Raw genomic sequence first — 60948 nt, forward strand, 5'->3', positions numbered from 1 at the left:
CATCGCTTACAGAGCGCACCGAGGCTGCCAGGGCTGCTCCTACAGTGACCTTCCAGACTGTGATGACTAGCGCCCCCTACAGCCAGGAGAAGAGTCACAGATGGGGCTGAGCGGAGCTTTAAGGCGTTTGGCAGAGGCTGTGGACCTCTATGCCTAAGGATTAAGGAATTCTGAAGCTTTGTAGATACTTAGCAAAACTATGGCCAGATTGTATCAATTCGTCCCCAAAATGTTTACAATTAGCCAAATAGGAAGCTGGGAAATGCTCCATTTTTATGTTCCTGGCCCTGGCTAAAACTCCCGACAAAATTTTCCACATGTATAGTGGAAGAATAGCAATGGTAATTGTATGGGGAAGTGAAAAGTTATTTTGTAGGGCAAAATGTTGACACCACCCTATTTAGAGCCGAACATTTCTTTTAAACAGTCCTCATTGGTAATTTTATCTTGTGGCAAATGGAAAAATGCAGTATGTCTGATTTCATATTACTAAGTAATTTACTTGGAAAATTTCTGAGTATTTTATCCCCCATGCTTATCTCCACCTCTGTAACCTATGGATACCTTGGTAAAACCAAGTATCAACTTAGGAAAAATAAAGAGCAATACAGTTGTGTTGTGTGCAACTTTAGAGTCAGAAGTGGTTTTAAACCCCAGATGCCAACGTTTTTAACTGTATGACCTTGGACAAATTATCTTAATACTCAGAGTTTGGGACCATAATTCCTACTGCTCTGGGTGTCCGTATGGGTCAAATATAGTATTTATATCAACATGGCACATAAGTGTTCCCCAAAGTGTTAATTCCTCACTGTCAAATAGGGTTTTATAGAAGACGGCACATGAAATTAACTAAAGCCATAGGTGAAGTGCTTCCATCCCCTTCAGGCTAACCTAGGAAAGTTGGCCACCCAAGAGAATGAGACTGCTAATCTGTAATCTTGGTTTAAATCAGGGCACTGGGTTGCTTTCTATATGAGCCTTTTCCTCTTGAGTCCTATGTAGGAATAGGGCAGATCAAGGATTTGTGTCACCTAAGGCTTATGCAATTTGAAGGGCTCTCTTAAGAAAAGAGAATTCAAAAATATGAATTAGAAATTAAGTGCAGGGCATAACAAAGGGCCTATATTAAGTATCATCAACTTCATGGTAAACCTGGCACTCATAGAGAAGGTAAATAAAGGATCTATAGAAAAGGACTGAACGTGGGGATATGTCTGCAGCTAAGGCAACGGTCCCAGATTAAAGACAATTGAGTTAGCAGTAGTAGTTTTTAGAATAAAGGATATCATCCTATAAAAAGAAATACTTTCTGAAGTGTTGTAGATAAAGAACACAGGCATACGTTGGCGATACCAGGGGTTCATTCTGTCCCAGACCACCTCAATGAAGCAAATACTGCAATAAAGTGAGTCAAATGAATTTTTGGGGTTCCCAGTGCACATAACAGTTATGTTTAAACTATACTGTAGGCCATTAAGTGTGCAAAGCATTACATCTAGAAAATGTAAACACTTAAAACATACTTTGTTGCTAAAAAATGCTAATCATCACCTGAGCTTTCAGTGAGTCGTAATCACTGATATGACAATGAAAAAGTTTGAAATATGGTGAGAATAGGTGTGAAGTGAGCAAATGCTGGTGAAGAAATGGTGCCAATAGACTTGTTTGATGCAAGGTTGCCACAAACCTTCAGTGTGTAAAACAAGCAATATCTGCAAAGCACAATAAAGTGAGGTGTGCCTGTATAGACTGAGATTTATGGAAGATAAAAGAGTGTATTTTCTGGACAAAGAATATTGGCACTTCATAAAGGAGAAGAAAGATACTCTCAAGAGTGCTAACTTCAGGATACACAAAACATATCCAAGTTAAAAAAAAGGGTTTAGAAGTCTTTCATTGGTACTATATTATGTACCCAGGCACATAACAAATGGAAGAAATGATACATTTTCTAAATATTAGTTTGAGATTGTCCTAAATAAACAGGGAAGTATGAGCTGTAATTCTGGGGGGCTTTGATAGCATCTCATAATCCTCCCTCTTATTAGAAGCCACAGAATACACAGAAAAGTCCATTGAAATGTAACTCTTAAAAAGTCCACCACAATTTCGATATGAATAATTAATATTAAAAGGGACTCAGTCATGTGAAGAAAGTACCTTTTGAATATAGAGGACAGTTAATCTATGAAATGTTAGTCAAGGAATGTCAATTTAGAAACGAAAGATCCACATAGGTCGATAGTGTAAACTTCAATCCAGAGATGACCTTATCACAAAGGAAACAGGCAAATAAGGACAAAAGGAGCATTGGAGTGTAATCATAGTGTAGAAGATGGTATTAGAAATCTGAGCATTGGGGCGCCTGGGTGGCTCAGTCGGTTGAGCGTCCGACTTCAGCTCAGGTCACGATCTCACGGTTCGTGAGTTCGAGCCCCGCGTCAGGCTCTGGGCTGATGGCTCAGAGCCTGGAGCCTGCTTCCGATTCTGTGTCTCCCTCTCTCTCTGCCCCTCCCCCATTCATGCTCTGTCTCTCTCTGTCTCAAAAATAAATAAACATTAAAAAAAATTAAACAAAAAAAGAAATCTGAGCATTGTTTTAATTCCAGACGTTGTATGCATAGTGTGTACTGTAACTTTAAAATTGTAGTTAATCAGGTCACATATCTAACAACTCTTGCTGAAGTATAAATTATACATGTTTGGCTCTTCTTTTTGTTATTCAAAGTTTAGACCAATTTCCTAGAACGACAGTCTTTTGAAATGATTGGATTTCCAGCAGTGATGGACAGCTGTCTAATCCCAGTTAACTGAGTCAGCAAGCCAAGTCATTAGGCACAAGAGGTGCTGGGAGAGAGAAGACTTCAGCAACACCCATCTATAGACAGAAAAGTATTGCAGAGAGCATTGCCAGAGCAGGACATTGTCCCTAATTTAGAAACAAAGCACATCGCTTTATTACTAGCTTTTCGAGAAAGGTCTTGTACTCTGCCCGTCCAAGAGTGGGCCTCAGTGTCATAATTTGTTCTGGGGTCTTCTTTTATGTTTTTGAAAGTAGCCTGTTTCACTATGGATTCTACACCCTCATGAGTCGACTGCTCTTCAAGAATCTTCTGACTTTTAGCACAGTGCTTCTGAGGTCCTGAAATGGGTTAAGTTGATCACACATGAGCCCCATGAGGAAGATGTGTGACTAAGGATTGTCAATGTAACTAGATGTGCAAATAAGATATAGGTAGCTCTAGGTCAAAGATATATGAGTGATCCTGATTATAGTTTAAACTGGGGAAAATGTTAGGGAATCAGGAGAAATACGAGAAAAAAACTCTATTATACATCTCATTCATTTCTACCTCCCTACATGTTCATGAGCCTACCCTATCTTATTTAATAATGCACCCTGCCAATGCCCCCTCCCTGCACTTCGGATCACCAGTTTGCTACATTCACCGTTTTATTTTCCAGAGCATTTCTCTCCTTCCAATATCCTAAACAATTTCCTTACTTTTTATATTTATTATTTGGTGTCTGTCTTTTCCCCCTAGTAGGTTAGCTGTAGGAAAATAGAGATTTTTGTCTGTTTTGCTCAGTTCTAAGAATGGCACCCAGAATGTAGTAAGTACTGGATAAGTTTGTTGGATGAAAGAATAAATGGAGAAACTACTATTGCCTAACTTAAATATAAGGAAGTGTGAAGGCCTAAGAATAAATTAAGCCCATGCATTTTTGAAACTTCAAGATTCACGCATTGATAACCTAAATTTTTTAAATTAAGAAGGCCTTAGGCAGGGCACCTGGGTGGCTTAGTTGATTGAGAGTCCAACTCTCTCAGCTCAGGTCATGATCTCATGGTTTATGAAATGGAACCCTGCCTCGGGTTCTGCACTGGCAGTATGAAATCGGCTTGGGATCCTCTCTCTCTCTCTTTCCCTCTCTCTCTCTCTCTCTATATATATATATGTGTGTGTGTGTGTGTGTGTGTGTGTGTGTGTGTGTGTATTCTGACCCTCCCCCACTGTATATAAATAAATAAACAAACAAACAAATAAAACTTTATTTATTTATTTTTCAATATATGAAATTTATTGTCAAATTGGTTTCCATATAACACCCAGTGCTCATCCCAAAAGGTGCCCTCCTCAATACCCATCACCCACCCTCCCCTCCCTCCCACTCCCCATCAACCCTCAGTTTGTTCTCAGTTTTTGGTTTTTTTTTTTAATTTTTTTTCAACGTTTTTTATTTATTTTTGGGACAGAGAGAGACAGAGCATGAACGGGGGAGGGGCAGAGAGAGAGGGAGACACAGAATCGGAAACAGGCTCCAGGCTCCGAGCCATCAGCCCAGAGCCTGACGCGGGGCTCGAACTCACAGACGGCAAGATGGTGACCTGGCTGAAGTCGGACGCTTAACCGACTGCGCCACCCAGGCGCCCCTGTTCTCAGTTTTTAAGAGTCTCTTATCAAGAGACCCATTTTAGACCTAAAGTCACCTTCAGATTAAAAGTAAGGGGATGCTGGGGCACCTGAGTGGCTCAGCTGGTTGAGCTTCAGACTTAAGCTCAGGTCATGATCTCATGGTGTGTGAGTTCAAGCCCTGTGTGAGGCTCTGTGCTGACAGCTCAGAGCCTGGAGCTTACTTCAGAGTCTGTGTCTCCCTCTCTCTATGCCCTCCCCTTCTCATGCTCTCTCTCTCTCTCTTAAAAATAAACATTAAAAAGTATTTTAGAAACTAAGGTCATGTAGAGTTATCTTTCATGCTAATGGTTGCCAAAAGAAATAAAAGTAGCCATACTTATATCATACAATCTAGATTTTAAAATAAAGACTGTAACAAGAGATGAAGAAGGGCATTATATCATAATTAAAGGGTCTTTCCACCAAGAACACCTAACAATTGTAAACATTTATGCCCACTATGTGGAAGTACCCAAATATATAAAGCAATTAATCACAAACATAAAGAAGTTCATTGACAATAATACCATAATAGTAGGGGACTACAACATCCCACTTACAACAATGGACAGATCATCTAAGCAGAAAATCAACCAGAAAACAATGTCTTTGAATGACAGACAGGACTGGATGGACTTAACAGATATATCAGAACATTTCATCCTAAAGCAGCAGCATAAACATTTTTCAGGAGTGCACAGGGAACATTCTCCAGAATAGATAACATACTGGGACACAAATCAGCCCTCAACAAGTACAAAAAGACGGAGATCACACTATGCATATTTTCAGACCACAATGCTATGAAACTCAAAATCAACCACAAGAAAAAATTCGAAAAGAAAACAAATACTTGGAGATTGAAGAACATCTTATTAAAAAAATGAATGGGTTAACCAAGAAATTAAAGAGGAAATTAAAAAGTACATGGAAGGCAATGAAAATGATAACACCACACCCCAAAACCTCTGGGATGCAGCAAAGGCAGTCATAAGAGGGAAGTATAAAGCAATCCAGGCCTTTCCAGAGAAGGAAGAAAGGTCTCAGACACACAACCTAACCTTACACCTTTAAGGGCTGGAAAAAGAATAGCAAATAAAACCCAAAACCAGCAGAAGACAGGAAATAATAAAGATCAGCGCAGAAATCAATGCTATTGAAATAAAAAACAAACAGAACAGATCAATGAAACCAGGAGCCGGTTCTTTGAAAAAATTAACAAAATTGATAAACCTCTAGCTAGTCTGATCAAGAAGAAAAAGGAAAGGATCCAAATAAATAAACTCAAGAATGAAAGAGGAGAGATCACAACCAACACTGCAGAAATACAAACAATATTAAGAGAATATTATAGGCAATTATATGGCAATAAATCCAGCAATCTGGAAGAAATGGACAAATTCCTAGAAACATATAAACTACCAGAACTAAAACAGGAAGAAATACAAAATTTGAACACACCCACAGCCAGTAAATAAATTGAATTATTAATGAAAAATCTCCCAAAACACAAGGGTCCAGGGCCAGAAGGCTTTACAGGGGAATTCTACCAAACATTTAAGGAAGAGTCAACACCTATTCTTTTGAATCTGTTCCAAAAAGTAGAAATGGAAGGAAACTTCCAAACTCATTCTATGAGGCCAGCATTACCTTGATTCCAAAACCAGACAAAGCCCCCACTAAAAAAGAGAATTATAGACCAATTTCCCTGATGAATATGAATGCAAAAATTTTCAACATACATTAGCCAACCAATCCAACAATACATTAAAAGAGTTACCACAATCAAGTGGGATTTACACCTGGGATGCAAGACTGGTTCAATACATACAAATCAATGTGATACATCATATTAATAAAAGAAAGGACAAGAACCCCATGATCCTCTAAATAGATGCAGAGAAAACATTTGACAAAAGATAGCATCCCTCCTTGATAAAAACCCTTAGGAAAGTAGGGATAGAAGGATCATACCTTAAGATTAGAAAAGCCGTATGTGAAAGACCCACCACTAATATCATCCTCAAAGGTGAAAAATTGAGAGCTTCCCCCTAAGGTCAGGAACACGACAGAGAGCTCATTCTCACCACTGGTATTCAACATAGTATTGAAAGTCCTAGCCTCAGCAATCAGACAACACAAAGAAAGGCCTCCAAATCGGCAAGGACGAAGTCAAACTTTCACTCTTCGCAGATGACACGATACTCTATATGGAAAACCCAAAAGATTCCACCCAAAAACTTCTAGAACTGATCCACTAATTCATCAAAGTCTCAGGATATAAATGTCAATGCACAGAAATCAGTTGCATTTCTATACCCAATAATGAAGCAGCAGAAAGAGAAATCAAGGAATTGATCCCATTTACCATTGCACCAAAAACCATAAAATACATAGGAATAAACCTAACCAAAGAGGTGAAAAATCTATACACTGAAAACTGTAGAAAGCTTATAAAAGACATAGAAGAAGACACAAAACCATGGAAAAACATTCCATGCTCATGGATTGGAAGAACAAATATTGTTAAAATGTCAACACTACCCAAAGAAATCTACATATTCAATGCAATCACTATCAAAATAACACCCACATTCTTCACAGAGCTAGAACAAACAATTCTAAAATTTGTATGGAACCAGAAAAGATCCCGAAGAGCCAAAGCAATCCTGAAAAAGAAAACCAAAGCTGGAGACATCACAATCCCAGACTTCAAGATATATTACAAAGCTGTAATCATCAAGACACTATGGTACTGGCACAAAAAACAGAAACTTAGATCAATGGAACAGAATAAGAACCCAGAAATGGACCCACAGACATATGGCCAACTAATCTTTGACAAAGCAGGAAAGAATATCCAATGGAATAAAGACAGTCTCTTCAGCAAATGGTGTTGGGAAAACTGGACAGCAACATGCAGAAGAATGAACCTGGACCACTTTCTTACACCAGGCACAAAAATAAACTTAAAATGGACAAAAGAAAACCTAAGAAAACCTTAGGAAGCCATCAAAATCCTAGAGTTGAAAACAGGCAACAACCTCTTTGACCTCGACTGCAGTAATTTACTCAAAATGACTCTGGAGGCAAGGGAAACAAAAGCAAAAATGAACTTTTGGGGCCTCATCAAGATAAAAAGTTTCTGCACAGCTAAGGAAACAATCAGCAAAACTAAAAGGCAACTGACGGAATGGGAGAATATATTTGCGAATGACATATCTGATAAAGGGTTAGTGTCCAAAATCTATAAAGAACTTTTCAAACTCAATACCCAAAAAACAAACAAACTGTAGAAGAAATGGGCAGAAGGCATGAGTAGACACTTTTCCAAAGAAGACATCCAGATGGCGAACAGACACATGAAAAAATGTACAACATCACTCATCATCAGGGAAATACAAATCAAAACCACAATGAGTTATCACTTCACACGGGTCGGAATGGCAAATATTATCAATTCAGTCAGCAACAGATGTTGGTTGGTGAGGATGCAGAGAAAGGAGATCTCTTTTGCACTGCTGGTGGGAATCCAAACTGGTGCAGCCACTTTGGAAAACAATATGGAGTTTCCTCAAAAAAATTAAAAATAGAACTACTCTAACCCAGCAATTGCACTGTGCTGCTCTCTGAAGTCCACTATGTTGGTGTGGGGGCAGAATACGGTGCTACTCCAATCTCTCATCGCTGGACTGGGAATCTTGCAGCCCTCACAGAATAGCAAGGGCATTCAGCTCACCCTGGGCCACACTCTTCTGTGTTATTTCTTTGATGCGGTTGGGATTCAAAACCCAAAGTCTGTGCATGGCACAGATCCCCTCCTTTCCTCCAGAGTAGACCCTCTCCACCCTGCTGATGAAAGGCCTTTAGCTGGCACCTACAAGATCTTTTGCCCTTGGGGAGGCAATAAACCCTTTTCCAAAAGTACTCCAGGAAGGGTACTATTCTCTCCCAGTGTACCCCAGAGATCACGACACCACACTGTGCACTCCAGGACCAGAGAATTTTAAGAAATTTGTAAGGTTTTCATTGAAGCTTATATAGTTTGCCCAGTGAAGTGGGTACTTGGATATTGTGAAAGTCCACCCCAGGAAATACATTTTGATAACCCACAGTAAGTGATAGTTGAATGAAGTCCAGCTACAGATTAAAATTATCACTGTCAATAATCAGGCAATGTCAACAAAACTAATGAAAAATTATACTCAAGCAGAACAAGTACAGATTACACAGGGCTGATGTAATTAATGAACCGATGAATATGGATTATACTTTTCATAACTTGTTGTCTAAAGTGTTACTGGCTTTTAACCTTCTGTTTTTCCAGATTAGGAAAATTTCTTCTCTTTAAAAAGTTTTTTTCAATGTTTATTTATTTTTGAAGGACAGAAAGACAGAGTGTGAGTGGGGGAGGGGCAGAGAGAGAGAGGGAGACACAGAATCAGAAACAGGCCCTAGGCTCCGAGCTGTCAGCACAGAGCCCAACGTGGGGCTCGAACTCACGAGCTGTGAGATCATGACCTGAGCTGAAGTCAGATGCTCAACTGACTGAGCCTCCCAAGCACCCCAGGAAAATCTCTTCTCTTAAACTGCCAACAATTTGGTAAGATATCTTTGTAAACAAAGATGAAACATTTATCTTTTTCTCCCTACCTAATCCCTCCAAAATTTAAACAATATTGTTAGTTATTTACATAAATTCACTGAGAAATTGTTCCCCTTATCACAAGACACAATTAAAAAAACAAATGCCTATCTTGCCAAGGCTTTGACTAAAATGTCATGTTTGAGAGATAGGTACATAGACTCAGGTATCACCATACAGGTTTAAAGAACTGCTTCCAAAAAGTGGCCTAATACCTTGCTTACAAAGCTCCAATAAAGCAATCTTTTAAAAAGTTTACATACCCAGTCACTATTCTTCCTGCTTTTATAAAAATAACCAGGCCTAGCTTAAACAAATTAGGTTTGTCATGATTGTTGATTTAAAAAATGGGAGTTGGGGCGCCCGGGTGGCTCAGTTGTTTGAGCATCCGACTTCGGCTCAGGTCATGATCTCACGGTCCGTGAGTTCGAGCCCCTCGTCGGGCTCTGTGCTGACAGCTCGGAGCCTGGCGCCTGCTTCAGATTCTGTGTCTCTCTCTCTCTCTCTGCCCCTCCCCCGTTCATGCTCTGTCTCTCCCTGTCTCAAAAATAAATAAACATTAAAAAAAATAATAAAAATAGTAAAAACTGGGAGTAATTGTAGAGAGAAAATTTACGTTTGTACCTTTGTCTACATTAGATTCTAGTCCTATTAAGTGTCTTTGAGGTTTGGTTATACACCAAAGCTGGACTGGATCCTAAATTTGTGTAGTATCTTCAAACATCTGGCTATGACTCTCCAAACTAGCATTTCCAATTTTCTCCCACCCTTGTAATTTGGAATCAATAAGAATAATAACTACTCTTGAATCTCCTTGGAAGAGACTATATCAGGGCATCCTCACTGTCCAGATGGCAGTGACTTCGGGGACTCAGGCCTTAGTAGATACCTCACAGCTAAAGAAGGCTCCACATGGCGTCTAGCTCTATACAAATGCTGGAGACCTCTGAATCAAATTGACGAAGAAAACAAAGATGACAGCTAATGTGGACAGCTAAGTCAAGATTCCATACAAGGCCCGCATACTCATAAACATTATTTTGATTCTGCTCTTAATCTATTTCACATTAGACCTCCTTTACAACGCTGGCAAATCCCTTCGCTTTTGATAACTCAACATTTCTGACATAGCCAGATTATCGACATTTTCAAAACACTGCTACTCTGTATCTCCTTTCTTAAGTTAATTTCCCTCCTAAACCATGTTTACCCTATTGTTGGAACTACAGTGTATAATGACTCCATAATTTCTGCTTCTCCCGGGTCTATTTTTACTCGTGCTTGGCAAAAACACTACCAGGAACACACTGGGTAAGTCCCTATTGAAGTAAAGGTTGTTGTGCAATTGGATTATTGGTTACACCTATTTCCTCTGTGTAATCAATCAGAAACTTAGCACTGGGCACCCCTTTAAGTTTACTTCACTGACTAACGTGTATACCGGCTGCACACATAGTCAAGGGTGTTCAACTACGGGTGGTGTCGACTCCAGCAAAGCTGCTAGGTTTGTAGGATTGCTTTTCCTTGGGTAGATGTTACCATGAATGAATGCCTGATCTCTCTAAAATCCTGAGAGATATTGCTAAAATGTTTGGCTAATGCAATAGCCACCCAAGAAAACTCTTTGGACTCCCTTGCACAAGTTGTGTTAATTAATGGAATTGTTCTTGGTTACCTCCTAGCTGAACAAAGTGAGGTTTGTTCTGTGATAAACACTTGTGGCTGTCCTTAAGTAAACACCTCTGATGAAGCAGAAACCCCTTGCTTTCACCCGACAGGCAGGAAAACTATTTGGATTTCTAGTTGAATCTGTGACCCCAAATTGCAATTCTGGAATCTCAAATAAACTCTCATTTGACTCTCATTGTGACTTTTTGTTTTCAGGTTGACATTCCTGTGAAGACCATGCTTTCCTTATTTCTCTTTCAAGTGGTGGCTATTTTTTCTCTCATAAGGGGGGGTTTATCCTTCTCCCTTCTTATTGCTGCTTTCAGATTATTATCCCACCTTCCTCCATAAAAATACCCAGCTTTGTCATGGATATTCTTATCATCTACCCATATCACTCATTATACATCTTTAATATGGTCATCTACCAACTCCTGGATCAGTTCCCTCATTCTTTGAAGATTTTGGTTCTTTGATCGCTAAAGGATATCGTAGGCATACTGTCCCCTATTACTTCCACTAATTACAACTAAAAACTCTGAATAAAATACATAAAGCAGGGGCACCTGGTGGTTCGGTTGGTTGAGTGTCTGACACTTGATTTCACCTCGGGTCATGATCCCAGTGTCATGGGATCGAACCCCACTTCGAGTTCCATGTCAGGCTCTGCACTGAGCGTGGAGCCTGCTTGAGATGCTCCCTCTCCCTTTTTCTCTCTGCCCTTCCCCCGCCTCTGGTGTGCTCCATCTCTGTCTGAAAAAAGGTGTTTTTTTTTAACGCATAAAGCAACTATTAGAAGATTCTGAAGCCGGTGTGGGGGTGGGGGGTGTGGTGGAACAGACTAGCCAGAGATCGCAGGACTCAGTGGATGACCCAGAGGTGATTTCTTTGTTGTTTTTTGCTTTTTTCCTCTCACATGTATCCATGCCTGGGTGCTAAACCAGCCCACACCTAGAAATTCCAATGGACATACTTTTAAAAGACCCGAGAAAGGTCTGTTCTTCCTAGACTCGGAATAGAGAGACTCCACAGAACAGAATCTTTCTGACTCTACTCACTCTTTCCTAGGCAAACACAAAGGAAGAAGCCCCACAGTCTCCTCCACACCTGTACTGCACAGTGGGTGGTTTGCAGCTGTTGACAGTCCTCCCCTGTATGAACAGGAGCAGAGATGATCCCTCCTCCCTCTCCCCTCCCCAGTGGGCACTGCATTTGCATCCCTCAGCAGACAAGGAAGAGACACTTCTCAAAGTGATAAAAGCAGCGTAAAAAGTGAAGTTGAATCTCTCATTCATTGTTGGTAGGAATGTAAAATGATAGTTTTTCTGAAAAACAATTTGGTAGTTTCTTATAAAGCTAAATACACACTTATCATATGACTCTGAAATTCTACTCCTACTATTTGCCCTACAGAAAGGAAAACTTTTATTCACATAAAGCCTGTACGTGAATATTCATAGCAACTTTATACGCTATAGTTGGATGAATATTCCACTAATATTCCACTTTATATGCTATAGTTGGATTAATATTCCACTAATTTTTGGAACTGTTTTCTATTTAGCCTTTGTTTCTTCTTTTTGCCTTCCCCTCTTTTTTCTGCCTTCTCCTATTTTACATGACTCTATTTTTTTTCTTTTTTTAGCACAACAATGATACTTAAAATATTTTTAGTAGGTGCCTTAGAGACTGCAATAAACATTTACAACTATTTAAATCCGCTTTCAAATAGCGCTATACCACTTCACAGGTAGGTCAGGTATTTTAAAAGATTATTCCCAGGTTCTCTCATCGCTGATTGCATTACTGTCATTCATTTTACTTAAGCATAAGCTATATTCATCCAACACACTATTATATTATTATTTTGATCAAACTGTTAGGTTAAATAAGTTAAAAGAAATAAAATTAAATGTTTTCTTTTACCTTCATTTATTCCTTGTCTAACACTTTTCCTTTCCTTGTGTAGATTTGACTTTCTGATCTATATCATTTCCCCTACCTCTGAGGAACTTCTTTTAACATGTCTTATCTACTGGCTGCAAATCTTCATCTCAGAAAGCCTTATCTCCTTCACCTGTGAAAGATAATTTCATTGGACACAGAATTCTAGATGAGTGCATTTCTTTTCTTTCAACACTTGCATATTTCACTCCACTCTCTTCTTGCCTTACTGGTTGCTCTTGTTTTCTGAGATTTATTTATTTATTTGAGAGAGAGAGAGAGAGAGAGAGAACATGAGCAGGGGAGGTGCAGAGAGAGGGGGACAGATCCACAATGAGCTCTGTGATGCAGGCAGAGGACCTGATGGGGGGCTCAAATTCATAAACCCTGAGATAATGACCTGAGTTGAAGTCAGCCACTTAACTGACTGAGCCACCCAGGCACCCCTTGCTTAAATAGTTTCTAAAGAGAAGTCTGATGTAATTTTTATCCTTGTTTCTGTAGAACAGGTAAAGTGTTTTTTTCCCCTGGCTTCTTTCAAGATTTTCTCTTTGTCTTGTTTTCTGAAGTTTGAATATTATATGCCTAGATACAGATTTTTCAGCATTTATCCTGCATGTTTCCTTAGTGTCCTGGATCTGTGGTTTGGTGTCTGTTAGTAATTTTGGAAAATTCTTAGCCATTATTACTACAAATATTGTTTCTGTTTCTTTCTTCTTTCTTTCTTATTTTAATTCTTTTATTTCTTTCTTATTTTAATTCTTTTTCCTTTTTGCTTTTCAGTTTGAAAATTTCTATTAACATATCTTTAGACTCACTGATTCTTTTCTCAGCCATGCCCATTAAGCAGATGAGCCCATCAGATATATTTTTCATTTCTTTTACACTGATTTTGATTTCCAGCATTTTCTTTTGATTTTTAGAGTTTCCATTTCTCTGCTTAGAGTATCCATCTGTTCTCCCACATTATCCACGTTTTCCTTTAAAGCCTTTGTTTATTTTATTTTATTTTATTTTATTTTATTTTATTTTATTTTAAAAGGCTATTTTAAAGTAGCCTTCACACCCAGGTCAGAGCCCAATGCAGGGCTCGACTTACGACCCTGAGATCAAGACCCTGAGCTGAGATCCAAGAGTCGGATGCTTAACCAACTAAGCCACCCACGTGACCATATCATAATTATTTTATTTTTTTATTTTTATTGACTAAGTTTATTTATTTATTTTGAGAAAGAGAGAGAGAGAGAGAGAGTCCCAAGCAGACTTTGTACTATCAGCAAGGAGACCAACGTGGGGCTCAAACTCAGGGACTATGAGATTTTGACCTGAGCTGAAATCTGGCACCTAGCCTACTGAGCCACCCAGGTGCCCCTATCATAGTTATTTTAAATTCAGGTCTGATAATTCCAAAATCTCTGCTATATCTGAACCTGGTTCTGATGCTAGTTTTGTCTCTTGAGACTAGGTTTATTGTCTTTTAGCATGCATTGTAATTTTTTTTGTGAAAAGCTGGAATGTTGTATCAGGTAAAAGGAACTGAGATAGACCTTTAGTGTGAGGTGCTGTATTTATGTGGCTAAGAGTTAGGCTGTACTCACTGTTTGCTGCAGCTGTGGTTTCAGAAGATAAAATCTCCTCTAATGTCCCCGTTTTTGTGTCCCTGTTTTGTCTCTGTTGTCTTTGGGTTTCTCCAGAGAGTCCTTATTAACTGGGTCTCAGGTTTGCAGTTCTTCCAGTGCAAGCTCCTATTATTACACAGAAGCCCTGTTGACAGGGTGGTGAGATGAAGGGAGAGAGGGGAAGAGAAAGGGTAAGCATTCCAAGATCCTATAATCAGGTCTCAGCCTTTTGTAAATCTGTGTCTCTGGGTTGTGAGTTTCAGAAATGTTTCTCAGCTTCCTTCCCCCTGTCCAACCTCAGGGGATATAAGAGGGCTAGAGGGGGCTAGATTTTGGTATCTCCCTTCAGGGCAGCTAAGCTTTAGTAAAAACCCCAAACAAACCCTAGTAAAAATTAGTTTCCCTTGAGGGCAGTCCTTGTTAAGGAGAACAGGGAGCTCTGGGCATTTTTCAGAATGGTTACTTTCCTTTGTCTCCCTCCAAAAGCAGGAGGGCTTTTTCTCTGGTCTGTTACAGAACCTAGGGAAACCTCTGGAGGGAAAACTCAACAGCAGTTCATTACAAGGGCAAATTGTATCAATGCTAAGAATGAAAAGTAGGGGGTACTATGATAGTACATAATAAGGGAAACTGAGAAAGTCTGTGGGAGCAACGAAGGTTTTCCTAAGGAAAAGAACTTTTCCTAAGGGAAAACTTTTTTGGCAAAAGAAATAGCATGTGCAATTGCTCAGAGTTAAAAAGGAATATGGAATATTTGAGTGAATGAAGGAAAAATCAGGGTGCCTAGGTTGCCGACAGAGTGGGGAGAGTGGCTCCAGATGAAACTGGAAAGGTAAGGAGGCCAAGAGCTTTGACAGTGATTCTAAGAACAATGAGAAGCAACTTTAGGATTCCTGGAGTCAAAGACTGGCAATGAAGCAGAAAAAATAATGGACATTTTCTGAAGGTTGTTCCTTTCAGTTGCCCTTTTCCCCTAATTTATCACTTTAGTTTTTCTTTCACTCTGAGTCTATGCCAAGGGTTCTAATCTAGGAAGTTAGACTTCAAGGAGTCCCTGAACCAGCAGAAATTATATGCAACATTTTGTGTGCACAGACACGTGTATTTTGTGAAGGGTACAGGTTCACAGTTTTATTGAAGAATTCTGCAATTCTCCCACCAAAATTGAGAGTGAGCAATATTATGTTCTTCCATGAAGTTAAAATTAATAGCCAACATCTTGCTAAATGTAAGTTGTATCAATGTAAAGTGTCAAAACCAAGTATTAGTTCATTTAAAAAGAGAGGGATACAGGACAAATAAACGTTGAAGGCTAATTAATATACAGTTTAGGGGCGTCTGGGTGGGTCTGTCGGTTAAGTGTCTGACTTCGGCTCAGGTCACCATCTCATGGTTCACAGGTTTGAGCCCTGCGACAGGCTCTGTGCTGACAGCTCTGAGCCTGGAGCTTGCTTTGGATTCTGTGTCTCCCTCTCTCTCTCTCTGCCCCTCCCCTGCTTGCTCGCTCTTTCTCAAAAATAAGCATTTAAAAAATTTTTTAAAATATATATACAGTTTATAGGCCAGATATTGTCCCATCCTTTATACCTTCTTCAAGTTGGAGGTAATATAAATTAATAGTACTAGTCATGACCTTAAATATTGCAAAATTATGAATTCATACTTACATTATCAAAAAAGGATTAATTATGCCAATATAGTCTTAAGGTTAATTTGAATTTCAATTATTATAGAACAAGTAACCCATGAACTGTATTATTTATATAGGATAACCTTCTGCTTTGCCTTCGCCTTCAAGGTGATATTTTCTCTACTCATCTGCCACACTCCATAAGAGAGGGAAGAGCAAAAACCTGGACTTCCTTGTTTATCCTCCAGTCTCCTGAGTTTGGTTGGCGCAGATTAGACACATTTGCCTTCTAAGCGCGAGTCTTGAACTCTCCTAGTCCGCCCATCTCATTCATACCTGCACCTCAGGATTCCCAAGGTCTGTCTGTGCCTGGGTCTGGGTCTCTCTGCCAAACACACACACACACACACACACACACACACACACACACACACACGCATTCTGTAAATGCATTCTCTCTCCAGGAATGCACGACTCGCCCCTTTCCGAGCAACATTCAGATCCTGAAAGTTCTCCAGCGCTGGATCAGGACTCGAGGCTCCTCCTTCTTTGTTCCCGCGGCGCCAGACCGGTTCTCAGGTTTCCAACCAAGACTGGTCAACTGCAGGTCGGATTGGCTGCGGTAGGAAGAGGAACAGATGCTCCACCAAATCACAAATCTAGGATTTTAATTTTACTTGGTCTCCTCCCTAGAATCCTGGCAACTGGTGTGCATTGTTTCTCTTAGAGGAGGAACCCTTCCTTGCCTGGGTTGCTAAGGAGATGGGACGCTGTAACTTGCTGAGCAGTTGGGACCCTGAAATCCTTTTTTTTTTTTTTTTTTTTTTTTGACCCTGAAATCCTTTAACTGACCTCAGCAAAGCGACTGCCCTTCGTTGCTTCTTTCCATATCTGCACTCCTCCTTCATCCAGAATTTTTTTTCTTGACTCTTTCCATGGAAGACTCGACGTCCCCGAAGCGAGAAAAAGCAAACCAAGATCCGAGGGAAGCAGGGCAGCCATGGGAAGAAGTAACAGCAGCTTCTTCCCAAGGTCTTGAGTCTGGGTTATCTGAGCCCTTGGAATTGGAGCAGGGGCTGGAAACTGGACCCCAACCCAGAAGCCCTCCTCAGAGCCCACAGTCCAGAGCCAGCATCCCTCTGGATGACCTCACAGGACCAGGTGCATCATATCCACCTTCCCCTCCACAGGAGGCCTCTTACACTCCTTCTCCCCCGGCTCTGGCCAGACAGGACCTTGCAGCGCCATGGCAGTCAGACAAAACCACTAGTGTGAATCCCGAAGCTGGGACACCTCACTTCCACCATTTGGAACAATCGTCTGATAAAGGAGAATCGACTGCGTCTCACACATTCCAATCAGAGGGAAGCACCTTCCGACAGTCTCAGCAAACCAAACATCACCTGTATGGACCAGAGGATGTGAACTATAACAACTCTAAACAAAAAGAGCTGAGATTTAACATCTTTCAGGACGAAGACTCAAACAGTAACTATCATCTGGATTACGCTGAACCTGGGGTCTCTGAACTGGCCCCCAGCATGCTTGAGATCACCATTCAGAGTGCTAAGGCTTACCTACAGAAGACTAGTAGCAAGTCTGGCTTAAATTTGTAAGTCCTAAAGGGTTAAAGGGGTGTGTATGTGTGTGTGGATTTGGCAAAGAAAAGGGGGTGTGAGTATCTGTGTATGAGACTTTGTTTCTGTGGGTGAATGGAAATATATTTGAAAAGTTTGCATTGGTAGGAGAGAGTTGGTGGCTTAATAACTCTTTGCATCACAGGACTCAAAATAGGTCTTTGGTGGCGATTCTTTTCATTTCTTTACAAACCCTTGGCACACAGAAATAAAACCTAGGAATTATGGAATCTTGGGTTTACAGAGATGATGAAGATAGTGAAGTCCAAGAATCTCTCCAAGATCCTTATAAAAAGTAATTGTCTACCAGTGATAGGGGGTGCATGGCTCTACTCTGAGCATCATGGTAGTTGTATGGCTTGGTTTTGAGTTCCCCTGCAGGCCGGCGGGGCGGAGGGGGGGGGGGGCAGAGGCAGGGGGAGGGCGGAGGTGGGGGGGGGACGAGGCGGGGGGAGGGGGGGACGAGGTGGGGGGAGGGGGGACGGAGGAGGTGCGGGGGATCACCAATTATCTCACTTATCTCAGAACTGTCTTGATTTGAGCACTGAATATTCTGTATCCCGAGAAAACCCTCAGTCCTGGATAAACTAGGAGAATTGATCACAATAATTTTAAGTCTGAAGAATTCTTTATTTAATGTGAGAAATCTTCCCCCAAACCTGAGACTGACACTTTAAAATATTTCGTCTAAAGTACAGTTTTTAAACTATAATTTACCAAGCTTTAAGGATGTGATTTATCCTTAGTGGTTATTCTACTTGAATTTCTCATGTGAACTTATTGTCATAATTCTCTGGGTTAAATAACAAGCATAAATTTACAAACTTTGTTAAAATTCCAGAAAAAATCATACATACTTGAGAGTTAGTTAACTAAAATTTAAAACTGAACACAAACATAAAAATGGAAAATTTTCCTTTATGGAATTGTTTTATAACTGATATTAATTAAATATCAAATTTTTTTTTATTTCCAAATGCTAAGTCTCTGAGGTAATAAATATCTTCTATAATATTCACTATTGTCTTCTAAGTACTTTAGAGCCTGCAGTTAAAAACCATTTGGTAAAAATGACTAACTCTATCTCTTATATGCAATTCTTATTTGACAGCCATGAACAATACTGTTTTTGTTGCAATTGAAACAGTCTTTTACTAAAATACAAGATCTGACATTGGTTTTGCTCTGTTGAATAAAATTAGCCTACAAAAAAGAATTGCTTCCTCCTTTTCTGCCATTCTATTAAAACAAATTATTAAACCTCCCAAATTGAAACAGCTATAACTATGAATTAAAATCCACATTTTATAATTTGACACAAAGGCATTTTCAGATGTGGACCTCTTAAAAAACCAATGCAATATCTTGCCTGAAGAACTATAAATAAAGCACAAGCAGACATTATATTAAAGCCTGAAAAATAAAATGAAAATTTGGACTTAGAGTCCTCAATTCAATGGCATATATGGTCCCTACTGTAGCAAATCAAGAACTCCAGTTACAATCCAGCTGCCTAGTAAGCAATAATATTTTTATCCTGACTCATTCTCCAGGAGTTTCAATACTGAACAAATATTAAGGAAGCATGATGAAGTTTTAAACAAACTCCATTTCTGTTCACCTACAAGAATAGGAATATTTTGGGAAAGAAGGATTTATTCTTCACATGTATTTTTAAATGGCCCTTCACATTGGTTGCCCACATAATCTGCATATTTTTTCTTTTATATTCCTGAGACCCATTAGATAAATAAAGATATAAAGAAAAAATGAAAAATAATAGTTATGGGCAACTAGTAGAAAGTGGGCAGTTATTGAGTATCTATTTTGTTTCACTCTAATAAGGGAGAGGATGCATTAAAACAACAACATCAAAAACTTAGTTTCGGCCGCATAAGAACCTAATGCAGTTGCTGAGTGGGAAATATATCATCTACACAATTGCATAGCAGTGGATCAGTGATCTCAGAGAAGCCCATTGAATGGTTTTCAGGAATGACTAGAGTGATAAGTCCTCAAGGACAAAATATGTTTTAAATGATTTCTTGAGAGAAATTATATATATGGCACATAACAAGCAAAAGCTCTCAGGTTAGGACTTAACAACTATGTGAAACTGATTTTGAGTAGATTTACCTCACTGGGGCAGACATTCTAATTGAGCTAATTATTAGAAATGAAATTGGAGAGATGTAATCCTTATCTGCCAGAGGAGAAATTTAGACAAGTTTGCAAATTGGACAAAGGAATTTCTATCTAACTGAAGAGCACTCTGACAGACATTTTTTGCTCTTAAATAGTAAATTCACACAGAAGATCTGGTATTTGAAAAAACACTCCTGAGCAGTATAAAATGTAATGAATTAACCACTTTTAGGCAGTTTCACTAATTCAGTTATGAAATAAGTACCTAGGACGGTGTTGTTGTTGTTGTTTTTAAATGTTTATTTATTTTTGAGAGAGAGAAACAGAGTGCAAGCTGGAGAGAGGCAGAGAGAGAGGGAGACACAGAATCTGAAGCAGGCTTCAGGCTCTGATCTGTCAGCACAGAACCCGACGTGGGGCTCGAACTCACCAACCGTGAGAGCATGACCTGAGCCAAAGTTGGATTAACCGACAGAGCCACCCAGGTGCCCCCTTAGGGCTGTGTTTTTCATAGAATAGGACAAAAGTGTTAGAGTACATCACATTTTAATAAAGATGAATAATATTTGATGACATTTTTCAATTGTGTGTGGGGAAGGGTTGCAATATGTAATGTATTTCTTATAGGTCTAAAAACCACTGAAGTAGATAATTGGTCCAGGAAATGGAAAGGAAGAGAACATATTTAAGAGTCAACAGGATTTAGAAATCAAATTGGATTTGATGAGTGTAGGGGAAAGGGGATGAAAAAGAAGTTAAGGGAAAAAATGTAAAATAAGGTTAATCTCTTAAATATATAACTAAGAGATTTCAAATCAAATAAAATGTGAAAATGTATCTGATTCAAAATATGTATCTTGCCATAATATGTGTTTTAATAAGTTAAATATTCATATCACATTGGAGGCATTTCTTAAGCAAAATTCTAGCATAGGTTCTTTCTGGCAGTGGTGAAATTAACGGTGTTTATCCATTTACGATATCTGAAGGCCTTGAGTTCTTGAAGTTTCCTAGAAACCAACTAACTGAGTCTGCATGTGATGCTTCTTCAAAGGCTTTTTGACAAGGATATTATCTGGAATTTTCTCTTTTCGGGTAGGTATGATCATCTTTCTGATATGCTCGCCAAGGTCTTAGATGAGCGTCCGGAAAATGCTGTGGATATCATTGAAAGTATCAGCCAAGATGTGAAGATGGGACATTTTAGGAAAAAATCAGATACACTCCAAAATGAGAATGAGATGCTTCCAACATATGAGATAGCAGAGAAGCAAAGGGCTCTTTTTCTCCAGGGAAATTTGGAAGGAGCTGACCAAGAACTAGAAGATGAAATAGTAAGTCACTGCTGTAAATTTGAATAGCTCAGTCTTAGAGTTTTATTTCAGATGAGTGGGTGTGGGTTTAAAGTCATATCGACGGTCTTTTATAGTTTCCTAAATAGTATGTGTAACCTCATTTCACACCATACATTTCCCTGTTACACTTTCTGATTTTTTTACATTGTGTTTCACAGGGTTAGCTGTTTGTTATATGTTTGTGGGGTTGAGCTCCTTGATGTCAGAGAAAATGATCTCTTCATCTTTTATATCCTCCAAAGTACCTGGTACAGATCTGGGTCTATAGCTGTTTCTTATTAATTTATTAACTGAATTGATTGATGTCAGATAGTTTAAAATTGGACTTTAAAACAAGTTGCATATTTTCCCCTTTAATTTACTAGAATAATTAGAAGTACCTCTAATGTCATTTGCATTCTTTTCCAAGGCAACTTCTTCATATTATGTCTTGATAGTATGCATGTTACATCAATGAGGCATGATACGAGGGGAGAGGGATAAGATAGTTATTTTAATCTCTATAGACAAAGCGTTGAAAATATTTACAGAGAAAGCTGGCGACAGAGATAAAAAAATTATCATTAGAGAATAAAATTAGTTGTACTACAGAAATTTTAGCTCCAAATATTTTTAAATAGTATCAAGCATGCTGTTTCTGTATGTCCATATGCTTGTCATTTATACTACTGAGTAATTTACACTATACATCTACTGAGCTTCCATGTTTTGTTAACCACTAGACTACTTAAATCTGCCTATATACTTGCAAATTTGATGTTTGGTGTAAGATAGTTTCAGAAAAGGATGGAAAGTTCAGTCAGGAAAAAGGAGGGAGGGATCTAGACAGTAGGTACACCATCTAGGGCTCTGCAACCTTTGTGTGGGGATCCAACCTGACACAGTGGGATACAGGGTACTCAGAAGGAACAGGCGATAGGTGCCAAGGAGTTGACATCGGCTGCACCTTTTCTGAAAATATCTTACGCCAAACATGTGGTTAAATAGCCACATACAGTGATGATAAGTCTGGGGGCAATCAGCATGTAGGGATTAAGCAGATAGGTAGACACTGTTATGGAGGAGCTTATCAAAGAGAAGTCGGACTCCAGTATTAGAATGGGGCATTGGGCCATCTATAGGCACAGTATTACAAAGTAGGGGTCTGCATCCTAAAACTAGGGAAACTAGGGGTGAGAACAGAAACAAGGTGTTTTGGTCCTGGAACTTGAGCTCTTTAATCAGATTTGATAAATGCTTCCTAAGGAAGAGTAGGATTGGTTTTAGGGCCAGGAATAGCTGAGCCATGAGATGAAGATTAAAAGTTCTATCTGAAAGAGTAGAAAGATGTAGGAATAGAAAGACACATAGACCTTGGAAGCACTGAAATGTGAGCTTTGTGACCAACTCATTAACTCATTAAGTTGGAATGCCAACTTAATGTTTAGAGTGTTCATGTTTCTATTCCTGTCTTTGACCACATCAGAATTCCTGTTCCTAGTTTTAGCATTCATTTATTCATTTACCCATTAATTCACAAACATTGTGACTACCTACTGCATGCCAGGTACACATGAAAAAGATACACACATGAAATGATATGCACAGAAATGTATTTATTTTTTTTAATTTTTTTAACGTTTATTTATTTTTGAGACAGAGAGAGACAGAGCATGAACAGGGGAGGGGCAGAGAGAGAGGGAGACACAGAATCTGAAACAGGCTCCAGGCTCTGAGCTGTCAGCACAGAGCCCGACGCGGGGCTCGAATTCACGGACCGTGAGATCATGACCTGAGCCGAAGTCAGACGCTTAACTGACCGAGCCACCCAGGCGCCCCTGCACAGAAATGTATTTAAATGTTTATTTATTTTTGAGAGGGAAAACACAAGCAGGAGAGGGGGCAGGCAGAGAGAGGGAGGGAGGCACAGAATCTCAAGCAGGTTCCAGGCTCTGAGCTGTCAGCATAGAGTCCGATGCAGGGCTCCAGTTCACAAACCATGAGATCATAACCGGAGCCAAAGTCAGATGCCCAACCAACTGAGCCACCCAGGCAACCCATATACACAGAACTTCCTGACTTTAAGTTGCTCACAGTCTACTGAAACAAGCAAAAAGGACTGCAAAGGTATTTAATTAGTGCAATAATAGAGATAGCCTCATATGGTGGGGCAAACAGATTTCATCTGAATTAGGATCCTAGCTCGATTACTTACTTGCTGTGTGACTATGAGTAAATGATTAAACCTTTACAAGCCTCAGGAGTAATCAGATGGCAACAACTCAAGGGGAGAGTACTATTTATGAAGGGTTTGGCACATACTGGGAGCTCAATGGATAGCAGCAATTGTTATTATGTTGTTTTGACAATCTATGAAACGGAATGGAATGACTAACTCCACTACTGGGAATTGTCCTGGAGGTGGTATTTCATTTGGGTCATGAAGGAGAAGTAGAAGTTCATGAGATAAAGACTGTAAGGAATAAATTCTGAGCAAAAAGAAGAACAGAAAGTCAGGACACATTATTTAATATTTGGGAAAGTGAAGCATGAAGGAACAATGAAAACCAAGCAAACAAGATGCATAAAGCCAGACTGCTCTTGTGCATTGTGCATTGATAAGAAAGTTTTTTCTTCTCCACAATGGGAAGTCAGTAGAAGCTTTTACTAGAAAATAGCATAGCCTGTCTTGTGGTTTAGAAAGGTAACCCTGGTGATAATGTGGAGGAGAATGGAAGGAGAAAGATTAGAACAGGGCATTCAGAGCCTTGTGTGACAGGACAAGTAGTCAGGATGGAGACTCATATGGTAGAAATAAACTAAAGAGGAGGTAATAATGCCAACAGCTTTTTAGGTGGAAGAATCAATATGACTATAACTAATTAAGTACAAAAGAAGAAACAAGGATAATGGAATTTTCTAATTTGGGAAACTGAGTGAATGGTGATGTTATTGGCAAAGATAGGACATATACAAAAAAAGGGAGATTTTGAGAGATACATGACTTCAATCTTAATTTGAGGTATATGTAGACTATTCAACTGAAATTTCTAGAAACTGGCTAGAAACATGGGTGTAGAACATGGGAGAAAAGTCAGAGTAAGAGAGTTGGGTTTTAAACAACCCACATAACACTTGAAGTAATGTGGGAGGAATATGCCAAGCACAAAGTACTGAACGATGGCTGAAATTTTGAAAACAGCAATATTTAGGACCCAAATAAGGAAAAGGAACCAATTAGAGACTAAGAATAAATAGTTACAGAAGGCACAGTAAGATCATGAGTGAGAGCCAGTGTAAAAACAGTATGGAGATTCCTCAAAAAATTAAAAATAGAAATACCATATGATCCAATAAGTCCACTACTGAGTACTTACCAAAAGAAAGCAAAAATACTAACTCAAAAAGCTATATGCACCCCTATGTTTATTACAGCACTATTTACAGTAGCCAAGGTATGGAAGCAACCTAAATGTCCACTGAAAGACAAATGGATAAGGACACTGGAATATCACACAGCCATAAAAAATAATGAGACTGTCCCACTTATGACAGCATGGATGGACCTAGAGGTATTACACCAAGTGAAATAAGTCAGAATGAGAAATACAAATACCATATGAGTTCACTCATATGTGGAATCTAAAAAAACCCAACAGATTTATAAACAAACAAAAAGTAGAATCAGTCCTATAAATGCAGAGAACAAATTGATGGTTTCCAGAGGGAAGTGGGGGGTGGGGCATAGGCAAAATGGGTAAAGGGGAGAGGGAGATACAGGCTTCCAGTTATGGAATGAATAAGTCACAGAAATAAAAGGCACAGTATAAGGCATATCATCAATGATATTGTAATAGTGATGTATAGTGATGGATGGTACTACACCTGTAGTGAGCATAGCATAATGTAGAAACTTGTCTAATCACTTTGTGTATATGTGAAACTAACGTACCATTGTGTGTCAACTACACTCAAATTAAAAAAAAAGAAAAACAAGTGAGGGGTGCAGTAGATGTCAAACATGAAAGAGATGAGGATTGAAAAAGTCTTTATGCTTATTTTGACCTCAAAATTACAGTAGAAGTAAGAACGGATCATTTGTAAGAATAGCAAAGTGCTCTCAGTTTCTCCATCTTCAAGGTCTAAAATTTGTCTAAAATTTGCAAGTGATCCCTCTCTTAGTTAAGGTTATTTTCTACTTTCTCACAGATGTTTTCTTACAGTCTACTTGAGACTTTGCCTTTTCATGTCTCTGTATTTCTTTTATGAAAATGTTTTTAAAATTTTCTTCCTTATGTTAAATCCAAAAGTATTTATTGTAAGCAGGGGAAAACATCTGACTCAATTATGTTTTCAAAGGAAGTCATGTCTGAGCGCTTATTTTATTATATTTTCCTTTTATTTATCTTGTATATTACCCTATATAGAGGGCTATATTGATTTTTATTTACCCTATAGATTACCATATGTATATAATAAATATTTATCATTTATAAAAATATGGTAACATATACAAACATATAAACATTTTTTCCAAATATATATAGGAGGTAGACTATACTTTATTATTTCAGGATTGTAAAGAGCCCACTTAAATATTTTTTATAAAAAGAGGATGTTGAATTTTTATTATTCATAGTAGCTTAAATTACCTTTATTTAAGATACACACAGATAACAAGGCAACTGTTATATTGACAAGTATAAGACATAATAGAAGTCACATTTATAAGTAATAAGGGAAAAATTGACATACAGGAATTATCAGAGTTTGATCTAAATGTTGCAAGAAATGTCAAAGACATGGTGGCCAGAGAAAGTAAAGCTAACACCAAGATCTTTAAAAAGGAAACAGGAAGCAAGCAGTTCTCTTATAGATAAAACATTAACCACAGCATTTGTATCCCCAGGCAGAAAACGCTCTCCCAAATGTAATGGAGTCAGCTTTTTATTTTGAACAAGCTGGAGTTGGTTTGGGCACAGATGAGACTTATCGCATATTTCTTGCCCTCAAGCAGCTTACCGACACCCACCCCATCCAAAGATGTCGTTTCTGGGGCAAGATCTTGGGTCTGGAAATGAATTATATTGTAGCTGAAGTAGAATTCCGTGAGGGAGAGGATGAAGAGGATGTGGAAGAGGAAGATGTAACTGAAGAGAGGGACGATGCAGATAGCGAAGCTGATGAAGATGACGAAGACCAATTACCAAGGACCTTTTACAAGACCCCACAGGCTATACCAAAAGAAGAAAACAGGACGGGTGCCAACAAATATGTGTATTTTGTTTGCAACGAACCAGGAAGACCATGGGTGAAGTTACCCTCGGTTACGCCTGCACAAATTGTTACTGCAAGAAAAATAAAGAAATTTTTCACTGGGCGTTTAGATGCTCCCATCATAAGCTACCCACCTTTCCCGGGAAATGAGAGCAATTACTTACGAGCACAAATTGCCAGAATTTCAGCAGGGACCCACGTCAGTCCTCTGGGATTCTATCAGTTTGGTGAAGAGGAAGGAGAGGAGGAAGAAGAGGTAGAAGGCAGACGAGACAGCTTTGAAGAAAACCCCGATTTTGAAGGCATCCAAGTGATCGATCTTGTGGAATCCCTATCCAATTGGGTTCATCATGTGCAACACATTCTGTCCCAGGTAAGGGTTTTCCAATTCTCAATCTATCAGTCAATCGGCAAATATTTGTTAAATTCCCTCTACAGTGTACAAATGTATACAAAACAATGTTCTTCAGACCCTAGACAAAGAAACCTTTGAAAAACCAAATGAAGACACAGGGTACTACGTAATTGCCAAGTAGTATAGATGCGGGATCTTCAAACAAATTTTTATTTCCAAACAGAAATAAAGTAAGTATTTCTATGGAGAATTTGAAAGTTATGTAAGGATTTCGATTTATGTATGTTGTGAAATTATGTGCTTTTTAAAAAAATTTTTTTAACGTTTTATTTATTTTTGAGAGAGACAGACAGAGACAGAGTGCGAGTGGGGGAGGGGCAGAGAGAGAGAAGGAGACACAGAATCGGAAGCAGGCTCCAGGCTCCAAGCTGTCAGCACAGAGCCTGATGCGGGGCTCGAACTCAGGAACCGTGAGATCATGACCTGAGCCAAAGTCGGACGCTTAACCGACGGAGCCACCCAGGCGCCCCATGAAATTATGTTTTATATGTTAAACATAGATAGGTACTTTAGTTTTGGGAACAGTTGTTTTATTCTATTTCTCTAATACATGGAGCTTTTATACCAAGAAAAATAATATATTATAACAAAAATGAAAACAAGCAGTGCTATATAGCACCTCTTCTGGCAGGTGCTCTTAACAGCACTTTCTGTATATTATCTCATGTAATCCTCCCAACTGTATAAAAGACATATTATCCTTATTTCACAGATGGGGAAATTGAGACAGAGAGTTTAGAAAATGTGACAAAGAGAATATAGCCAATAAGCAACAGGGTCAGATGTGAATGGGCAGAATGGATCCAGAGTCCATCGTCTTAATCACTGTGCTGTGCTGCCTCATCTGCAGGCAGAAAATCCTTACACTTTGATCTACGTAAGAGATACTCTAATATGTCTATGGATAAGAGTTAATTAAATGAAAAATAGCCCCAAGCTTCCTTACCTGAATTTATTATCACATTTAAAAATTTGTTATTACTACTACTAATCGTACCTTACCACTTTCATATAAACTATTTATGAAAAATTAGTAAAATGCATTATTTTTTTCACAAGGGTTTGGCTAATTTTAAAATATATGTTACATGTTCTGTAACTTTAAGATGTTGGCAAATTTCTGGGGCGCCTGGGTGGCTCAGTCGGTTGAGCGGCCGACTTCGGCTCAGGTCATGATCTCGCGGTCCGTGAGTTCGAGCCCCGCGTCGGGCTCTGTGCTGACAGCTCGGAGCCTGGAGCCTGTTTCGGATTCTGTGTCTCCCTCTCTCTGACCCTCCCCCGTTCATGCTCTGTCTCTCTCTGTCTCAAAAATAAATAAACATTAAAAAAAAAAAATTTAAGAAGTTGGCAAATTTCTGAAATAAATTGTACAATTTTTTTTTTTTTTTTTTGCTAGACATAAACGATCAAAAACCTAGCACTTGGCATGTATGTTGAATGAATAAACGATTGACTGGTTAAATTCCCACACAATAGGACATCTTGCAGATAATTGCTTCAATCCAAATAAATATTCCAATATTTCAAGATCCTCATGAGATTACTAAATCTTGTGATACTCATTCCCAGGGCCGCTGTAATTGGTTTAACCCCATACAAAAAAGTGAGGAGGAAGAAGAAGAGGAAGATGAAGAAAAAGAAGAAGAGAAAGGAGAAGAGCCTGACTATACAGAACAGGAAGTGGGGCCACCTCTTTTGACACCAATCTCTGAAGATTTAGGTAATTTTACGCAGATTACATAATATACCGTGTATATTATATATACTATGTAGATTACATATATGCATATATGATATAGTATATGTAGCATCCATATATATACCAGGTACTATAGTATATTTTTATATATGTATATATTACATACTATGTATATTATATGGCAAATGGGAGTTGATTACCTATAAAAAGTGGATAATAACCAAAATTTCCTCCTCTTTCCCCTTCATGTGTTTTGGGATAATGGGGAACAGAGAATATAGCTGGCCTCACCGCCAACTTTCTTGGACAGAGGGTGGAGGAGTGATGCAGGGAGGAAACATAAATTGGCTGCAGCTCTCACTGGAAATGCTGACAGTTATCTTGTGTATCATTCTTGTCTTGCATTTTGCCGACCATAAAATATGGCCATAAACACATGACATAGTTACAGTAAAGTATCATATGAGGTACTGTGGCTTTTTAAAATCTACTACTATCTTCATATTCTTGTTTCTTCCTATTCGGTTTTGGGACATTTTTGCTTGTAATCCTTGTTCTCTTCCATAATAAGAAAATTTTAATCTTTTATTTGGTCATTAAGTAATATTCTCTCCACCACATAGGCCTCCTCTCCCTTAGTAAAACTTTTCCCTGTTGCACAGATGGACACACACACGCACACATACATGCATATAAATAATCAAATTTGTTGTTCCACAACATTCGTAAAATATCCTTCTGATTTTATGTTAAGCTGCTGATGTTTAATTTTTATGTCAAGTATGTGTGTTTTCAGATTTATAAAAAGAGCTTCTCTGTTACACTACAGTAGATCCTTGTCTATTTAAGAGGTAAGCTTTTGAATTTCTCTTTGGTTTACAGAAATCCAGAATATACCACCTTGGACAACACGGCTATCCTCAAATCTCATTCCTCAATATGCTGTTGCAGTCCTTAGATCCAACCTTTGGCCTGGGGCATATGCCTTTTCCAATGGCAAGTAAGTGTCTGACGAATTACAAAGCCATTATTGTGATTATTTAAGTGCTAAAAATTGTAACTTATCACTGGAATGTTATGTTCCAGTTTTCTTTCTTTCTTTCTTTCTTTCTTTCTTTCTTTCTTTCTTTCTTTCTTTCTTTCTTTCTTTCTTCCTTTCTTTTCTTTCTCCCCTCCCTCACCTGCTTCTCCAGGTGAAGTACCAACCTGGGCTCAGGAGTTAGAGCAACCCCAGAGTAAGAGACAAGGCTGCCCTGAGTAGTTGTTCAGGGCAGTCATTCGCAATAACCAGGGGAGAGACCCAAGGCCAGGATGGGAGGGGGAAAGGGCATGGGGCAGTCCACCCAGAGTAGGGAGTAGGGAGAGGTGATACCCAGGAAGGTCCAGGCCATGAGCTAGATGTCATGTTCAGCACTGGCACCTACATCTTCCACATGCGTTCTTATCACAACTGAGAAGAGAGGTCCGCATTTCACAGATTAGGAAACTGGGCTGGGATAAAGAAAGAACAAAAGGCTGGAGGCAGATGATGAAGTCCCCAGACTCCACAGTGGGTAAAATGTCGCTGTCCAGGATGAGCTTCCTCCTGTTGCCAAGATAATCATTTCCAGGGAGCCTACACCACTGCAGTCTGGTAAGCTATTTTCTCACCGGAGCTGTTTTCTCACTGGTGTTCGTTTCTAGAGCTGTCTGGTGCCAGGAATCCTTGGTAAGGAGGAAGCGGGTTACTATGGCTTTAATTCATGTTGGCATGTCAAGTGTGTATGCCATAAGATTTATTCAGATAACATCTGTATTACACAGTGAAGCATCAAATTTAGAACATTAGAGTAACTCAGACTTCTGTGCTTTTAATTAACCAATTAGTGGAGCTAAAATATGGCTTTTATTCTATGATTAATAGACATACTCGTTTTCTAAGATTAATGGAGGTAATTCTATGTGGTGTTTAAATTAATCTCAACAGTTTTTGTTGGACATCTTGATAAAAAATAATTTAAAATATGTATTATTTAAACTATCACTTTCAAGAGAATCAGGATCAAAGAGGATACTCAATGTCCTTTTATTCCTCACCCAGAACATACACTTCCATTTGTCTTATGCTTCCATTTCTCACCTAAGAGCCCTCTGTCAGAAGCTCAGCTAAGCTGGAGGGAGAGCTGAGCTGTCACATGTCAGAGATGCCATTAAAGCAACAAGTCCAAAATGAAAGAGTTAAGCTTGTGAACATTTACTGTGATAAGCAAGAGAAAACTCTGACTGTCCCTGTCCCGTTTTCCCTTGTGGAATGGCACACTGAAGGAAGATCAGTGGATCAGTGTATGTATGGGGGTCATCTCACTGAGGAGTCCCCAGATACCAGGCTTCTGCAGTTTTTATGGCCTTGAAGGCCCAGGAAGCTGGTAGAGGGTGGAGGGAAGGGCTAGAAGTGAAGAAGTACTCAGTACTGAGTCTGGGTGGGGAGAAGTGTCCTTGAGGTATATCTCCTTCCCTAACCCCATAAGGAGGCTGTGGCAGAAGCACCTGAAGACCTCTGCTTAAGGCCTCAGATAAGACCTAGAACGAAGGCACCTGTGCTAGGAACTCAACCATGCAAAGAGCACGGCAGGCCAGATGGCCCAGAGTCCTTGACCACAGCTTCCCTTAGAGACGTTGATGCACTGGCTGGGCATCAAGTCTGGTGTGGGAATGGCAGTCTTCCCCTGTGAGGCCTGTCGGGCAAAACTTGTAATTGCATGCGGTTGGGCCTGAAAAATCACACACAGGTTTGTAACCAATCACAAGAATCCTCCGCCATACCAGCAACGTACTCGTTGTGGTCTAGGTGTAAAGTAGAATTTGACAGGGTCTGGTGGCCTCTTAATCCGCTTAGGCAGTTCGGATCATAGTCATTTCCTGTGATAGGAGAATCATTGAGGGGTATTTCATCTCTAGCACTTAAAATGTATTGTTTTAAAATTAAGGGATTATGACCCTCGAAGAGTGATGGACTTTTAGAGAGCGATTTTCTTACCGAAAAATTATATAACAATCACCTACTTTCTTTTTTAAACTTTATAGAAAGTTTGAAAATTTCTACATAGGCTGGGGTCACAAATATAGTCCAGACAACTACACACCCCCAGCTCTACCACCAGTGTATCAAGAATACCCCAGTGGAGCAGAAATTACAGAAATGGATGATCCTACTGTGGAAGAAGAGCAGGCTTTCAGAGCTGCACAAGAAGCAGCTGTTCTTTCAGCTGAGGAAAATGAAGAAACTGAGGAAGACGAAGAGGAGGATGATTATGACCAAGAATAAAATTAGCCCAGGTTTGTGTAAGACTGATCCACATATACCTTAGGGGGAACCAATTTTATTTTATTTTTATTTTATTTTATTTTATTTATTTTATTTTATTTTATTATTTTATTTTATTTATTTTATTTTATTATTTTATTATTTTATTTTATTATTTTATTTTATTATTTTATTTTATTTTATATTATTTTATTTTATTATTTTATTTTATTATTTTATTTTATTATTTTATTTTATTTTATTTATTTTATTTTATTTATTTTATTTTATTTATTTTATTATTTTATGTATTTTATTTTATTTTATGTATTTTATTTTATATTTTATTTTATATTTTATTTTATTTTATTTTAATTTACTTTTATTTAATTTAATTTTATTAATTGAATTGAATTGAATTGATTTATTTATTTTAGAGAGAGAGCGAGCACAGAGAGGGGCAGAGAGAGACAATCTTAAGCAGGTTCCACACTCAGCACAGAGCGCATGGCTCAATCCCACAACCCTGGGATTATGACCTGAGCCGAAATCAAGAGTCAGACTTTCAACCCATCCAGGTGCCCCGGAACCTGTTTTACATACATAACTGTAGCATATAATTACATAAATATTGGCAACTATTATGGTGCAAAATGTCATTCCTTGAAAATGTCAAGTTTGGAATTTCATACGTGCAGCTATTAATATGTACTTGTAGAAGGAAGCTCAATGGATTTTCCAGAGGCTAGATGACATGTTCTTACATCACTGTTCTGATGACTACAGCTAATAGAAGCATGTATATTCTTCAAAAAAAAAAAGAAGTTTTAATTTCTAATATGGCAAACCTGGGAAGATGTAATCCACAATCTCTTTTTGGTGGTCTTTAATATATTTTGTGTCAATGGGAACTGTGACCAAAAATACTGATAATCACTGAATTAAAGCATGTACTTTTAACCAGTCTGTGATACTATATGCAAATATTGCATATGTATATATGTGTGGGGGGGGGTTGGTTTTGTTTTGCTGGGGACAGGATTTATAATTCTATCACCTGCCCAAAGACTGGGAATGCTCAAAATGTTAATACTTTTTGTTACTTCTTAAAAAAATGCTCTCAGTCTGACTCCTTTATCCTAAAAAAAATTGGTTTTATATGATCTGCACAGAGATGGCTAGCTGGGATATCCAAAGACTTAAGATTACTGTTTTTATAGCACTGCATCTCTAAAACTAGTTATTATTTCCATTCCTAAAAATGTATTTTTAAATCCTCTTTGTGCTGGACACTCTGAGATTACTTTTAAAAACTAGACATTGCTCCTGAAATCTTAGAGCTTCCATTCATCAAGGAAGGAAGTATAAAAAGAGAAATAGAAAGTTAGAATAGATTGCAACTTAGCATGTACTGTGAAATAAATATCACAGGATACCACAGAACAGTGCTTCTTAAATCCTGTGATGTACCAATTTAAAAATTAAAATTCGACTCCAATGTCATTATTTTGGAAAATAAAATATCACAATTCTAATTTCTATAATTATCTTGTCAGACTGCCAGTTCACAAAACACTGATCTATGCTTTAAAAAAAACCACTGCTATCAAACACTTAGAGGGTGCATTTAACCTGGATTTCAGCCATGAAGAAAGCACTCCCAAGAGGTGGACAACTAAGGGGAGAAGGGTCGTAGGTAGCATAAGCTATTTTTTTTGGCAAAGGACTCTAGGCTGGAAGGAGAACTTTGAGAGTGGGGAGAGACGAGTCTGGAGGTAAGCAGGGTCCAGATTGTTGGAATCCAGGAGCAATGAAGAGGACTCAGGTAGGAAGTGATAAAATCGCATCTATACCTTAGAACATTTGGCTTATATGTGGAAGACTGACTAATAAAGGATCAAGACTGGGAGACGAGTTAGGGGATTATCACATTACCTAGATAAGAGGAAATGGTGGCATGAAACAGGATAAAGTAGAAGCCTGGTTACCAGTCTGAAGGACAGAATATTAGAATGGATGATTTCCAGAATTTTCCAATTGGCAATATTATTCATTCGTAGGAACGCAGCTTTTACTATTTGATGGAGTAGATGATATTTATAAAACTTCAAGTATGTTCTTTTTATTCATGGTGTTGCCTTTGGTTGTTGTTGTATAATATCCATTTTCTTATCTACCGTCCCATGGCATAGCCTCCTGCCAATCAGATGTGCTCTCTCTAGAATCTGAATTTTGTACAGAGACATTCTACCTCGGCTCCTAGACGGATTATTCTGCTGTAAATCTAGCCTCTAGAACTGCCTTTGTTCCAGCACAGTTTCTTAGTTACCTGTGTCTTCTCTGAGCTCTTGACAATCTTTCAGTGCATTCCCTTCTGCTCAAATTGGCTCTAGTAGGATGCCTGCTTGCAACCTTACTTGACACATCCAACATGAATCTGAAAGTTTCTTTCCTACAGGACATATTAAACACGAAATTCCAATTCACAGTTGTATGGGTAAGGTATAAACATTTAACAAAAGCAAATCCCTCTGTTAAATATTAAGGTTATTTCTAAGTAATGAGCGGGGAATTTCATTATATATGTTTTACAAGAGAGCAGAATGCTATAACGGAAAGAGCTTCAGCTTGGAAATGAGAAAGCCTGGGTTCACACCCTGGATTACAATCATTTTCTTGGGCAAATTACTAACCTTACAGACATTCAGCTTCCTCACAGGACTAACGGAATTTGTCTCACAGAACTATTTTGAAGATTGAATTAATACATGGAACATACTAAGAATACCTAACACCACTAAGGACCCAATAAATATTACATATGACTATCATACAAAACTAGTTTCTAAAATACGGATAAGAGAGGAAACACAGAATTCATAATGCAAATGAAATAGTTTATTGAAATAATTACTGAACAATGAGGTACTCAAGGTATGATTTAGACATTTTATAAATTAAATTACAAGTTGAATATTTAGAGAATTCAGACTCATAAGTTGTATTAGGGAGTTTAGTATCTCAATTTGGAAAATAAAGTAAAATTCCATAGTCACTGACATGCTTAATTCTTCAAGGAATCTTCTCAGCTGTAAAGACTTGAGATGCTTGTCTCCTGGCCTTGAAAAGGAATTTTAAAAAACTGTTAATTTTAAGCAAGAAGTCCATTATTTAGAATACATATTATTTATCTAACATAAAAAATAAAATCTGGAAATTTTTTCAAGATAATGAAAATTCCTTAAGAAAACTTACAACTTCAAACTTAGGTGATTAGGGATAAACATTTTTAAAGCCAGGCAAAAAAAGAAATTAAACAAAAATACCAGATGAAGACAAAACAGAAAGTAAAAAGGAAATGTCACTATTTTAAGGAATAAGGAGTCAAAAGTAAAAATGCAGGGCCCCTGGGTGGCTCAGTCGGTTAAATGTTCAACTTCAGCTCAGTTCATGATCTCATGGTCTGTGAGTTTGAGCCCCGTGTTGGGCTCTGTGCTGACAGCTCAGAGCCTGGAGCCTGCTTCAGATTCTGTGCCTCCCTCTCTCTGCCCCTCCCCGACTCACGTTCTGCCTCTCTCTCTTTCTCTCTCTCTCAAAAATAAATAAACATAAAAAAAAAACAACAACATATTTTTTAAGTAAAAATGCTGGCTCACAGAAAGAGACATGTATAAACAGATAAAGAAATTATCTCTAAACGTGTTCTATCTTCAGAACGTGAGTTACAAATCAAGGCTAATTTACCAAGCTAATTTAAAACAAAGTTAAGTCTAGAGTGCAAGGATTACACAATGGAAAACAAAGCATGCAGTGATGTAATTTAACCACAATGTATCAAAATATGAAAAGAATTGAGGAACATGGCTATTAAATAGATTTGTATGCATTACTGAACTGAAATGCATTAGAAGTTATTTTCTAACATACATGCTTTCACCTAAACAGTACTTGAACATCTACAACAGTTTGGAATTATTAGATACTCAAAATATGGTAGGAATGTATTAAGGTAATTATAAGACAGCTGCCAGGATAAAACAAAGTTTTGTGAAACTTGATTCCTCTCCTTGAGTAAGAGCTGCATGATTATTACAATATTATAATTAATTAAACTCCAAATATGAAGAACAAAACATAAAATTCAGTTACAAACATCTACATTTTGGAATATTTTAAAATACTAAATTTGTTCTGAAATTCCTACAATTAAAATCATAGTTCTCACTTAGGGAAAAGATGTTTTAAAATGAGCTATAAAAAAAAATAAAAACAAACATGAAATAAAAGTAAAGTCATTAATGTGCCCTTATTTAAAGGTGCAGGTTTCTACCTGGTGATATCCAGATCAATCAGTATATCAGTATTTGCTGACTTCCTAGAGTGTATAAAAGCACTGTAAAATTGACAGAATAACTAACTGTAAGACACAGTGATTAAAAAAAAAAAAAAAAAAGGAAGAAACAAAAACGTAGGTTTGAAAGCAACATGCAAAAACGTTTACTGATTTTTTTTTTTTTCAAAAATAGTATCCTATGTTTTCAACAATGAAAGTGAATTGTTCACACATAAGCTTAATTAGCAAACATGAAAATGATGAGACTTTGTATTCTCACAGAAGAAGCAATATAGGGCAGGACTCTGGATGTAAATGGACTGAATCGGAATCCTGCCTCCTGTTACTTAGCAGCTGCGTGACTTTAGAAGTATAACAACTTTTCTGAGCATAAACATCCTCATTTGTAAAATGGAAATAATAGTGCCTACTCTATAGAGCAATCATACAGCTATTAGTTAATATATGTGTAAAGTGCTTATGATGGTGCCCAGCATAAAATAAGCATTAGAAAGTGTTGCTTTTATTAAAATTACAGTTATATCATATTATCATTTCTTCTCTACCTGGCACTATTGCACATCGTCAGCCAAGTTCTAATTCTTTTCGGTTAAAGACACAGCTACTCTCCATGACTCACAAAAAAAAAAAAAAAAAAAAAAAAAAAAAAAAAAAAAAGGAATAGAGGAGCAGTAGCAAATGTACATTTTTAGTATTCTAATATTACTACTGTCTCAGTTTTCAAAACAAGAAAGTTAACAGCTAACTAAAGTGTTCAGCCAGGCTCCATGATAATATTTAACATCACCTATGCTTTCAAAAAAGTTATCTGTGTATTGATTATCAAGCACTTTTGTATTTTATAATGATTAAAATTAATCAAAATAAACTCTTAACTATAGAGAACAAACAGATGGTTACCAGAGGGGAAGTGGGTGGGATACATGATGGGGATTAAGAGTACACTCATCTTGATGGGCACTGAATAATGTATAGAATTGTTTTATCACTACATTGTACACCTGAAACTAATATAACACTGTATGTTTACTGGAATTAAGACAAACCCGGTATGTTTACTGGATTTAAGAAGTCAAAAATAAATAAGTAAATAAATAAAATTTGTTAATCTCTAACTTTTTGCAGCCAAATTTATGACAGGGTGAAAAAAATGAATGCAATTTTGGCATTTAAGTCACTGCAAAGAAACCTTTAAGATATCATAATTAAATGGAAGAACCTCTTAAAACAATCTTAGCCTTTATATCCCAAGTTGTGAGCCTGAAAAGATTGCTCTAGTTCTCTCATTTCAAGCAATTTCAGTCCTTCCTCCCATAATCCTGTTACTCTTCATAAATGCTCTTCTCTAGTCATCTCTTATCTCCTCAGAGGGAAACAAATCTATGTGGAGTATTCTAATAGGAACATTTTTTTTTTTTCTTTTAAGATTCTGGGAACTGTGCATTTTCTAGACTTGATATGCCACAACATAGCTTCAGTTTATACCAAGTGGAGGAGGGTTTTCAATCTCTAGAAATTCTTCTATAATGTACCAGTCAACACTTAACTTGTAAGGGATAAAGAGGCAACTGTACTGAAGTTGAATTCTAGAACTGTGTATTATCCAGTAAGTCCAAGTGCATAAAACAGAGCCTTAAGAATCACAAGAATCACATTTAATGAACAATAATTATATTAAGACCAATATACATTAGGTCTTCTTGGAATAAGTTAGGTTTCCTTAGACCATATATGTTGCCACTTTCATTACTTGTCTGACATTAACAATTACATATTATACAGTTAAATATTTTTATGAAGCTCTGAGTAAAGTATTGGAAAGTCATTAGGTAGGGCGCCTGGGTGGCTCAGTTGGTTAAGCATCTGACTTCGGCTCAGGTCATGATCTCACAGTTCGTGAGTTTGAGTCCCACATCAGGTGAGCACAAGCCCTGCTTCGGGTGAGGCCCATTTCTCTCTCCCTCTCTACCCCTTGTAGGATTCTCTCTGTCTCTCTATCTCTGTCTCTCTTTCTCTCTGTCCCTTGCTCACTTGTGCCCTCTCTCTCTCAAAAAAAAAAAATAAAAGTAAAAAAAGTCATTAGGTAGCATTTGAAATTTAAAGATGCCCACTCCAGAAATTAAATGATACAAAACCAATATATCTTTGCCAACTTAGTAATGCAGAATGAGATACAAAGGGATAACACTGATTTTAACTAAAAAATTTAAACTCCTGAAAGTTCAACTTGTTAAGCATCACATAATCAAATAATTGAGATACTTACAACTTTCTCCTCTGAAGAAAGAACACCCTCTACTGCCACTATCTGGTATTGCTTATGTTTTAAATTTCCTACAAATTTCCGAAGTTGCTTGAGATTGCTAGCCTCCATGTCTTGCTTTAATAGTTTTTGCATTTCTCGAGAAGGACATCCAGGATCAAATATTAGTAAACATAATGTTCGGTTTTTTCTCTCTTCAATTCCAACAACTGTTCGACTATGACCTATCAAAAAATAAAATAACAGCTATATATGTGTGTGTGTGTGTGTGTCATAACTATTTCTATATGTATAGACATAAGTTACTACATACACACACTATATTATATACTCTCTGTATGTAGTGTGTGCACACGTGTGTTTTGAATATAAATACTGCCAGTCCCTCTGACTGTAGGTGTTTGAGCTCTCTCACTCTGAAGACACAATAGTTTTAGTTCTATTTCCTAACCTTCAGTTTTGTCTTGTTCAACTTTTGTTTTCTAAAGGCTTCATTACAAAAAATTCTGTCTACTGTGCCATATATTTTAGTTTTTCTTTCCAAATCCCTTGATCCTTCTTATTCAAATGATCTCAGATGAAAGCATTTGAAAATTACCTACCATGGAACAAAACGTCTCATGATTCCAAGAGGTCAACAAAAATAAATTTATATACTAGAATTTCAATGGAGAGGGTTTGATCTTTATAGCTTATATTCCTAAATGATGAAATCCTCAACATTTACTTCTCCTATTACTATTGATTCAAATCACCCATTCAACAAAATTTACCAACTATCCATGTGCTAGGCACTATTCCAGGAAGTTAGCTTTACAGAAGCAAACAGAACATTCCTGCCTTTGTGGAGTTTATATCCTAAAATGAGGAAATATCCTATAAACAAGTTAAATAAGTAAGCATATATTGTGTTAGATACAAAAAAATAAAGAAGGGAAGAAACACAAAAAATACTAATGGTGAGGGTTTGAGATAACAAGATAGAATTTTAAATACAAGGTGATCAGGGAAGGACTCACTGAAGCGACAGAGGTGAAGACCTAAAAGAAGTAAGGGATAAATAAGAAAGGAAGAGTGAAACAGGTGGCCCAGAATATGCCAGGGATAGCACCCTTCATTACCCAGGAAGGTACTGTAATGATAATGTGGCTCTGAAAACCAGACTAAGGTCACAATACTCTCCCCCTCCCCATTATCATAATCTTAACCTGTCCTAAAGCAAAAGCCAATTAGTTGTCCTATAAAGGTATTATCTTATAAGTTACACTTACTATCTAGTGTTATACCAACCTTGATGCTGAAGATAGATAGGTGGCTTAGATGTACACACTACTTTTGGACTCCCTTCTCTCTCTGAAGAATAATAGTTCAATATCCATTCAAATAAACGAGGATGTGTACCCAAAGGGCCAGTTGACTTATGAAAATCAACAATGTGGCACCTATAAAAAATTGACAAAATGGATTATTTGGAGAATACTTTTTATTTTTTATTTTTTTAATTTTTATTATTATTTTTTTCAATATATGAAGTTTATTGTCAAATTGGTTTCCATACAACACCCAGTGCTCATCCCAAAAGGTGCCCTCCTCAATACCCATCACCCACCCTCCCCTCCCTCCCACCCCCATCAACCCTCAGTTTGTTCTCAGTTTTTTTTTTTTTAATTTTTTTTTTTTAACGTTTATTTATTTTTGAGACAGAGAGAGAACGAGCATGAATGGGGGAGGGTCAGAGAGAGGGAGACACAGAATCTGAAACAGGCTCCAGGCTCTGAGCTGTCAGCACAGAGCCCGACGCGGGGCTCGAACTCACGGACCGCGAGATCATGACCTGAGCCGAAGTCGGACGCTTAACCGACCGAGCCACCCAGGCGCCCCTGTTCTCAGTTTTTAAGAGTCTCTTATGCTTTGGCTCTCTTCCACTCTAACCTCTTTTTTTTTTTTTCTTTCCCCTCCCCCATGGGTTTCTGTTAAGTTTCTCAGGATCCACATAAGAGTGAAACCATATGGTATCTGTCTTTCTCTGTATGGCTTATTTCACTTAGCATAACACTGGAGAATATTTTTTAAAACATTTTCATCAATGGAGTTATCAAATACAAAAAAAAGTTTTAATTTAGAACTAATTTGATCTCATCAGTATTTTCCTAAGAAGAAAATGAATATAAATTTTATTGTCATTTTATGAATAATTATTTAAATAACTTCATAATAAGGTTGATGATTGATCTAAAAGTTACAAACCTTTTCTGACATAGAAATCTCCATGAATAGTAAATAAGGACCATATTTGGTTTTTAAAAGTCCTCTTCATATAACCTGAGACACAACTTTCATTCTAAAGTCTCTAAACCTGATGATCAATTAGAAGCTGACTTCTAATTTTAATTCTGCAATAGCCATTTACATGTGTCAAAAAGATCCTGAACATTTTTCCTGTTGGCTCTCACAAATTCCAATAATAGACAAGAAAATAATACCTGGAAAGATCTCAGAAAAACCCTGCATGTGCTCCCATCTGTACACCCACCCATCCCCTATTTGGCACTAGACCACAGTGGTATCCCTTCCACAAGAGAAAGTCAACCTTGAGTAAACAAAATTATTTTAACTAGAAGCACTGTTGACATTTCTCATCAATTATTTTCAAAAGGTCAGGTATAACCAAAAGCAATTACAAGCTTTACTGTCATTTTAAAGTATAGCACGGATACCCTGTCCTTGTCTTTCCTAACAATAAAATCTCCAAATACACCAAAACTATAATGGTTGCTATCTTTAGCCTTAGCAAGTTTTGTGTTGGCAACTTTCAACTGATTACTACTGAGTTTCAAATGCTGAAATGAATTTCTGGATAAACTGTTAAAAAGTAGGTACAGGGTTTTTGGGTTAGAAAATTGACCACATGTTTAGATTTAGAATTTGAATAGTGCCCTATAGAATATAACTCATAAACAGGAAAAGGAAGACATTTAAACAAGTAGTAAACAAATGCAGAGAAGGGCATCGAAAAGGCTTTACTCAAAGATTAAACTATTTCAGTCACCCAGAAAAAAGCTGGATATATCAGGTATTTTAGACAGAAATTTTCCTTTCCTTAAACCTGATTTAAAACTCAGTACATGACATATACATAACCTGAAAGTGTGAAAAGACTGGCAAGAAGAAAAAAAGAAAAATAAATAAATTTAGAGGGCATTAAAATCGTCCTTTTGATTTAAAAAATTCAAGAAAGTCATTATACGAAGTTTTCCTACTTAAAAGTTAAGAAATATTTTTTACTGCTGAATCTAATCAATTAATATGATAGAAATGATGTAAAGCAAACATAAAGGAAAACACAGAGCCATGAAGCTTAATGGCAAACGTTCCATTAAAGATGATCACAAGCATCTATCTCTGTTCCCTCTTGAAAGCCCAACAACATAATACTGAAAAAGTAAATGATCCAAACACCCAAAGACAAAGAAAATGGAGACAGACAAAACTGCCCTGCATTTTTGGAAAATGAAAAGCAGAAAAGAAAATATAAAAGTGAATGCAAAGAAATAGACAACTGTCTTAAAATTCCAGAGAGGCTAGAAGCTTAGAGGCACTAAGTATTAGGGAGAGTAGTAATACAGCTATAAATGTGAAATGAATTGAAAGTTTGCATAAAGAAGGCAAATCTCTCCTTAAACACCCCCTCCATCAATGCAGGAGCTCAAGGCAGAAGAGTGAGAACTCTTCTCTGAATGGCCTCTGAGAAAACATCCCTTCCTATATTGAAATTTGAGAGTTCCCCAACCAAACAGCAAGCTTCTACCTAATAGTCTGCTCATCAGCTAGCTCCATGCACTCCTACAGGACCTTTTTAGTGCCTCATTCCTCACCCTAGGAATGGACAACTAAGGATTTATAAAAGTTAGAAGAAAGCCCTCAAAATGCAAAAGACTAAAATAGACATGAAAACAAATTAACACAGAAGAAAGTACAAAATGCAAGGAATAGAAAGAAACAAAATGTTGGAAAAAAATTTTTGCAACATAAAAGACTATGATGCTATGAAATTACCATTAAAATTAAAAAACATGATTGCTAAGATACAAATTTGAATAAAATAGTTGGGAGATAAAGTTGAGTAAATCTAGATAGTAAAACAAAAACAAAGATGAAAAATGAAACTTAACCAATAAACTTAATATCGAGGTTCACTGGCCAACTAACAAAGTTCTAGAAAGAAGAATAAAAAAAATGGAGAGATCATAATTATCAAACAACAGTTAACCTGAGCTCTTAGTACATGCCAGTCACAGTTCTAAGGACTTTATGACCTCATTTAATATTACTACAACTCTATGAGGCAGTTATTTTTACATGTTTTTTTTCAATGGTGGCACAAGACTACAGACAAACTAAGTCATACAGCTAATAAGCAGGAAAACTAGAATCAATTGTAGGCAGTCAGACTCCACAAAGTCCAAGCTCTAAACCACTACACTGAGATCTTACAACTCATAATTCCAGATTCAGAAGGAAAAACAAATGCCCAATGCAAGGAATTGAAGTCTCACATTCACGGTGAAATTTCATAACAGCAGGGCTAAGAGATGATGCAAAAAAACTTTCAGAGAAAATAAGTAGGTTACACATAAAAGGAATGAAAATCAGATGACATCTTACCTTCTCAATAGTAATACTGACTGCTAGAAGTCACCAGGGTAAAAACTTAATTTGATCTGAAAATGACTTTGAATTTAGAAGAATATAGCCACCCAAACTATCATTTAAGTAATTAGGACTAGGCATCTTTCCTTAGGAACCTAATGAAAGATGTGTTTAAGCAGAAGAGTAATCCAAAAAAGATAAAGACATGGAATCCAGAAAAAAATCCAGACTCCACTTCAAGAAAACAATGAAGAAATGCTAGATGATTATAGCTTTCAAGGGGATCTAGGAGGCAAATAATCCAGACTAGAGCAAAGACAATAGAGGACTTCAAGGAGGAGGTGTTCAGGAATAGGAAAGCCGCAGATTACGTTAAGTGGAGTGTTTAGAAAAGCTTGAGACCATGATGCAGTCAATAGTAAAAGGGGAAAGAAAAGGCAATCCTTAATTCAAGTAAATTTTTTAAAAGCTTTTCAGGAAAGGAAATAAAATCAGCAATGAATAATATTAATACAGTCATGATGTAAACTCTGACTTTAACTTAATAAAAAAGTGAAATTTAACTAAATTACAAGGATTGAGGGTGAACACAGGTAGGACATGTCAGGGAAATGTAGCAGACATCTAAAACTGATAAACCAAAAAAAGAAAAAAAAAGGCCCTGAACGCATATTATTTGGAAACAATGGGAGTAACAGCTGCCTCTGAGAAATAGGACTTGAGAACAGAGAGGAACATGAGATAGGGACTGAACTGTTGGTTTTCAGTATAAGTGTTTCAGTGCCACTTAAATTTTATTTTTTAGCGGTCTCTTTGATAAACGAAAAAAACAACAACAAAGGAAACTTCCCAGAGATGGCAATAACCTTAACTTGGACTTTTAGGTACATACTTTACCCTTAGGGAGGTCAGAAGTGTATACACTTCACATGCTCCGATCCAGGCCTTTGTTCCCTGTAACCTGTTATTAAGTTGAGAGGCACCCTGAGGATCAAAACCTTCCTTCCATGCATCTTCAATCATAGACTGGATTTTTGGAATGCAAGGAATTGACATACCTAAAATTATACAAGCAAACATGTTACATGACAGTTACTAAAGTACTGAATCATACCATTTAGCTGTATGCCATATACTCCACAGGACCTACAACACACTTTTTAAAGACCATCATTCTTGACATTTTTATTACAACATTTTCTCTTTCTCCAACATGAATTCAGGTTTTTAATGTAAATATCCACTAAAATGCTTCCTCATTAAAGCTATGAATTGTGAATACGATTTATTAACTCATTCCATATTATATGTATAGTTGATCCTTGAACAATGCAGGGGCTGGGGCACTGACCCCCTGCACCGTCAAAAATCCACATGAAAGTTTTTGCTGGTCAAAAACTTCACTACGAATAACTTATTGTTGACTGGAAGCCTTATGAAGAAACATAAACCTAACAGTCAATTAACACATATTTTATATGTTATACATATTATATACAGTATTCTTACAATAAATTAAACTATAGAAAAGAAAATCATAAGGAAAAAAAAGAAAAGCATAAGGAAAATACATTTACAATACTGCACTGTAAACAATTCTGTATAAGTGCACCTATGCGGTTCAAACTCATGTTTTTCAAGGGTCAACTGTATGTTATCATATCAGCTGACAGGTTCAGAGTCTTGTATTTCACATACCTTTCAAGCAATCATCATAAGCATCATTTCGCAGTAATGATGAAAGTAGCATTTGGAAATTTCTGTAACCACAACCCCAACCTTTGTCACCAAAAGAAGAATGAAAGTGATCCACCTCTGTAGAAAGCCACACACGCCTCACCTCTGTGGCAGCATTCTGATAGTATCTATAAAGTGCTTCAATAATTCCTAAAATAGAAAAGAGATTTAGAAGATTTAGAAGCATAAGCTAACATTTTCTATGGCTGTCTCATATATTTCTAGTTATCAGTCTCTCCCTCAGGGGTCCCTTCTAAATCCTGTCAATTCCATTTTATGTTTTTACTGTTACAACCTTAGTTCATGTCTTTCTTATTACTATGATACAAGTTTCCTAACACTAGCACACTACTAATTACATTGAATTGAAATTGTTCGCACCTTTCATTTCTGCACCTACCAGGCCGAGCACATAAAAGCATACTATTGAATGAATGATATTATTATCTATTATTATACATACTGCTAGATGTTACTCTCAGTCCTAATCAATTTGCTCCCAATTTAGAAACTTCAATAACTTGCTATTATCTATAGAATGGTTATAATCCATGGTATATGAAGTCCCACAGCAAGCTATCTTCTGACTTACCTTTTTTCAAACCATTCTTGACATAATTCTGGCTGTGGCCTAACCGAACACATTAAACGTTTTGCCCATGGAATTTCCATTCAATTATAATATCTGATAAGCACTTTTTATATACCTAGCACTACGCTAAGTGCTAAAATTACAAAAGATATATATAATAATGTTCCTTGAAATCTCGTGGACTCAGACTATTATAGTAAGTGCTACAATATAGGTAAACAAGATGTTAGGACAGGGTATATCAGACTCTGTCCCTTCCCTCCATGCAATCCTGTAATACCAAAATACCCTATAGGGTATTTTGGAACCCTACAGACACTCCAAAGATCAAATGCTCATGTCTTTATAGACCCCTTTCCTGATTCCAAAACCCAAACACAAAGGTCCTCTTTCTCTGAACCCTCACCACATTTATTTGCTGTGCCTCCTACGCATTAGGTATATTCTGTCATGGCAGAACACTACAGTTTTTTGTGTATACTATATTTACAGATTCTGTGAAGCTTATGGGCAGGAAGGTCTTAATTGGGTAGCTGGTACTTTCTCCTACAGTATGTGGCACGAAAAAGGCAATCACTGGATTCTTTTCATTTGAATTGAGGGTATCCTATGGGAAAATGGGTTTTGTCCTTAACAAGATGAGAGTCGATAAATCAAAACAATTAAATGAACCAAGTGTTGTAGTTGTGCCTAGCATACGAAAGATAGAAATATATGTAAACCATTTCCAAGGAACTTTAAAAGATAAGACTTAGAATCAAGAAAAGGAACAATTAAAATGCTATATAATTGATTATTAAATGTTACAGCATGTTACATTAAATGTTACAGCATCGATAAGGAGATATTTTTAAGTGATTAATTCATCATAAAAATAGAAGTACAGAAATTTAAAAAATGGTTTATTTTAAAATAATTATTTGAACAGTCTCACCTAAAAGTAGATAAACTATGGCTTACAAAAATTAAGCAAAATTCAAATAATTCTTATTATTACTTCGTTGACATATGAAATATTAAAATAATGGTTTGGATGTTTAGAACTCACCAGAAGTTTTTGTTTTTCCATCATCAATACCAATAGCTAGTGATTCCATCATATCAGCTTTTCTTCTATGAAATTCAGATGGATGCATTCTTCCCCTATTGACTTCTATCTCCATATTACGTAGTTGCTGTTGTTTGTATCCTCCAGAATTATCTAAACCATATTGTCTCTATCAAACATAAAAATGAATCACTTAATTTTTATGCCTCTTTACCTCAGTGAGGATGGAAACGTACTACAATTTTATTTGGAAATGCATTTTGAAACATTCTGGTTTATAGACTTTTATACAAATCAACTTAAAGATTTTTATTAAAGATAAATAACACACACACACACATCCCTGAGTTAATGACAGCCTTTCTCTATAAACCACCACCATAGTGAGAGATTTGCTTTCCTTGTAGTAGGGAAAGTAGTGAATCCTGTCTTCCTACTAAACATACTGAAAAAGGCAGATGAGTTCTGAATATAGCACTGATTTATTGAAGAAAATTTGTCAGTATTTGTTATTTGATTCTGAGGCTAGCTTATGAAGGCTTACTTAATCCATACTTCATTCAGGCAATGATTCTACATAGTAAATTAATTGGGTTTTTTTGCATACTGGATAGAGAATCTCAAATGTATAACACAGCCTCTATGGAAAAAGTTTTGAAATCTAAACAACTTGCACAGTTACATAGCAAACTCCCTTAAATACTGGAAACCTTGTGTATTGATAATGTTGAAAATTATGTAAGGTAAAAAAAACTTAGGAAACACCAACTTATTTTCCTCCTCTGAATCCTAGTGGGAAAATGTTTTGCAAATAAATGAATCACCAAGGAGAAAAATAGCCTAAATCAGATATTCGAAAGCGAGAATTGCACAGTCCTATGTGAGGTATCTGAGAAGACAAACTCAGAAGTCAAGTAAATCTGAGAAAATTATGATTATGTACAATGCACATTAGAATATGAAAGGTTCTGAGAAATCTTGAAGTATACAAACCTGTTGAACTGAATACTTTCAAACCTATTCAATCATAAATCCTTTTTATTTATACATAATCCTATCAGCACATGGAAAAAGAACATTTAGAAACTCTGAGCATTATTAGCACAGATAACACCATAGTCCACAGCAATTAGGATTGAAAAAAGTAGAAACATCTATTAAAAATGTAAACGCATTCGGGGAACCTGGCTGGCTCAGCAGAGCATACAACTCTTGATCTCAGGTTGAGTTCAAGCCCCGCTCTGAGCATGAAGACTACTTAAAAAAAATAAATAAATAAAAAATACATATACATATATATATAGCTGCTGCCAGTTTAGTTCAGCAGATACCACCATCAACCTAAGATAAAGCCTCAAATATCATCACAAACGCATTTTCCATTAAAAATTGCTCTTTTTGAGTGCCTGAATTGCAATCGTTAAGAGTAACACTCAGATGGGAGAGTAAATTGATTAGCACTGAGCTTCAGAAAGAGTAATGTTTAAGAATCTGTACAAACAGTTAAATTCTGAGTCTCAGTTCCCTAATTTGCCCTATCAATTCACATGAGTTTGAATCCAGGCTTTAACCATTTAATACAGCCTGAACCTGAAGAAGTTAAGCTATGTAAGCACTCTTTGAATCCATTTCTTCATCTGTCACTTATGGAGTTGTAAAGATTTTGAGATACTACATATGAAGTGCTTACCTCAATACATGACCAGAGTAAGTACTTACAAATGGTGGCTGTTATGAATTATAAAATGTATATGTAAAAAAAAAAAATACTTTGGGGGGCGCCTGGGTGGCTTAGTCAGTTAAGCATCCGACTCTTGATTTCAGCTCAGGTCATGATCTCACTCTTTGTGGGATCAAGCCCTGTGTCTAGCTCTGTGCTGCCAGTGCAAAGCCTACTTGGGATTCTCTCTCCCCTTCTCTCTGCCCCTCCCCTGCTTGTGCTCTCTTGCTCTCTCAAAATAAATAAATATTTACAAAAAATATTTTGTATATAAACACGGACAAAAATAATAGGCTGCAGTCTTGACAGACTGTTTGAAAAGAACTCCACCAAAGCAAAATATTACATTGTTATTTAATCTTTGTACCTGCAGCTTCTGAAATTCTCCCATTTCTTGTTGTGATTCTTCAGATCTCCTCTTTCTGTCTTCTTCTTGTTGAAGCTGATGAGCCAATTCTAGATCTCTAGAACACTGGACTCTATCTATGCCTATTAGATATTTTTAATGTTTAGAATAAAGTAACTTCTGAATATAAATCTTACTTATTATATGTTAATTCATATTTTAAAAATAAGGCCATACCTTTCATTATCCACTATAGGCTTACAGAATAATCTATGTACCCGTACAAAGTCTATCATAAACAAAATAAGAATTAGTGGACATTCAGCTTCAGAGAGTTATTTTCCCACTGTAGTTAGGAGAGAACTACCAGAATGGAGGACTGTTCCATCTTTGTTCCAATAATTTTCATTTGGGGATTAGGCTGAGTGAGCAAGGAAATGTTGCCCATGAAACTCACTGACTGGAATTAGGAACAATAATAATGGACACTAAAGACCCCTGAATTAACAGGAGATAACAATGTAACTTAAGAAACTAAAACCCAATAGAATACAATTGGTTGCTCTTAGGGTCTTATTTCAGTGGAACTCTGAAACTCAAATAGAATCTTTCCACTTGTAATGTACCACAATGATTACTTAATCAATGCCACTATTTAAAAAGATAGGAGGCAGAGAAAAAATTGTAGAGTCACGAACAAAACTAATAAGCAATAATATAAGAAACTAGGCAAATCGGAAATGAACCTGAAAAACGTCATATAGTTCATATATACTTTTTAAATTTTATGTGCCATTTGACAGCTTCCTAGTTCATTAAGCCTTTCATGAAGCCTTAACTTCACCAAACACATTTTTTAAATTATACCATATATCACTGTTTTCTCAATATTGGTGTTCTGGGGCAAAACTCTGGGGTACACACCACGAGTTTAGTTGTTGGTTACAATTCATCCCATACAACTTTTCTGTGAAACAACTTCTAAAAAGCTGAAGCTACATTACTTTTTTTCTCTATATCACTACTCCAAAAATTAGATGTATCGTAGGAAGTAGAAATTAAACCATGAGATTCTTATTTTGAAATATATCAACATACCTTGTCCAAAGCTGCTTTCTTCCAAATGTAAGTCAACATGTTCCTGGAGAATATGGTAATTTGTACAGATGAGCCCACACATAGGACAGTCATACAGTGGTTGATCATGGTCTGTTTTAGAGATATAGTTCAGTTGGTTTTATTTTTAAAACTTTTAGATTTTTCACCCTAAGTCAAAGAATGTCCACTGCCCACTAACCTTATTAAATAAATCAAAGATCTTTGTAGTTGGATTTAAAGCTATTTTCTACTTCTAGGGTCAAAATGGAAGACTGAACAAAAGCACAAATCTCTCTTACCACGATAATAAAAGAAAAAGTTAATAATAAACATTCAGATCTATAGTAAAGCAAGAAAAGAAAAGTATAAAGGAAAATCAAAATGGTAAGTAGGGGCCATTTTAGGAACTAAATTCTCAGTACCCTCTCCCCAAACTAAGTGGTGAGATGTGAAATTAAGCATAGAGCATTCAGCATAAAGCTTGGAATTGGGATCATAGCCTGTTTGGGAGCAGAAGATCAAAGAGCTGCATTTATCAAGCAGTACTGCAAGCAGAGAGGTGCAGCTTGCCCAGGACAGAGGCAGTACCTCCCCAAGGCCAAGACCTTATGTCAGTCACGGAAGAGGAACCCATAGTGAAAGGACTGAGCTAAGCAGCCATGCATGTAAGGCCTGGTCTGGAAGTGGAATAATAGTATTTAGAAAGTTGCTGAGACTGCTATGAAGCTGTTTATTTCCACAAAGTAGATGTGACTCGTCTCATTTTAGCTGGATCAGCTGACTTTAAAACTGAACTAAGTCAATCTGATATGTCTGGTCAGAGGCTGCAATCAAAAGATTTAAAATTAGTTGATATATCCCATGGTGGTGAAATGAAAAACAAGCTATTGAGTTATCTACTGATGTTCTTTCCAATGAAATTCATTCAAAAAGAGAAATTAATTCAATACTTGGGTGAAATCAGCCAAGAACAGACAAGTACTATTTTGGAGCCAAAGATACACTAAAGGTTTTGGAAGTGGGAGCTGTAAAGATTCTAACAGTTTATGAAAATCTGGATATAATGAGAAATATTCCTCATTGTCAAGGCACAGAAGAGGAGAAAATTCTCTAACTGCAGAATAAGATGATAAATCTCATTTCACTGACAGGACAGGTACATGAGCTGATTAAGAACATGTCCCTGCTGGAATGGTTTGCTCACAACTATAAAAAATTTGGAGCTACACTGGAAATTGTGATAAGAAAGATCCCAGTCTGTGAACGGATTTGGTGGAATTGGAAGAATCTTGCAATACTGAGCTGAGTTCCACAGAACACAAAGGAGGACACGATGAATTTTTTTACCTTGATAACTAATAGGTAGTTGACATGAGTCCCACAAAATGTGCCTCACCCTGCAGCATCCAACCCAAGAAGCATACCCCTGCTGGAATCCAAGCAGATCCCTGCCTTAAAATTGGACCATTTTCAGAACTTAATCCAGGAGCATCAGATACTGAAAAGAAAACCAAAACAAAACCAGATCCAACCCTACACTTGGTTTTGCCATGGTGCCAACATTGCAACCTACAACTAAGTTCCTAAATGCTACTTTGGACTAATTTAGAAAGAAACCCAGTTTTTACTTTACTTGATGATGAATTGGTTGCTCTTGAATTTTCTGGAAAAAAAATTTTTTTAACCTTCATACACATAAGCAAACATGATTTAAGTGCTATAAATCTTCAAAAGTTAATAAAAGTGACATAAAAAAAAGAAATGCTAGAGATCAAACACTTGGGCTCATTAGTAGGCTGAACATGGCTGAGGAAAGAATCTCTGTGTGTGAGGATATGACAAGAAATATTTCCTAAAATGAAATGAGAAACATAAAATTTCCCAAAATGTAAAGAGAAAAAGATAAAAAAAAAAAAACCTAAAAAACAAAAAAAACCCTCAATATCCTGCATATCCAAAAACTGTGGGAGAACTGCAAAAGGTGTAACATACACAAAATAGGAACACCAGGAGAGAAAGAAAGGAACAAAAGTATTATTTAAAGCAATGATGACTGAGAACATCCCCAAATTAATGTCTGACATCAAATTATAGATCTTGGAAGCTCAAAAAACACCAAGCATAGTAAATGCCAAAACAACTACATCTAGGCATATCATATTCAAACTTCAGAAAGTCAAAGATAAAAAGTCTCGAAAGAAGCCAGAGGAAAAAAAACACCCTACTTATAGAGAAACAAATATGAAAATTACATACGACTTCTCAGAAGCCATTCAACTAATAAAAGACAGAAGTGAAATATTTAAATTTTCCAGAAAAAAAAAAAAAAACTCTACCAACCTAAAATTCTATATCCTTCAAAATAATCTGTCAAAAGTGAAGGAAAAATAAAGAATTTCTCAGACAAAAAAAAATTGAGAGAAATTATTGCCAGTAGACCTGCCTTGCAAAAAATGTTAAAAGAAGTTATTCAGAGAGAAGGAAAATGATATTAGTCATAAACATGGATCTCCATAAAGGAAGAGCATCAGAAAAGACATAGGTGAAGGTATAAAAAAACTTTGATTTTTCTCATTAATTGATGTAAGATTGACTTAAGTTTATTCAAAATAAAAATAGCAACAATGCATTCAATTATTTGTGTGTGTATACATATATATATGTATGTATACATATGTGTGCTTATATTTATGTGAAATAAATGACAACGATGGCACAAAGGACAAGGGAAGGAATTAGGAATATTTTATTAATATAAGGTCCTTGTACTCATACAGTGATACAGTGTTACCTAAAATTAGACTTAGATTAGTTCTTAATAAAACTGCAAACTCTAGGCCAAGCACTAAAAAAAGTAAAAACAAGGATAACTGATATGCTAAGAAAGGAGAGCATTAATTGAGCAAGTGACATCTCTTGCCTGTTACCAGGAGTAGAAGTCCAAACACTGCATCTTGACACCAAAATCACCAAGGAAAACATGCAGTCAAGCACTGGAGAGAATATTTAACTCATAGTGAACATAGAGAAACACACAGAGAAGAGAAAGAATAAGATCACCTTCAGTATTAGACATTAGTCTGCAATGGCCCATGGGTCTCTTCCAGCAGCCATCACAGGGCAACTGGTCTGTACACACTGCTCTTGTGTCACAGAATGAAGGACAGAGGACAGATCTAGTAGAATGAAGGAGACAGGATAGATCTAGCAGGTGCCATATGACACACATGCTTAAGCAAAACAAAGGAGTATACTTGTTGCCTGAAACAGGGAAAGATATTTCCAAACACAGGCTGTGAGGACTCTTACCTCTTGATAAGGAAGTATTCTGGGCCCAAGGTTCATTCTTATGTGGCCAAGTAGGGGCAGAAAGACTGCATGCATGAAGTGTCTTTCCCAACAGAGATAAAATGAAATCATATGAAATGCTCAATTAAACCACAAAAGACAGAAAAAAAGTAGAAAACAAAAGAAGCAAAGAACAAGGGCAAAAAATAGAATACAGTAAAAAATATGGTAGATATATTAATTCCACTGTAGGAATAATCACTTTAAACATCACTGGTCTAAACATACCCATTAAAAGACAGACTGTCAGGGTGGAATAAAGTACAAAATCTACCTGTATTTTGCCTATATGAAATTCACTTTAAATATAAATACACTTACAGATTAAAACTGAAAGAAAGGAGAAAGATGCAGCATGCTAACACTAATCAAAAACAAATACAAACAAAGTACCAGGAGTAGCTCTATTGATTTCAGAGAGGGCAGATTTCAGAACAAGGAATATTATCCAGGATAAGGGGGGGCACTACATAATGACAGAGGGTTCAATACTCCAAGCAGACATAATAATCCTTAATGTGTATGTGCCTAACAACAGAGTGTCAAAATACATGAGGCAAGGGGCACCTAGGTGTCTCAGGTGGTTAAGCGTCAGACTTCAGCTCAGGCCATGATCTCACGGTTTGTGAGTTTAAGCCCCGCATCAGGCTCTGTGCTGACAGCTCAGACCTGGAGCCTGCGTTGGATTCTGTGTCTCCTTCTCTCTCTGCCCCTCCTCCACTGGCACTCCATCTCTCTTTCTCAAAGATAAACATTAAAAAAACTACATGAGGCAAAAATTAACAGAACTGCAAGAAGAAACAGATGGATTCGCTATTATACAGTTAGAAAATTTTTAACACTCCTCTTTTAGAAGTAGACAAATCCAGCGGGAGGAAATAAGTAAGGATATACAGTAATTGAACTCAACTGTACCATCAATCAACTGGATATAATAGACACCTCTACACAAGTTCATCCAACAACAGCAGAATATACTTTCTGCTCAAGCTTGTATAAAACATTCACTAAGAAGGCGCCTGGGTGGCTCAGTCAGTTGGGCATCCAACTTCAGCTCAGGTCATGATCTCACAGTCTGTGAGTTTGAGCCCCGCGTCGGGCTCTGTGCTGACTGCTCAGAGCCTGGAGCCTGCTTCAGATTCTGTGTCTCCCTCTCTCTCTGCCCCTCCCCTGCTCATGCTCTATCTCTCTCTGTCTCAAAAATAAATAAAAACATTAAAAAAAATTTTTTTAAATAAATAAAACATTCACTAAGACCACATTCTAGGCCACAAAACAGAATCTAGGCCATTACATCTTAAGAAATTTAAAGAATTAAAATGATACAATATCTTCTCTCAAACTACAATGGAAATAAACAAAAAGTAACTAACATAAAGAGCTGAAAAATCCCCAAATACTTGGAAATTAAACACACACCTAAATAATGTATCAAAGAAATCCCAAGGGAAATTTTAAAATTTTGAACTAAATGAAATTTAAAGGGTGCATGGGTGGCTCAGTTGGTTAAGTGTCCAACTTCAGTTCAGATCATGATTTCGCAGTTTGTGGGCTCAATCCCCGCATTGGGCTCTGCTGACCATGCAAAGCCTGCTTGGGATTCTCTCTCTCCCTGTCTCTCTGCCCCTCCCCACTTGTTTGTTCTCTCTCTTTCTCTCTCTCTCTCTCTCTCTCTCTCTCCCTTCCTCCCTGCTCTCTCAAAGTACATAAATAAACCTAAAAAAAAAAATGTAGTCTTTAAAAAAAAATAAATGAAAGTGAAAGTACAACTTAAAATGTGTGCAATGCAGCAAAAGCAATGCGTAGAAGGAAACTTAGAACAATGAACACATGTATCAGAAAAGAAGATAAAGCATCTAAGTTTCCACTTCAGAAAACTATAAAAAGAACAAATCAAACCCAAGATAAGCAGAAGAAATAATGAAGAAAAAAAATTAGAGCAGAAATCAATGAAAGAGAAAACAGAGAAAACCAATGAAACCAAAAGGCCTCTAGTCAAGCTAAGAAAAAAGAGAACACAAATTGTTAACTCTGAAATAAAAAGGGGGCATCACTACATGTGCCATGTACATTTAAAAGAGAATAAAGTTATAATATGAACTATGACATAAATTTGTAAACTAGATGAAATGGACCAAGACACGATCAGGAAAATTAAAAAAAAAAAAAAAAAAAAAAGAAACCCTTAGGTAAAAACCTAACGAAATACACAGGGTATACATGAAAAAAAATACAAAATTCTGATGAAAGAAATCAAAGAACAACTAAGGTGAGAGATATTTCTTCTTCAAAATAGGAAGACTCAATATTGCCATAATGTCTATTTTTCCCAACTTTATCTATAGATTCTATGCAATTCCAATAAAAATCCCAGCAAGTTATTTTATGGATATCAAAAAACTGATTCTAAAATGTATATGAAGAGGCAAAAGATTCAGAATAACCAATACAAACAATATTGAAAAAGAACAAAGTCAAACGACTGGCACTACCTGACTTTAAGACTTACTATAAAGTTATAATATCAAGATACTGTGGTACTGAAAAAAGAACAAATAGATCAATGGAACAGAGCAGAGAGCCCAGAAATAGACTAATAGCCCAGTCAACTAATCTTTGACAAAGAAGCAAAGGCAAAACTATGAAGCAAAGAAAATCTTTTCAGCAAATGGTGCTGCAACATGGGGACATCAAAATGCAAAGAAAATGAATCTAGAGTCAGACCTTACATCCTTTGAAAAAATTAACTTGAAAATGGATCATAGACCTAAACATAAAATGCAAAACCATGACATCCCTAGAAGGTAACAGGAGAAAACTTAAATGACTTAGGGTATGGCAGTAACAACACCAAAGGCAAAATGAAGGTATAACATAATTGATAAGGTAGACTTCATTAAAAAAAATTTCTACTCTGCAAAAAACAATGTCAAAGAGAATAGGAAGTGAAGCCACAGAATGGGAGAAAATATTTGCAAAAGATACATGTAATAAAGATCTGTTATCCAAAATATACAAAGAACCCTTAAAAATCAGCAATAAGAAAACAAAATATAAGATTAAAATGTGGGCCAAAGACCTTCACAGATACTTCACCAAAGAAGATATACAGATGGTAATTAAGCATTTGAAAAGATACCCATGTTATATTAATGAGCAGCACTTAAAATTAAATTGAGATACCACAACACAAATATCAGAATGGCCACAATCTGGAATACTGACAATACCAAATGCTGATGAGGATGTGGAGCAACAGGAACTCTCATTCACAGCTGGTGGCAATGCAAAATGGTGTTGCCACTCTTTCAGAGTTTGGCAGTTTCTTGTTAAAATTAAACACACTATTATTATACAATCTAGTAATCACATTCCTTAGTATTTACCCAAAGGAATTGAAAATTTCTGTCCATACAAAAACCTGCACCTGGATGTTTATAGCAGCTTTATTTCTAACTGCCAAAACTTGGAAACAACCAAGACGTTCCTTGGTAGGTGAATGGATAAATATACTGTGGTACATTCAGACAATGCAATATTATTCATCCCTAAAAAAAAAAAAAAAAAAAAGAGCTGTCAAGCCATGAAAAGATGTAGAGAAAACTGAAATGCACATTACTAAGTAAAAGAAACCAACCTAAAAAAGCTATATACTGTATGATTCCAATGACATTCTGAAAAAAGGCAAAAATATGGAGATAGTAAAAAGATCAGTGATTGCCAGGAGTAGCTTGGGAGTAGGGGAGGAATGAGTAGGTGAAGCACATAAGATTTTTGGGGAAGTGAAACTACTCTGCATGATAACTAAAATGGTATTTGTTATTACACATTTGTCAAAACTTGTAGAATATATAACACCAAGAGTGAATTATATAGACCTTCCATTAAGGTTTGGAATGGAAACTGTCGACTTAATGGACACTGTCGACTTTGGGTGATAATGATGGGTCATTGTAAGTTCACCGATTATAACACATGTACCACCTGATACAGATATTGATAGTGAAACAGGATGTAAGCATACGGGGACAGTGAGTATATGGGTATTCTCTGTACTTTTTACTTAATTTTGTTGTAAACCTGAAATGGTTTTAAAAAATAACACTTAATGGGGCGCCTGGGTGGCGCAGTCGGTTAAGCGTCCGACTTCAGCCAGGTCACGATCTCGCGGTCCGTGAGTTCGAGCCCCGCGTCAGGCTCTGGGCTGATGGCTCGGAGCCTGGAGCCTGTTTCCGATTCTGTGTCTCCCTCTCTCTCTGCCCCTCCCCCGTTCATGCTCTGTCTCTCTCTGTCCCAAAAATAAATAAAAAAACGTTGAAAAAGAAAATTTAAAAAAAAAAAATAAAAAATAACACTTATTAATTAAAAAAAAAATGAATCTAAATACTCTCCTTACTCCTTTTAAAATATTAACTCAAATGAAACACAGACTTGAGTGTAAAATTCAAAACTATAAAACTTCTAGAAGATAGGAAAGGTGACTTTAGGTTTGGTGATGAGTTTTTAGAAACAACATCCAAAGCACAATCCATGAAAGAAGAAATCAAGGAAGTTGCACTTCATTAAAAGTGAAAATTTCTGCTCTGGGAAAGACATTGTTAAGAGAATGAGAAGACAAATTCCAGGCTGGGAAAAAATATTTGTGAAACACATATCTGATCAAGCACTTGTATCCAAAATAAATTATTCTTAAAACTCAACAGTAAGGAAAAAGAGAAGATTCTCAATGTACTGTATGCATCAGCAACAAAGCCTCCAAATACATGAAATAAAACCTGATAGAGCTGAAAGAAAAAATAGACAACTACACAATTATAATTGTGAACCACAACAGCCCACTTTCAAAAACTGGTAGAACTACTAGATACGAAATCAGCAAGGATACAGAAGATCTGAATACAAACAAAATGATCTAAGTGACAAATTTAGAACATTCAACCCAACAAAAGCAGAATATACTTTTCTTTCCCAAGTGTCCATGGAACATGTACCAAGACAGATCATATACAGTATCTTGGGAGATAAAAGAAGCTTCAACACATTTAAAAGAGCTAAAATCACAGAGTGCATTCTCTGATCTAAAAGAGTCAAACTCAGAACCACAGGAAATCAGAGCCCAAGCCAGTTCAGATGCCACTGAGCTAGAAGTAAGTAAAAGAATGCCCCCTGGAAAATGACTGAGTGTATTTCTCCTCAGAAAGGTTTTAAAACTACTCTCAATGTAGTTGAAACACTTATTATCTGAATCAAAATTCTTTTCCATAATAGTATTTTTTATATTGCAATAATAGCAAATGAATAATACTATAAACTGAATTTCAAAACACATTGGCAATAATTAGATTTACAAGCCAACTTTTAGGATACCACATATTAAACCAGGACTACTGTTACTTATTACATAATATTAACATCTTACCTTCTGATGGAGTGTCTAAAAGATTAGCATGTTTTGTTTTCACATGATTTTCCATATCTTGACTACAATCTTCTATTCTTCCACAGAAGGGACATTCTGGAGGACTATACGTTGTTTCATAAATTGATCCTTTTATTTTGGATAGGTCACACTCTTTTTCCTTACTTTTGAGGAACTTTCTAGCTTCAGTTAAGTTCTCTGAATAAAAGGCTTTCTGTTTTAAAGTACCATCATTAGGCAGGCTTTGAGCCGAAATTTTTGGATGATTAGATGCACAAGCTGAATGGACACTAGAATTAACTTCCATTCTACATTGTAAAGTGTTGTCCTTCCTGTTATCTGAAGTTCTATACTGTATTGTATTGATCCTGGCAAAGCTTCTTTCGAGTTCATTCTGCTCAAAATGAGCAGTTTCAATATGAAAACACATTTCATCATAATTCATGCCTGACAACTTGCAAAATGGACATATAACTTCATTTTCCATGTGAACAATTAGAAGGTGAGCCTTCATGTCTGGTTCTGAGGTTACTGTTTCACCACAAATATCACAAGAAAGCATAGTACATCAGGGAGCTAGAAAAAAAAATATAATACTATGTTAAGTTTGAAAATAAGACTGAAGAAAAAGAAATGCACTTTATAAAATGATTTGGAACACATTTTTAACAAGTATTTACTTAAAACTGGATTGTTTAGATGAAGATATCTTCAGTGAACTTAATTGTTCCTCAAATATACAAACTTATTTACAAATCTGAACCAAAATTTCACTACTATATTTCAAGTTTATGGTTTCAATAAAACAAATTTATTTTTGAATAAAAAATTCAAAAATTTGAATTTTAATAATTCAAATTAAAATACATAATATTTAAAGTATTTAATAATTTTTTTAACGTTTATTTATTATTGAGAGACAGAGAGACACAGAGCGTGAGTAGGGGAGGGGCAGAGAGAGGGGGAGACACAGAATTCGAAGCAGGCTCCAGGCTCTGAGCTGTCAGCACAGAGCCTGATGTAGGGCTCGAACTCACAAACTGTGAGATCATGACCTGAGCCAAAGTCAGACACTTAACCGACTGAGCCACCCAGGCACCCCAATATTTAAAGTATTTCAAAAAACATGTCTGGTCTGAGATAAAGGAAAAAAAAATGTTTATAAAATTGTCCAAGTAAGATAACTCAGTTAAGGGAAAACTAAAAACAAAAAACAAAAACCTTATCAACTGAAGTATCTAAATACAGAAACTTAAAGTTGTTAACAATGGGGAGGATAAATAAACACATCTTAACCCAGTAGTTAACAGTTAAAAAGCTTTAGGGTATATCAAAGTAATTTAAGTACATTATCATCATTCTATCTGGAGGAAACCCTGGCTCAGATAGGTCACCACAGCCAGAAAATGGTTAGGCAAACCTTTTGAGAGGCTGTCCTCTCAACTCAAAGTTGACCATGGTAGAAAAGAGCACCAATTCCAGAGCCAAGAGACCTGGATTACAATTTCAGGTTTCAAAATTTTAGGTAAAACATCTCATCTCTTTGAGGTTCAATCTGTAAAATGAACTGTACTAACTGGCAGTCTTTTTAAGGTTTTATGGACTAATAAAATACTGGATGCCGACGAAATGTGATTTTGTTAGAATTTTTAAAAAGCCATCACTGCTACAACCTTTGTCCAGCTAAGGATTATTTAAAAACAAGCAGGAAAAGAAAAATAAGGAAATTCCCATCACTTAAATAAATTTAGTTTCATAAGAACTCCCTACATGGTCCTTAATTTTCTTATTCCCCTTAAGACAAGTGAAAATAGTCTTCGATTTTAGAACGAAATTCTCCCAAACCACCAGCTGAACCAACGTCATGCCTAGACTTTCTTCTTTTCCCGGGGCTGGGGCACGGCTAGACTCAGAGGGATACGCCTGAACTCCCAAACAGTGTGATCAGAACAAGTGGGTGAGAGATGTAAGGAGGCTGGTGACAGATGCCAGGGTAGGTAGGTGGTAAGAGAAGCCGTAAGGGCCGAATGCCGCAAGGCCAAGTGTGCCCAAAAGTCGGCGCCAACGTCCAGGAACCAGAAGCAGAGCAGGCACTGAGTGGGTTAAAGTTTAGGCCGGGGGAATAAGGGATGGGACCTTTAGTTCCTACCGGCCCGAAGATCCGGCCGCGGCCACACTGTCCTATGCTTGGCTTCCTCTTCGGGTCCGCAGTTGACTCCTTCTGGCTCTCGGGCAGAAAAGGGCACGCGCAGCGTCGATTACCTTTACCGGCCTGAAAGACTGAGGCAGGCTCTCCCTATATCCAGAAGTTCACAGTTAACCAAGAAAAAAAAACCTGACGACTCCAAAATACTTTCGCTTCCACACATTCAAAAAAGCTCTTCCTCTGTCCCCGGGAAGGAAAAGGCTCCCAGCATGCACCGCTCCATGCCAGTCTGGGTTGTAGTGTTTTCTGGGAGTTGTAGTCTTTTTGCATCCTCTTTCCCGGGTTCGGACTCTTAATTTACTAAGAGGCACGCGAGGCTCTGAGAATTTTCAGAATGAATTCGTACGACGGGTCCTAGGACATTACACGAATCCATAAGAACCTAGGGCCTGACTACTGCTGTGTATCGAT

General features: G+C 37.0%; 3 protein-coding genes and 1 pseudogene across 8 annotated transcripts in view; 3 read left to right on the forward strand and 1 right to left on the reverse strand.

The window, feature by feature from the left end:
- Nucleotides 1-1195, forward strand: part of LOC131513496 (transmembrane protein 230-like) — a 1606-nt gene extending 411 nt beyond the window's left edge. Inside the window, exon 1 of the mRNA XM_058732621.1 lies at nt 1-1195. This exon is cut by the window's left edge and continues 411 nt beyond it. Within this exon, the coding sequence (XP_058588604.1) occupies nt 1-70 (70 nt within the window). The 3' untranslated portion in view covers nt 71-1195.
- A 15606-nt stretch (nt 1196-16801) lies between these two features.
- On the forward strand, nt 16802-52198 carry RSPH4A (radial spoke head component 4A). Of its 3 annotated transcripts, none has more exons than XM_058735060.1 (7): nt 16802-17578; nt 20848-21082; nt 25992-26732; nt 28344-28494; nt 29356-29473; nt 31537-31788; nt 49822-52198. In XM_058735060.1, exons 1-6 carry the CDS (start codon nt 16902-16904, stop codon nt 31775-31777), a joined length of 2163 nt encoding a protein of 720 aa, XP_058591043.1. In that variant the 5' UTR covers nt 16802-16901; the 3' UTR covers nt 31778-31788; nt 49822-52198. The 3 variants fall into 3 exon arrangements, with proteins under 3 accessions (XP_058591043.1, XP_058591042.1, XP_058591044.1); XM_058735059.1 differs by lacking the exon at nt 49822-52198 and adding an exon at nt 32194-32398; XM_058735061.1 differs by lacking the exons at nt 28344-28494; nt 49822-52198 and having other exon boundaries at nt 31537-31681.
- Nucleotides 34633-60748, reverse strand: ZUP1 (zinc finger containing ubiquitin peptidase 1). 4 transcript variants are annotated; one of them, XM_058735066.1, is made up of 11 exons: nt 60481-60748; nt 58332-58907; nt 52874-52951; nt 49565-49675; nt 48488-48609; nt 46401-46569; nt 44722-44910; nt 43916-44081; nt 39664-39815; nt 38377-38597; nt 34633-34876 (listed from the first exon to the last, which is right to left on the reverse strand). In XM_058735066.1, exons 2-11 carry the CDS (start codon nt 58891-58893, stop codon nt 34829-34831), a joined length of 1818 nt encoding a protein of 605 aa, XP_058591049.1. In that variant the 5' UTR covers nt 58894-58907; nt 60481-60748; the 3' UTR covers nt 34633-34828. The 4 variants fall into 4 exon arrangements, with proteins under 4 accessions (XP_058591049.1, XP_058591045.1, XP_058591047.1 ...); XM_058735062.1 differs by lacking the exon at nt 52874-52951 and having other exon boundaries at nt 60481-60747; XM_058735064.1 differs by lacking the exons at nt 38377-38597; nt 52874-52951 and having other exon boundaries at nt 60481-60747.
- Nucleotides 50224-52198, forward strand: LOC131514848 (eukaryotic peptide chain release factor subunit 1-like; annotated as a pseudogene).
- Nucleotides 60749-60948: the final 200 nt, after the last annotated feature.

The sequence above is a fragment of the Neofelis nebulosa genome, chromosome 6 (genome assembly GCF_028018385.1).
Source record: "Neofelis nebulosa isolate mNeoNeb1 chromosome 6, mNeoNeb1.pri, whole genome shotgun sequence".
Lineage (NCBI taxonomy): Eukaryota > Metazoa > Chordata > Mammalia > Carnivora > Felidae > Neofelis > Neofelis nebulosa.

What these genes read in the sequence shown, in the direction of transcription:
- RSPH4A (XM_058735060.1), top strand. Translation starts at nt 16,902, where the DNA reads ATGGAAGACTCGACGTCCCCGAAGCGAGAAAAAGCAAACCAAGATCCG. An exon ending in TGCAACACATTCTGTCCCAG is followed by an intron (nt 26,733 to 28,343) that starts GTAAGGGTTTTC and finishes ACTCATTCCCAG; the next exon opens with GGCCGCTGTAATTGGTTTAA. An exon ending in TATGCCTTTTCCAATGGCAA is followed by an intron (nt 29,474 to 31,536) that starts GTAAGTGTCTGA and finishes TAAACTTTATAG; the next exon opens with AAAGTTTGAAAATTTCTACA.
- ZUP1 (XM_058735066.1), bottom strand. Translation starts at nt 58,893, where the DNA reads ATGCTTTCTTGTGATATTTGTGGTGAAACAGTAACCTCAGAACCAGAC. An exon ending in AGAAAGCAGCTTTGGACAAG is followed by an intron (nt 48,610 to 49,564) that starts GTATGTTGATAT and finishes AATATCTAATAG; the next exon opens with GCATAGATAGAGTCCAGTGT. An exon ending in CTGACCTCCCTAAGGGTAAA is followed by an intron (nt 39,816 to 43,915) that starts GTATGTACCTAA and finishes AATTTTTTATAG; the next exon opens with GTGCCACATTGTTGATTTTC.